Genomic DNA, 72089 nt, shown 5'->3' with positions numbered 1-72089 from the left:
GCATGATAGCTCGGCACCCCAACCTGAACCACTTCCCATCATCTAAACTGAATTGAGATTGAGCTGCTCCACACAGGAAGCATCAGGAGCCGATCCAAGACTTCAGGGACGCGTCCCCTCTCCCTAGTTGTGTAATTTTCAGACTTTTCCCAAGAGTCCATGACAACCCATTGGCCTTGACGTGAGGGAAGAACTCCCTTCTCACTGTCCAAGCAATTAGAGCTGCCCAAAAGGAAGCTGATAGACTCCCTCCTTGGAGGTCTTCAAGAAGGGACCAGATGACCAATTGTGATAGAATGTGGATTTGCTTGTGTATGGGTTGGATTAGAGACTTCTGAAGTCCCTTCCAACTCTTGAATTCTGGGATTTGCCCAATGAGTTTTATTTTCTTGGTCCTCAGACTCAGGGTGTCCTTCATCATGTCATACTTATGACCCTCGGCTCTGGGGAAAAATACGCCAGCAGATCAGAATATGAGTAATTTAGAGAAACATGATGAGTTCCATGTGATCTGATGGTTGTGAGTCAGAACAGCAGAGTCAGAAGGTCTACACACAGATGACAAAGATGTGAATAAAGCCAACCTGGGAACAGCTAAAAAGTCAGTTATGTCCTTGAGCCCAGATAATGCTGCATCCCTATCTCCTCTCAGCAGAGAAGTGGGGGACTCCAGGAGCAGAATAGTGTATATATTGTCAGAAACAGTCATGAGGATTATGTTATTAATTTTATTTGTTAAAATATTAATCATAGATATATAATTAACAATAATAATAACCAGCACTTATATTGTGCTCTGAGGTTTGCAAGTCATTTAAATATAATATCTCATTTTATTTTCACAGCAGACAGACAAAAAAAAACTGAGTTTCAGGGACTTGCTCAGGGTCACACACCTCATCTAAAGCCAGATTTAAAGTCAGTTTTTTCCTCATTCCAGGTCCAGTATTCTATCCATGGTTCAACATTGATACATCAAATTTTTGCATAAAGGTTATTTGTTATTATTAAAAGGGAAAGTTCAATTTGGACTGGAATTGAGCATTTCCATAAATTCTGTGATGGAATCAGTAAAACACATTTAAGAAGAGAAAGGGAAGCAGGGAAGAGGGGTTGTCAGATGAATGGGAACAGGGAGATCCTAGAAGCAGAGAGACCATTGGAACTACAGGGCTGGGTGGAGATCTTTCCCATCGTTGCTCATTCATCACCTGTGGATTTCACCATTTGTGACCCATTTAAAGCCTAGGCTCCTCTCCTCAGCTGATTTTCTGCACTAAAACAAACAATTAGTTTTCTTTTAATGCCCAACAACTGACCCTTTCAAAGCCCACTCCTCGAACCAGGGGATATATAGGATGTGGCCAGGAGAGAGGGGAAATCTGTAGAGAGTAATTACTTTCAAATGACTCCTTCCACTCAGAGCTGACCACGTTCCAATGACCCGGCTGAAACAGTCTCATAATCTCACTCAACTCCTTTGGAAATGCTCATAATGTCATGTCTTTAGTAACAAAGGCAAGCCATTCTTCAAGACCCTCCCGCTTGAGGAATAAGCCAGATATGCCGCTATGTAAAGAACAGCATGCCCTTGTCCAAGTCCAAGATGGCGGCTGTGTAACTGAGGCTCTCCACTTATGGTTTTGTCCCCTCTGGATCTCACACAGTCTCATCCTCCAAGATGAGTCGTATGTGACCCCTTCCTTCAAGGTCAAAGTGAATTGCCTGAATAGATCATTTTCAGGTACATACAACCAAGGGCAGAACAGGAAAGGATGTGCATATGGCTCAGCACTGGAGGACGGAGTTCTCACAGGCCAGATTCAGAATTAGCAATGATATACATGGCTCAGCCCCACCCTGGCTAACATCAGATATTTGTCTTTTTTTTCCTCTAAAAGAATTGCTTTCCATGAACTTCTTCTCCAGAAAACAGAGGTTTCCCAGGCATTTAACAAAGAGTAGGCTTATTCAAACAGTAATGGAAAGAAGAGACAACAGAAATTCTCTCTCCTGGCAGTAAGTTGCCTTTTCTCCTAAAGTTAGGTGTCTGAAGAGCAACAAGTGTATTGCTTAGCCATCGTAGACTTGGGGGTCTCAGGGAAGTGGATCCACCACTTGATATTTACCTATTTGTTGTGGGGTGTCCATTTGGTTTGTTCCTGTCTGGGCTCTGAGGTGTTTGAGGCTTTAGTCAACTAAGGGGAGCCTCCATTCTCTTGAAAACACCATTGATCTCAGATTCCCCAAGAGAAGACTCTCCCTGATCTTTCTCATGTACAATGGACTCCCCATCGTCTACCTGTCCCCACCGACTCATTTTGAGGAAGGGGAAGGAGCTACTCAAGTGAGCCCACCACACATCAGTGAAGATTAAAATCAGAGGAGGGGAAGAACCTAAGTAGTCTTGGGTAAAAAGAAAACCCTAATATTTCCATTTAATTCAATGGCATAAAAATGGTTTGCAAGCCTATGTCCTATAGGAAATATGGCAACAAAACAAATATCTACAATACAAACAATACACACTCGGTAGCATTGAGGTGTGTTGTGAGGTGGCCTTCTAAGCTGCCATTTCTTGATCCTGCCCCTTCTCTCTGTTAATTATCTCCCACCATCCCACATATGTCAGCTTTGTGTGACTGTTTTGAGCGCCCTCTCCTCCCATTATACCATGAGCTTCTTTAGAGCAGGGGCACCTTCCTGGCTCATAGTATATTGTCTTTTTTCTGGACAAGTGATCTATATTATGCACTGACATATTCTGTGTTCCAATCCTCTCCCCCTTTTTGAGTCCTTCTATTTCCTTAGGGTAGGGAGGGGGCCAATTCCCAAAGCTGCTCGGTGGCTTGAATCATGAGACACAAATAAATCATCAGAATAAAAATTATAAATGACACAAAGGCTAAACAAGGCAGAAATAATTGCACCACATGGGATGTGTCGTCCAAGATGGTTTGTGTGAGAGAAAATGGAAAGGAAAAAAAGTAACAATGAGCAACAGATGGACAATGAGAGATGTATCAGTTTCCCACTCTGGCCCAAGATCCTTCACCTCTGAGGGATGCAAGGGAAGTCCCTTCCCCTTTCTGAGTCTGTTCCCTATTCTGAAAAATGAGGGGATTGCACTAGAAGTTCTCCTAGGGTCCTTCCAGGTCTATGCCGATGGACTTCCAATGTTTTTTTTGTTTTTTTTTTTTTGGGGGGGGGGGCGGTTATGGGAAAACATGGTCCAAAGAAAAGATCTCTAGGGATTCTGGTTTGCAAATGGTGGAGAATATAGAAGTCTCTGAGAAGACCCTGCAAATTATTCCAAAATCACTCATTAGGTAGTTCAGAATCTTCACATGGGGCCATTTGCAGGAAATACCTTAGTAGTCACTGGGTCCCACACGCTTGGGGGTGAGTGTATACACACACTCTCACACACACACACACACACACACTCACACACACATTCACATACACACTCTCTCACACACACACATGCACAAAAACACTCACACACTCACAAACACTCACTCACTTTCATATTTCACACATTTGGGAGGTTCAAGCAGGATACCAGAATACAGTATTTTGCCCAAATCACAATAATAGCAAGGAATAGAGGCCTGAAACTTGAGTCTCTGAATTCTAAATTTGATTTTTTCCACAGTTTCTAACAACATGGCATCATTTCAGATGCCTCTGGCCTAAGACCAGGAGGTAAACTCAACTGGGAAGAACGTCCCTACCTAATATCGAGACCCCTTTACTGTGGGGCGTGGAGCTCCCTGAAACGCCTCCATTGCCCGTTTCTTTACATTTCCATTATCCGTTCTTCAGACAAAGTGTGTGAAGGCTGGAATTTCCCTGGCCCCTTATTTAGGGATCCGGCCTCAGTCTATAATTGGTTTCACAAAAGTCCCTGTGCTCTTAAGCCTTTGGGGAAGTGGAGTGTGTCTTCCAGAAGGGGAGGCTGATTTGTAGCTCCCTGTTATCCTAATCCCGGTTTTGGGCTGGCACTGGCGTGTGGGGGAGAGAGTGTCTGGTGCTTTCCTTTTGAGCTTAAAGGATGGAAAGAAATAGACAGGCTGAGCTCTTAAGGGTCCCTAAATTGTCGCCCGCGTGCACATACACACACAGAGTTCTTGGCTCAGGGAACGGGGGATATTAAATCTTTATTTTTATGATTCATTTTAATTATGGCTAAGAAACAACCAGAAGGGGGTCTTCCTTTACATTGTCGATTCAGGCTTGCGGGAGAAGGTCTAGTCACAACCAGCGGCCTTTTTTGCCCTTTCCCCTCCCTCGTTCTTAACAGGAAAACCAGAGAAGGTTTTGCTGGAGGTGGAAGCGGCCCTCTCCACTCATCCCTTTTTCTTCTAACACGCTCTAGTACATCACTCATCTCACTTGTATATGGGCAGGAGAGGGGAAGGAGTTAGAGGGAAAATGCCAGAGGAAGGAAACAGAAAAGGATTGGAGAGGAAATGAGAAGGGAAAAGCTGGCCAACAGAATGGCAGCGAGTGCCCTGAGGCTGCCCTTTGAAGCCCTCGGCTGGGATCTAGTCCAATATTAAGAATCACCATCAGCTGTGGATCCACTCTCCGCTCTCCACTAGAGTCCCTGCGCTCTGGACTCATGAATGTGGAGCAGAAGAGATTCAGTCCCGGGGGACCCTGACCTGCAACAGGAGGAGACTAGACTCCCTTTTCTCATGTTCTTTGGCTCATTAGACCCCCAGCCCAATGCTCCAGCTAAGACACTGTTCAAGATTAGGTGTTAGTTCTTGTCCAGGGTTCCCCAAAGAGAGAAAAGGGAGGGGAGAAGTGTAGAGTCCTCAGTGTATATAATATAAATATATATACATTATTTATACATACATACAATATGCATGTGTATACATATATATACATTGTGTGTATATATATATACAATGTATATATATGTATATAATATAATATGATATGATATGATACAATATATAATATGAATCAGACATGGGACTGATATGCTTAGAGGGTGATACTTTAAAGCATTTTGTAGGCCTGCTAATTTTGTATTTCACATTTTCTCTCAGCTCTGTGTTGTCTACCACAAAGTCCCGGATGGCCCAATGGATAGAGTTCTGGGGCCGTGGTCCTTCACACCAGAGTTAGGCGCCAACACTGTCACTGAGAACAGGTCTTGTGTCTGCATTGATTTGCTGGTCATCTCATTCATTAGGCTGTGAGCTCCTTGAGTGTGGCTGTGGTTTCTGGTTGTCTGTATACCCAGTGTTTAGGATGTACTTAAGGGATTGTTGATTGATTGACTGACTGATCACACAATCTGATCCCGATTCCCTCTTTGTTGTTGTTGGGTCTAATTCTTCCTGGAATCTTGGAATGATGATTTCCTTCTCCAAGTTTACTTTATAGATGAGGAAACTGAGGCAAACAGAGTGAACTTGGCCAGGGTCACACAGCTAGTAAGTGTCTGAGACTGAATTCAAACTCAGGTCTTCCTGACTCCAGGGCCAGCACTGTATACATTGCGCCCTCCTAGCTATCTACCTTCTGACTAGCTAATTCTCTGCATGGCCTTGGGAAATCTTTCATACTCTCTGGCCCTCCTGTTTTCTCATCTATAAATTGGTATTTTTTAAAATTTTCAATAGTATTTTATTTTTCCATTTACATGTACAGATTACTTCCAACATTCATTTTTGTAAGATTTTGAATTCCAAATCAAAAGACAGAAATATGGTTTTAGTACAAAAAAGGCAGGGACAGGAAGACAAAATAGGAAAAGCAACTTGTATTTATGTAGTGTCATTTTAATTGATTGCTTCACAATTTTTTGTTTAAAATTTGTGACTAAAATTCATGTAAAATAAATATGCATTTCTCTAATGTCAAAAAAAAAAAGATTTTGAGTTCCACATTTTTTCTCTTTCCTTCTCTTGCCTCCTCCCTCCCCAAAACAGCAAACAATCTGATATAGATTGGATCTGATTTAGATATAGCAATCTGCACATTATACATATATGGTCACTGCAAACATATTTCCATATTAGTCATGCTGTAAAAGAAAAATCAGAACAAAAGGGAAAACCACGAGAAAACAAAAGCAAACCAAAAAAAGTGAAAATAGTATACTTCGATTCACATTCTGTCTCCATAATTCTCTCTGTGTGTTCATTTGGCATTTTCTATCCCAAGCCTGTTGGAATTGTCTTGCTTCATCAAACTGCTGAAAAACACTAGGTCTGTCATGGTTGATCACCATAGAATGTTGCTGTTAACTATATACAATGTTGTCCTGTTTCTGCTTCCTTCACTCAGCATCCGTTCAGCTAAGTCTTTCCAGGTTTTTCTGAAACCACTCTGCTTATCACTTCCTACAGCACAGCAGTATTCCAATTCCTCAGTTTCCAATTTCTTGCCACCACAGAGAGAGCTGCTACAAGCAGTTTTGCACACACGGATCCTTTTCTCTTTTTTACGATCTCTTTGGGATTCAGATCCAGTAGGGACATTGTTGGAAGAATACCAAAAACAACTTTAAATATTCTAAAGATTTAAAATTAGAGAAAAGGCTGATTGACTCCTTTTCTAATTGTTTTAATATTTTAATTATATTTTGATACCCAGGCTCCCAATTAAGCCAGAATGAGGCATCAGAGGAGGGTCTGGGTCACTTTTTAGTGTAATTACATAGCTTTTTTTTTAAAGCACATTTCTTTAGATACTATGAAACAAGACCCCCAAAGTCTGAAGCCTATGAGCTTCAGAGGTCCTGAACCTGAACAAAATGAGAGAGTTTGGAGAGGTTACATAATCCAACTCTAGCCCATAGTGTGAGCCTTGCACACAAAATCCCCCAGAATAGAAATAAGAATTCAAGTTTCTTTTTATTAAAAAAAAAACTTACTCTTTTTCTTTAATTTTTAAGCATTTACCTCTATATTCCACTGCCCCATCTCATTGAACAATAGAAAATAAATAACATGATGAATAACCAAACTCCCTATCAAAACCAGTTCTTAACAATGACCATGTCAAAAAATGTGTGTCTCCTCTTGTATTTTAAGTGTACCCCCTGTCTGGTGGGCAGATGGTGGGGAATGTGTTTCCTCTTGGATCCTCTGCACTTATGCTCTCTTACTGCATTGGTCAGCCTTCTAAAGCCTTTCAAACTTCCTTGGGGTCCTCCCAGGTTCCTCTGAAATTAGTTCATCTAGTGTTTTGAGTTATCCAGCAGCTTCACTTCTTTTGTTAATTATTTTTCAAAAATTCCCTCCCAAAAAAGGCTCAATTTGGTAACAAAGCATCATTGTAGTTATTGACTCTAAATATTGTAGTGGATGTTTTTATCTCATCCATTTAAGAATTTTCAGTGGTTACTTCATGTGGCATCTAGCACATAATAAACATTGAATAAATATCTGTTGATTCTCCCCTGGTAGAGATGGCAACCCCTCCAAGCCTGCCCATCCTTTGAGGCCTTTATTAATATCTTCCCATAAGTGAGTCCCAAAAATCTACCCAAGGGATCGGGAGCTTTCCTCACCTTCTCCCAACATGGGGAAAGTGCCAGTGGAAGCCATGAAATATTCACCTGCCATCCTCTCTCTTCCTCTCCATAAGACCAGCCCATTTTCTCTTCCTTTCTTATTGTTTATGGAATATTTGTGATAAATTGGGCAAGAGGAAGGGGGAGAAGGGAGATAATAGAAAATGTATTTATTGTTCTATTTAACTCAACAAAATTAAATTCCCTTTCAGTCCGGGTTTCTGTTTCTATCTGTAACTGAAGAAAAAAGGAAAGGGGTTATTGGACAGGAGATGGGACCATCTTGAGTGAATGACTTGATGTCCTTGGACTCTAAGATCCCATAATTTGATCCTTCTAGCTCATCTAAAAGAAGATAAAAAAATGAACAAAGCATCTAAATTGAGCCCACATTTCCCAGCAGCCCCCTCCCCCTTCAGGACTGAGCTCAGAAAAATCTATGTCAAACAATTTTTATGACCATGGCTGGCCCTGACATAATGGATTTCCTTAGTTAGAAGACCTTTTTATCTGGGACATAAGGACCCCGTTGTCCAGATCCTGGTGACACTGCCATAATAAACCACAGAAACAGCGAGAATATTGTCTGGGCGCAGGGGGGGGATTCCCCAAATGGTCAGGGATGCCGCCCCATTTTCTGCTGCCTTTGTCCCCCCGAGGACACATCTGGCCATGGGAGAGCGTGTGAACGATCGTGACGTATAGGAGGCAAAGCAGACGGTCTTTCAGAGCTCCGTCTGGATGTGGATGTGTAATCTGTGTAATCTGGGGTCAGAAACCAACTCAGCTGGACCGGGAGTCCTGCGGGTCGGCCCTGCCCTGCCCTGGATCCAGACAGCTCCTCAGCCTGGCCCCTTGCATTCTCCTTCCCACTCTTCCCCGCGGCCAGAGAGCTCACTCCTTCCTCGCTCCTTCTGGACCCCTTTGTGTCGCGGACACTCCCTCCTCCTCCCCCCCAGCAGGCTGCTAAAGCCTGTGCACCCCCTTCAGAAGGATGGTTTGAATCACAAAATATAAAATCCAGAAATGACAAAGGAAACTAAGTCTATTGAAATATGGTCATCCAACTGTCAGAGGCACCAGTGTTCATGGACTTGGGGCATAGACCTCCTGGTTCAGGGGTCTGGTAGCTTGTAGCCCACTCCCCACATTATTTACTTGGTTCATCTTCTAGTGGATCTTGAGTTCTGGGAGGGCAGAAAGTGGCAAACATGTAAGGACCAAACGGGAAGCTTCCTCGCCCTGAGGGAGCTGGATCCCAGCTGGACACGAGCGAGGGTCCCTCGCTTTTCATCCTCTCAACTTATGTCCACAGCCAATGGGAGCCTGTGAATGGGCGATGCGGAGGCTGTGGCCTCCCAAGGAGGCTGTTTCAGTCAGGCAGGGGAGAGGGCACCCCAAGGATGCCATCCATGCCAGTGAGAAGCACTGACTAGTTTTCCCAGGAGGTCTCAGTGTGGGACTTGTGCTCCTGGATTTCAGCCCAGAGTGACTCCCCAACAGCTGCCTCCTTCCCGGCTGCCATGGAGGAGCCCTCAAAGGACAGGAGCCACTGGGTTCTGGCCTGGGGCCCTGACTTTCCCAGCTCCTCTCCCGGGCTCCCGCTTGGCTCTGCCTTCCTGCCCAAAGGGCAGCACCGACTCCTTACAAAATGGTGAGGGGCCTGCGATGCTGGCCCGCCTGTGAGAGGCGAGCCCTTCATCGGCCCAAGGTCTCCGTTTTCTCAATCAAAGTGGAGCCAGTCTCCCCCTCTCCCTTCCAGAGGTGCTGAGAGAGTGAATGGAGGCCAGTCTCTTTGGTCTCTGGCTTTCCTTTCCCTTCCTGATCTTGGCCCTCCTGGCTCTGGGTCCAGCTAATTTCTGACTCGGTCTCCCTTTCTCTCCTCCCCACTCTTTCCATGCAGCCTTCCCGCCTTACCTTGTGCCTATCCAAAGTCAGCCCCCCCAAGTCAGAAGGAGGGCATCCTCCCTCATCCAGCCCTTCCTGTGCACTGCTAATGACTTACAGCCTCTCTGGAGGACATTTACAGCAATTACGCCTCCTCCTGCTGCCGGATGTGGGGCCCTCCTTGGAGACCCCGAAGCCAATGCTTTTATTCCTGACAGGTCTGACCGGGGGTGACCCTCCAGCCCCAAGAGAAACGGCAATAAATAACAGCGAATAAATGAAGAATGATAAACTCTGGGAGAATCTCAGGTGTGGGGTCCTAGGGAGAGAGAATAATGAGAAAGATAACGGAAGAAATCATGGAGGGCCTTTTGCACATATTCTCCCCAGACACCCTGCTAGCATTCTGATTTTACCCCTGGGAAAACTGAGAGAGACTGGCTCAAGATCACACAGCTAGCAACTGTCTGAGGCTTATTTTCATCCTCCTCCTCCTCCTCCTCCTCTTAGTCCTCCTCCTCCTCCTTCTTTTCCTCCTCCTTTTCCTCCTCCTCCTCTTCCTCCTCCTCCTCCTCCTCCTCCTTCTTCTTCTCCTTCTTACATAGAAGGAAGTTAACAAAATTCCTTGGTTGCTCCTTGAGAAGGGATGTGGGGAGAAGTGCTGGCAGAGAAAGGAAGTGTGGTTCAGTGACAAGACTTCTTGCTTAGAGGTAAGAGGATTATGGCTTTGGATCCTATCTCTGATGCTCACTGCTTGGGTGTCCTCGGGCTCACTTATGTAAGCTCTCAGCCTCAGTTTCCTCATCTGTAAAATGAGAGGGTGGTACAAGCGGAGATCCTCACCAGCCCCCCATTGGTTGCCATTAGCCTGGGAAGGCTGAGCACTGGCTCCCTGCCCTCTCAGTCCCAGTGACCTCAGCGGAGGCTGACCTGACCCTTGGAGGACTTTCCACTAAAGTCTCAGCCAAATCTTTCATGATCCTCAATTCCACACTGGCATTCCTCTTTGCATAAAGAGCCAATGAAACTCAACTGTGACTTCCCCATTTCTGGGGGTTGGCGACCATGCATGAAGCTGGGGAATAAGGCAAGGAAGAGGACGGAGCTCAGAGAAAGGGCAGACTCACTTCCTGATTCCTTCCATGCATTTGGGAAGGTCCTTTCAATTCTGGGGCCATCAGCTGCCTCCCTTGGCAAAGTAGGAGGCTGGACTTGATGACCTCTGTGGTCCCTTTTAGGTCCAGAGCTGGGACATGACTGGGAGATCCTGGCTGTCTTCATGAGCAAAACTCCCTGAACTCAGCTCAGAAAATCTGTGAACCCTACAAGTCAGGGAGGTGAGGATGTGCTTAGGCTGTTGGCTCACATGAGATAATTCATGCACATGTAGCCCTTGCAAAAAAGCCCTTCATAAATGTTCCTCTTCTTCCTTCTCCTCCTTCCTCCTGCTATCATGCTGTAGCTTGAAAAATGAAACCTTAATGATCTCACACCATTAGCTAATGTTCTTTCAATGAGTTTTGTAAAAAAAGAAGAAGAAGAAGAAGAAGAAGAAGAAGAAGAAGAAGAAGAAGAAGAAGAAGAAGAAGAAGAAGAAGAAGAAGAAGAAGAAGAAGAAGAAGAAGAAGAAGAAGAAGAAGAAGAAGAAGAAGAAGAAGAAATAGAGTAAGTCTCCTTGGGGACGAGTGCATCCCAAGAGGGCTGAGCAGGTCACTGACTAAAAGTTTCAATGAGTAAATACAAAATGTTTAATTGGGGCATTGATTTTGAGTTGGTACCAAGATGGAGCCTCAATTCATTAGGTTATGATGGAATAGAAAAAAAGCTTCTTTCATCCAATTCACAAGGCTTTACTTTGTTTTTATTCTTTGTTTTTAGTGCTCCACTGGGCTCAAAGAAAGAGCAGAAAACCTGGTTACTGTCACTCTTTGAGGGAGCTTACAGTCTCGATTAAGGGTTCATACTCTGACTCCTCTTAATTTTAATGTCTTCCCTCTTTTAATTATTTCCAATTTATCCCAAGTTTAATTTGTTTGTACAAAATTATTTGAATGTTGTCTCCCCCAACATTAGACCCCCACATTAGACCATGAGGTCATTGAGAGCAGAAACTTCTACTTTTCTTTATATCAACACTTAAGTGTTTATTGATTGATATTTCCATCACGCTTTCAGAATCGCACATGACTTCTTCACAATAATCTTGCGTGTTAGGGAATTCAAATGGCATCATTCTAAGTTTACTGATGAGGAAGCCTGTCTGGAGTTACATGTGGAATAAACAAATAAAAAGAAGTCTTGGTTTGGATTTTGGGATGAGCTGAGGAAACCCTGGTTGAAAAGACTTTTAAGATAAGTGATAAGAAAAGAACTTTATGAGCTTTATAATATGTGGGTGGGAAATATGATAAACCTTGACAAAACAAGGTCAAATCTGTAAAATGAAAAGGACCGAGGTTATTCTGACATTCGTGGATAAGATAAAGTTAGGATCGGACATATCGCTGCGGGGCAAGAGAAAATGATGGGAAGAAATGAGGAGGAGGAAATAACAAAGCTCTGGTAAACATTTATTTCCCAAAGAAAAAAAGGATGTGCGTTGGGCAAAGTTGCACCAATTTACATGGGACTGATAAGGGGAGCCCCCCAGTGGGGGCTCATCCAGCTTGACATTCCAGCTGAGGAAAAAGTGGTGCTATTAAATGACTCCAGGTTTGGTCTCTGTATCTTCCATGAATTCCTGATGAGTATTAAAGATTGAGAGAGACCACATAAGTTTCAGTCCAATTCAGGTTTCCCAGTTCTGGGCAGCTCCCTCCAGAACTATAGAGAGGTTGTATTGTATTGCTGGGCTAGGAGGGGCCAGGAAGCTGGTCCTCACTAAGCAACTGCAAGCAGCCTTGGGTGCAGATGCTCCTAGCAAAGGGATACAGCCAGACTGAGCGGTGATGGCAGGAGAAACCTCAGAGAGGTGACTTCTAGCACCAACATGGCAATGTCACTCATGTGCTCTGCATCTCAATTGTATCAGTGGTAAGACTGAGGGGGCCAGCCTAACTCGGTTCAAATCCTGGGAATCTGTCAGTCCTGATCTCACCTGTTGTCTCAGAAACTGCAATTTTCACATTCATTTCAACTTTGTCATTTTTCTCATTTATCATTTTAGCCAGTCTGATAGATGTGAGCTGGTATCTAAGTTGTTTAAATTTTCATTTCTCTAATCAACAATGATTTAGAGAAATTTTATAGGACTATATATATATATAGCTTTAATTTCTTCTTCCAAAAAGTATCTATTCATTTCCTTTGATTTCCTGGTGATATGATAAAATTGACAAAGTTCTTTATATCTTTGAGATATGAGAATCTTTTCTAAGAAACTATCCACAAAATTCCCCCAAATTTCTGCTTTCCTTCTAATCTTCATTACATTGGCTTTACTTGGAGAAACCTTTTTAATTTAATATAATCAAAATTATCCATTTTTAAATCTCACAATGGTCTCTCTCTTGTTTCTCCTTCTATCTGTAAATATAATTGGTCACACATTCTATTTTTTCAAGTTGTGATATTTACCTTTTATATCTCAATCATATGTCCATTTTGACCTTATCTTAGTAAATGATATAAGATACTTTTCTGTTTTCCAACAATTTTTACCAAGTAGTGAATTCTTATATCAAAAGTTTAAATCTTTACATTTATCAAACACAAGGTTTCAGTCATCATCTACCACTGTATTGTATGTCTATTCTATTCTTCTGATCCACCATTCTATTTCCTAGTCAGTGCTAAGTATTTTTGATAATTGCCACTTTATGTTACAATTTAAGATCTGGTATTACTAGATCTCCTGTCTTTACTTTTTTTTTATTAATTCCTTTGAACTTTCTTTTGTTCTTCCAAAAGAAACTTGTTATTTTTTTCTTGCTCAAGATCATTTAATTAGGATGGCACCAAATAAAAGATTAGGATAAATAGAAGATTGGCTCAGCCCACCCATGAACAATTAATATTTCTTCAATTATTTAAATCTGATTTTATTTGTACAAGAGTGCTTTTATAAATAAGTTCATATAGTTCCTAGATTTGTCTTGGCAATTATACTTAGGTATTTCATGTTGCGTACAATGATTTTAATTAAAATATCTTTTACTATCTCTTCTTTTTTTGCTTGTATTTTTTAATTAAAGCTTTTTATTGACAAAACATATGCATGTGTAATTTTTCAACATTGACCCTTGGAAATCTTTTTTCCTCCTTCCCTCCATTCTTTCCTCTCGATGTCAGGTAGAACAATACAATAAATATGTTAAAATATATGCTAAACCCAATATATGTATACATATTTATACAGTTATCTTGCACAAGAAAAATCGGATCTAGGGAAAAAAAACTGAAAAGAAAAACCAAATGCAAGCAAACATCAACAGAAAGCATGAAAATGTTATGTTATGATCCACACTCAGTTCCCACAGTTCTCTCTCTGGGTGCAGATGGCTCTCTTCATCACTGAACAATTGGAACTGGTTTGAATCATCTCATAGTTAAAGAGAGCCATATCCATCACAATTGAGCATATAGTCTCGTTGTTGTCATGTATAATGATCTCCTGTTTCTGCTCATTTCACTCAGCATCAGTTCATGTAGGTCTCTCTAAGCTTCTCTGAAATCATCCTGTTGGTCATTTCTTATAGAACAGGAATATTCCATAACATTCATATCCTACAACTTATTCAGCCGTTCTCCAATTGAGGGGCATCCATTCAGTTTTCAGTTTCTTGCCATTACAAAAGGGCTGCCACAAACATTTTTGCACATGTGGGTCCCTTTCCCTCTTTACTATCTCTTCTTACAAGGCTTCATTGATGACATAAATATGCTAATGAATTATGTAGGTTTATTTTATATCCTGCTCCTTTATTAAAGTTGCATTATTTATTATCAAAGATTTATTAAAATCAAGTGAAATTTTAATTGAATTGCTATGATTTTCCAAGTATATCTTTATATCATCTGCAAAAAGAAATTGTTTTATTATTTTATTGTTCATATTCATTCCTTCAACTTTTTCTTCTCTTATTGCTATTACTATCATTTTTAGTACAACATTGGATAATAATGGTGATGATGGGCATTCTTGTTTCATTCCCGATCTTTTTGGTAAGGTTTCTAGTTTATCCCAATTACAGATAATGTTTGATGGTTATTTTAGGTAGGGATTTCTTATTATTTTAAAGAAAAATTCATGTATACCTATATTTTTCAAAAGAATATGGATCGTATTATCAAAAGCCTTTTCTGCATCTATTGATGTAATCATTTTGTTACTTTTGTACTTGTGCAATTATGTTAATAGTTTTCCTTGTATTGAATTCCTGGTATAAATTCCACTTGGTCACAATTTATAATCATTGTCATATATTGCTGCAGTCCCTATTCATTAGTGAAATTGGTCTATAATTTTCTTTCTCTGTTTTTGCTCTTCCTGGCTTAGGGATCAGCACCATATTTGTTTCATAAAAGGAGTTTGGAAAGACTCTTTCTTTGCCTATTATTTCAAAATAAATTATTTACCAGTGGGATCAGTTGATTTTTAAATGTTAGGTAGAATTCACTTGTACATCCAACTGGTGCTCATGTTATTTCTTAGGAAGCTTATTTATGGCTTGTTCAACTTCTTTTCTCAAAAGATATTTACTTTGATATTTTATTTCCTTTTCTGTTAATTTAGGCAGTTTATTTTTTTTGTAAGTATATTTCCATTTCCCTTAAATTGTTAAATTTGTCACGATTGGACAAAATGAACTCCGGCTTTAATTTCATTTTCATTAGTGATGTATTCATTCTTTTTGTTTTTGATATTAGTGCTTTAGTTTTCTTCTCTTTTTTAAAAAAAATCAGATTAACCAATAGTTTATCTATTTTATACGTTTTTTTAAAAAAGAAAATCAACTCCAAGTTTTATTAATTTAGTGTTTACTTCATTCAATTTTATTAATGTCATCTTTATTTTTTTAAAGTTCCAATTTACTATTTAATTGGGGAATCTAAATTTGAGCTTCCCTTTATTTTATTGACGTAAATATTTAAAGTCAGTTTTCTTCCAACTACTGCTTTTGCTGCATCCCATATATTTTGATGTGGTTTCATTATTATAATTTTCTTTAAGAAAATTATTTATTATTTTCTATGACTTATTTTTTTGATCTACCCATTCTTTAAGTTTAGGTTATTTAGACTCCAATTAATTTTGAATGTGTGTTCTATGGTTCTTTGTTAAGTGTAATTTTATTGCATTATCATCTGAAAAGGATATATTTAGTATTTCTAGTATTTCTGCTTTTAAGCATTTAGCTATAAAGTTTTTGTGGCCTAATATGGGATCAATTTTTGTAAAGGTGTCATGTAACACTAAGAAAAAAAAAATATATATATATACATCTTTCTGTCTTTCTATTCCTATTCTGTTCTTTCCAGGTGTCTATCATATCTAACTTATCTAAGATTCCAATAATCTTTTCTCTTCAAAATATTATATTCCACTTCATTAGTCTTTTAATGTAGAAGCTGCTAATTTATCCTAACTATAACTCCACAATATTTAAATTGTTTCTATTTCTTTCTAATATTTTCCCCTTGACTTGGGAGCTTTGAAACTTAACTATTGTGTTCCCGTGAGTTTTCAATTTGGGATTTCTTTCAGATGGTGATTGGTAGATTTTTCAATTTCTATTTTATCCTCTAATTCTAAAGCTTCAGGACAATTTAAAAAAATAATTTCTTGAAGTACAAGATTGAGGCTCTTTTTTTAAACGATAATCTTCAGTCAGTCCAACAATTCCTATGTAATTATTTTCTTGATCTCTTTTCTAGGTCAGTTATTTTCCTAATGAGATAGTTCATGTTCTCTTCTATTTTTTCATTTTTTGATTTTTGTTTTATAATTTCATTTTTCCCATTCGAATAGGTTGTTCACACCTACTCATGAAATGTTTACTCTTTCTATTTCTTCCTTCCTTCTGCACTCAATGTATTCCTCTTTTTTTCATCCCTTCCTTATTTCATGTCATTCTTTATGATTCATCTTATACCCATATTTTCTGTCTATGTATAATAGCACTATTAATGATATAATTTTTAAGAGTTACAAATATCATTTTCTCATGTAGGCATGTAAACAATTCACTTCCATTGAATCTTTTGTTTTCTTTTCCTTTTTTTCCCTTTTTAGGCTTCTTTTGAATACTCAGCTCAAGCAGCCCTAATTGTGTTCTATCCCTCAATTCCTACATTGAACCATTGCAGAGAACTAGCCATTCTTCTTGGTACTCATGTTTGTTTGCTTTTTCATTATCAAGCATTTATTATGTGCCTACCAAGTAATAAGCATTCTGTTGGGTGTTAAAGATAAAAAACACCTTTTACACACATCTCTTTCCTATTCTCAGTCCAGGTTCTCATCAACTCATACCTGGATTAATCCAATAGACAATGTATAGTTTTCCCCATTCAATCTGTATATATTAGCCAAATTAATTTTGTTTTAATTAAAACAAAATTTAAAAAAGGTTTAATGAAACACTTTTTCAAATATTTTTTAAAAAGATATCTTGTAGTTCACAAGACAGAATAGTCAACTATAGCAATCTAGTGTTTGACAAACCCAAAGCCCCTAACTTCTGGGAAAAGAATTCATTATTTGATAAAAACTGCTGGGATAATTGGAAACTAGTATGGCAGAAATTAGGCATGGACCCACACTTAACACCATATACCAAGATAAGATCAAAATGGGTCCATGACCTAGGCATAAAGAACGAGATTATAAATAAATTAGAGGAACATAGAATAGTTTATCTCTCAGACTTGTGGAGGAGAAAGAAATTTGTGACCAAAGATGAACTAGAGACCATTACTGATCACAAAATAGAAAATTTTGATTATATCAAATTAAAAAGCCTTTGTACAAACAAAACTAATGCAAACAAGATTAGAAGGGAAGCAACAAACTGGGAAAACATCTTCACAGTTAAAGGTTCTGATAAAGGCCTCATTTCCAAAATATAGAGAGAACTGACTCAAATTTATAAGAAATCAAGCCATTCTCCAATTGATAAATGGTCAAAGGATATGAACAGACAATTTTCAGAGGACGAAATTGAAACTATTACCACTCACATGAAAGAGTGTTCCAAATCACTATTGATCAAAGAAATGCAAATTAAGACAACTCTGAGATACCACTACACACCTGTCAGATTGGCTAAGATGACAGGAAAAAATAATGATGAATGTTGGAGGGGATGCGGGAAAACTGGGACACTGATGCATTGTTGGTGGAACTGTGAACAGATCCAGCCATTCTGGAGAGCAATCTGGAATTATGCCCCAAAAGTTATCAAATTGTGCATACCCTTTCATCCAGCAGTGTTTCTATTGGGCTTATATCCCAAAGAGATACTAAAGAAGGGAAAGGGACTTGTATGTGCCAAAATGTTTGTAGCAGCCCTGTTTGTAGTGGCTAGAAACTGGAAAATGAATGGATGCCCATCAATTGGAGAATGGCTGGGTAAATTGTGGTATATGAATGTTATGGAATATTATTGTTCTGTAAGAAATGATCAGCAGGATGAATACAGAGAGGACTGGCAAGATTTACATGAACTGATGCTAAGTGAAATGAGCAGAACCAGGAGATCATTATACACTTCGACAACGATATTGTATGAGGACATATTTTGATGGAAGTGGATTTCTTTGACAAAGAGACCTAACTGAGTTTCAATGGATAAATGACGGACAAAAGCAGCTACACCCAAAGAAAGAACACTGGGAAACGAATGTGAACTATCTGCATTTTTGTTTTTCTTCCTGGGTTATTTATACCTTCTGAATCCAATTCTCCCTGTGCAACAAGAGAACTGTTCGGTTCTGCAAACATATATTGTATCTAGGATATACTGCAACATATCCAACATATAAAGGACTGCTTGCCATCTAGGGGAGGGGGTGGAGGGAGGGAAGGGAAAAAATTGGAACAGAAACGAGTGCAAAGGATAATGTTGTAAAAAAAAATTACCCTGGCATGGATTCTGTCAATATAAAGTAATTATTAAATAAAAATTAAAAAAAAATAAAAGAAAAAAAGAAAAAAAAGATATCTTGTATATAGCAGGCACTCAAGGAATTATTTATTGCATAAAGAAATAATGAATCCTCTGATTCAAAACTACTTAAGGCTTCCACCAATGTTTGTCAAGTGAACAAACTCACTGGGACGCCCGTGGCACTGGCAGCTGTGCATTGGTGCCACGAGGCTTGGTTACAGGGAAATCAGTCCATCGAGGATCCAGAGCCCTGCGCATCAAAGCAGCTGAAGTTATTCTGGACTCACACGCAGCTAATGCCGACAAGCAGGGCTTTACTCCAAGCCTCCCGTGGATGGTGGCCACCAGGCCTCCCCTCAGGGCCTTCTCCTGGCTCATCTCTCCCTAGTGGCTCCAAGAAGCACAGCAAGCACTAAATCATCCGGGCAAAGGGCTGCACCCAGTTAGGGGTAACAAGGGGTTTCCAACCCACTGGTGAGTTGGGAGATGTCTCCCCCAATCATGCGAAGATTTCTCCGGGAAGGATGGGCAGACCAGAACAATCTGTACCAATGGCCATGGAGGTGGCCAAAGCAGGCGCTGTGGAACCCTCAGAGCTTGATCAGACACGGCAGGTGCCGAGGTCATCCCCAGCATCCTGGGACGTTGCTAGTCAGCCTAACTTCTACCCCACTGCTAGGAGGAGAAACTTTGCTCCCCCTCCCTTAAATACAATTCATGCACAAGCCATCACCCACAACATCACTGGTCCTCTCCAAAAATGAAGGACGGACAGCACAGAACGTGATATGCCGTCCCCCGCTGTAGCCTTTGCAGGCTGGAATGCCCTCCCTCCTCCCTTGTGCTTCAGAGGAATCAGTCTAAGTCTCCTACAAAGAGCTTCCCTGGTCCACTCTGCCCATCCTCCCTCCCAGTTCCTCCAGTATTATCTTCCATCGTCCTGTATTTATTTTCTCCATATTCAAGCTACACGTGCTTTCTATGACTTGCTCTCCCTGCTTTGAGAGTGCAGGCATTTGGGCAGTAAAACAGAACTGGCACACGCACTGGGCTGACTCCCCTCCCGAGCTTCACCCTTCAGTCTACTTCCTGCTCTAATAGGGAGGCTCGAGCCCCCCCGGCTTGGCCCTGCTTCGGGGGATGCTCTGCACGGCTGCTTCCCAAAGGAAGGGACTCGGGAGGAGGGCAGAGCCCTGGCCACTTCTGGCCATTCCCTGGTCAGTGTGCCATAGTGGAAAGCTTTCTGGGCTTCAAGTCAGAGACACCAGAGCTGGGCTCTTTTTTTATACATAGCTGTAACTTTCCACTGATGGCCCCCTCTCTCCTCTAAAATGGAAAAAAGCCTCTCTTGTTACCCAGCATAGTTAAGAAAAACAAATGAACGAATTGCCCATGTCTATCTTCCATGAAAGACTCATTTTGTTCCCCATGATGACAAGGGAGAGGACTTCATAAGGCCATGACCCCAGAAGGGATTCAAGGCCATCTAACCCAATCCCCCCATTTGACAGATAAGAGAAGGAAATGATTTGCTCAAGATTCCACACATTTTTTTTTAATTTGAATTTGAATCCAGGGCCTCTGACTCTGGAGCCTAAGTTCCTTCCACTAAACCCTTCCTCAGACATTCACTTCGGGACTGCGGATGAATCATCAAACCTTTTTCATCTTCTTTTTCTTATTTGTAAATTGGAAATGCTGATACCGGCAGGACCTAGATCACTGGCTTATTGTGAGGGTCAAATGAGATGGTCTTTGTAAAATGAAGAGTGGAAGAGTAAAGTGAGAGCGTCAAATCCCTCTTCAAATATTTACCAGCTGTATCATCTTAAGCAAGTAATTTAACCTCTCTCGACCTCAGGCTCCCCATCTATAAAATGAGGTAATAAACCTCACAGTTTATTGTGAGAATCAAATGAGATATTCTATGTAAAGTCCTTGGTACCATGGAAATAAGAACTCATACATCCACATATATGAAACCATAATATAGGGTCAAAAAAAAATCAGCTTTTGTGATTCTTCCCAGATGGAACATCTCAATGTAATCCTGAAATCTGGGGTGTGTCTGAAATGAGCAGCCAGGCTCTTTACCCTTTGTGAAACACCATCAGATTGTCACAGGAAAAAGCTGGGGTTTGGACAATACCTCAGAGATCAGGAGAGAATGACTGAATCAGGGCACATCCATCGTTCAAACTAAAAATAACCAGGAACAGCACCCCAGCCTGCCCCCCCCAAAGAAAACAACAGTCTCTGGGTCTGCAGCCTGGAGCTGGGCAGAGAAGGGCAGGCCTGTAATTACCATCAGTGGCCATTCATTGCTCCAATTGCCTGGGATTCAGCAATTTCCTCCCCCTGGTGTGGGAGAAGGTCCCTCTGAATTGCCCTCCATCATCACCCAGAATCTGAGTTTGGAGAGAGCTCATTAGCCTAAAGGCATCTCCCTCCCCGATATCCCCCCCAACCCACTCCAGGGTGTCCAGAATTGGCTTTCACTCTTCCCTTCTCTCACACTCCTGAAAGTCTTCAATGTTCTACCCACCCCCCTCCTCTCCATGCAAATGGTCCCACTTCTAGGCTCCCTCCCATTACAACAGCTCCTCACAGCTGGGGAGACAGCTCCTTGGGGGAGATCCAGCTCCCTGACTCACATTTCCTGTTTTAAAATCTCGATCTAAGAAATTTCTATTTGATGACATTTTTTTTGAAAAAAAATTAAAAACAGAATTTAGGGGGGAAAAAGCTCTTAAATCATGTGTTTTTATTGGAGGAAGTGACATGAAATTCAACACTTTTCTGAGATGACTATTCTGCCCTAATGGGCCAATGTTTCCAGGCTAAGAAAAAAAGCCTCTCCTGGGCCATCCGTGAACAGTAGGGAATCATATGATCTGATTTCTAGAGCTGGGACAGACCAAAGAGGTCACGTAGTCCAGTGTCCTCATTTTGTAATGCAGGATGGGAAAACCGTGGCTTCTGAACATTCTAGATTTCCACAGGATCAGAGATTTAGAACTGAAATGATCTTAAAGTTCAGAGTCTGACCACCTCCTTTTACCCCTGGGGACCCTGATTGTCAGAAAGGTTAAGATACTTGCCTAAGGTTATATAGCTACAAGGAGTCAGAGGGTAGATTTGAACTCATGTTCCCTAACTCCAAATTTAGTGCTCCTTCTGCTGCATTTGGGAACTGGGATTGGGAAGTCATGGGGAGAAGGTTGCTTACACCAGCGTTCTCAGCATATCCTTTAACCTTGCTAAGTTATATTTCTTAGACTTCCTCCATCTATAAAATTAGGCATTGCTTAAAAACAAATAGAGAAGATATTTCCAGACAGTGCTTTGAGATCAGCAGATAAAAAGCATGGCAGGTCCCATCTGTAGGTTATCCCTCAATCTCATTAAAGGACCAGCCCAGCTTATTGTTCAGTCCTACTCGACCTAGTATGCACATCGTCTCTAATAATATGCTGCAGATGGCTCATATTCGACCTGAGTCTTTCCAGTGCCTCTAACCAAACATTGCCTTTCTATTCAACTCTGGATGCAGCTATTCATCCATTTGCAGTGGATGCAGATAGAAGGAGAAAGACGGTTCTAAAGCACGAACTGTGTATCCAGGCATTGTGCTAAGTATTTTCCAAATATAATCTCATTTGATGGATTGATCCAACAAGCTTCCCATCTAGTTAGATGTTACAATCTATTCTATTTTGTGGGAAGTGATATAATGGAGAGAGAATGCTAGGTTTAGAGTAAGAAGTCCTGTGTTCAAAATATTCTTCTGCCATTACTGATCACAAAATAGAAAATTTTGATTACACCAAATTAAAAAGCCTTTGTACAAATAAAACTAATGCAAACAAGATTAGAAGGGAAGCAACAAACTGGGAAAACATCTTCACAGTTAAAGGTTCTGATAAAGGCCTCATTTCCAAAATATAGAGAGAACTGACTCAAATTTATAAGAAATCAAGCCATTCTCCAATTGATAAATGGTCAAAGGATATGAACAGACAATTTTCAGAGGATGAAATTGAAACTATTACCACTCATATGAAAGAGTGTTCCAAATCATTATTGATCAGAGAAATGCAAATTAAGACAACTCTGAGATACCACTACACACCTGTCAGATTGACTAAGATGACAGGAAAAAATAATGATGAATGTTGGAGGGGATGCGGGAAAACTGGGACACTAATGCATTGTTGGTGGAGTTGTGAACGAACCCAACCATTCTGGAGAGCAATCTGGAATTATGCCCAAAAAGTTACCAAATTGTGCATACCCTTTGATCCAGCAGTGTTTCTATTGGGCTTATATCCCAAAGAAATACTAAAGAAGGGAAAGGGACCTGTATGTGCCAAAATGTTTGTAGCAGCCCTATTTGTAGTGGCTAGAAACTGGAAAATGAATGGATACCCATCAATTGGAGAATGGCTGGGTAAATTGTGGTATATGAATGTTATGGAATATTATTGTTCTGTAAGAAATGACCAGCAGGATGAATACAGAGAGGACTGGCGAGACTTACATGAACTGATGCTAAGTGAAATGAGCAGAACCAGGAGATCATTATACACTTCGACAACGATATTGTATGAGGACATATTTTGATGGAAGTGGATTTCTTTGACAAAGAGACCTGAGTTTCAATTGATAAATGACGGACAGAAGCAGCTACACCCAAAGAAAGAACACTGGGAAACAAATGTGAACTATCTGCATTTTTGTTTTTCTTCCCGGGTTATTTATACCTTCTGAATCCAATTCTCCCTGTGCAACAAGAGAACTGTTTGGTTCTGCAAACATATATTGTATCCAGGATATACTGCAACATATCCAACATATATAGGACTGCTTGCCATCTAGGGGAGGGGATGGAGGGAGGGAGGGGAAAAATCGGAACAGAAACGAGTGCAAGGGATAATGTTGTAAAAAAATTACCCTGGCATGGATTCTGTCAATATAAAGTAATTATTAAATAAAAATTTAAAAAATATATATTCTTCTGCTTCTTAACATCATCAGCAATTCATACAGATTTTCTCGACTTGGTTTCCTCATCTTTTAAATAGGAGAACTAGATTAAATGGTCTTGGAGATCCCTTTCATATCTAAAACCTATTATCATTCTGTATCCAGTTGTTGCTGTTGTTTTTAAGCAGCTAGCTGGTATAGGGGATAAGAGAGCTAGGCTGAATTCAAATCTGGCCCCAGATATTTACTAGCTGTGCTACCCTGGTCAAGTCATTTGAATCTGTTTGCCTCAGTTTCCTCAACTGTAAAATGAACCAGAGAAGGTTATGGCAACCATTCTAGTATCTTTGCTAAGAACATCCCAAATGGGGTCACAGACAGTTAAACTGAAATGGCTGAACCACATTCACTTAGATTGTCTGGATTGACTATGAGACTGATATTCTTTAAGTGACCATACACTTCCTTGAGGAGGCCTCGATCTGCCCAAGAATTATCTTAATCCTATCTAGCATCGTCCACAAACAGCAGCATCTAGAGACCTCCTTCAAGTTGGAGTTTGCCCAGTCCATCCTCCATAGCACTGACAGATGACACTGCCAAGTCTATGTCTGATGCAGACCAGTTAGATCAGGCTCTGGGAGAGGAGCGGGGATGCAAAGACAGGCAGGGACAGCCAGAGCTGCTCAATATCCATGAGAGCAATTCCTGCTGCAAAGAAGCAAGGATGCAAAGACAGGCAAGAACAGCCAGAGCTGGTGAATATCCATGAGAGCAATTCCTGCTGCAAAGGAGCAAGGATGCAAAGACGGGCAGGGACAGCCAGAGCTGCTCAATATCCATGAGAGCAATTCCTGCTGCAAAGGAGCAAGGATGCAAAGACAGGCAAGAACAGCCAGAGCTGGTGAATATCCATGAGAGCAATTCCTGCTGCAAAGGAGCAAGGATGCAAAGACAGGCAGGGACAGCCAGAGCTGGTCAATATCCATGAGAGCAATTCCTGCTGCAAAGGAGCGGGGATGCAAAGGCAGGCAGGGACAGCCAGAGCTGCTCAATATCCATGAGAGCAATTCCTGCTGCAAAGGAGCAAGGATGCAAAGACGGGCAGGGACAGCCAGAGCTGCTCAATATCCATGAGAGCAATTCCTGCTGCAAAGGAGCAAGGATGCAAAGACAGGCAGGGACAGCCAGAGCTGGTGAATATCTATGAGAGCAATTCCTGCTGCAAAGGAGCAAGGATGCAAAGACAGGCAGAGACAGCCAGAACTGCTCAATATCCATGAGAGCAATTCCTGCTGCAAAGGAGCAAGGATGCAAAGACGGGCAGGGACAGCCAGAGCTGCTCAATATCCATGAGAGCAATTCCTGCTGCAAAGGAGCAAGGATGCAAAGACGGGCAGGGACAGCCAGAGCTGCTCAATATCCATGAGAGCAATTCCTGCTGCAAAGGAGCAAGGATGCAAAGACGGGCAGGAACAGCCAGAGCTGCTCAATATCCATGAGAGCAATTCCTGCTGCAAAGGAGCAAGGATGCAAAGACGGGCAGGAACAGCCAGAGCTGCTCAATATCCATGAGAGCAATTCCTGCTGCAAAGGAGCAAGGATGCAAAGACGGGCAGGGACAGCCAGAGCTGCTCAATATCCATGAGAGCAATTCCTGCTGCAAAGGAGCAAGGATGCAAAGACAGGCAGGGACAGCCAGAGCTGGTCAGTATCCATACTGGCAGTATGAGCAGAGTCAATGGTTTGGAATTTATCTGAGCCTATGAGAATTCTAGTCCCCAAAGATGGGGAAAGGGGACACTCAGTACTGCAGCAGGGACAGAAGGTGACAGTGTCTTGTACCTTTCTTGTATGGGGTTAGCCATGAAGCTCATATATTATATCCCATCATCCTACAGTTCACTCTCCCTTTTCTACTTCCAATCCTAAACTTGACTTGCCATTGATAATTAAAGGATCAGTGAACTTCACATTCTTCTCCTCGAATCTATCATGGGATCTCATGTGGTATTGACATATATAGCATAGACCTTGTGGGATCAGGGTCTTTAAGCCCAATCCTTGCTCCCCTGAGTCATTTTTATTTTTGGTCTTTGTAATCCACAAACAAAAAATACAAGGGGATTTGTGTTCTCCCTACTTCCCAGTCAGGTGAGTGACCACAATAGTATGGTCTGCTGTAGATAATCTCTCCTAAAGTCTGCCCTTTTGCTGCAACACTGTCTGATAATCCTGCTCCTCTGGGAAGGACCTGAGCTTGAGGTAAACACTGAGAGAATCCTTAGACCTTCCAGAGCATTTCCACCTCTTCCACAAGATCTCCCTGTAGCCTGAACCACCCCTGAAGGTATATGAATTTGGGGGCTGTCAGTGCCATTCACTCCCCTTCCCATCAGAACTGCATCATTGAAGGAATTCAGTACAAGAGCAGGGGTAGCAAAGGTACAATCTCTTCCCACTCCCATGGGTACTAGGACTTCAAACTTCATGTATCCAATGGTTGCAGATGCAGAGGAATGTCTTCTCGCTTGCTCAGGAACTCCCCTCCCCTATAAGACCAGGTCTCTGAACGTTGTTACTTGGGATTAACTATAGGGAAACTCCCCAGTTTGGTACTCTCCAGGAAATCCCTTTTCTGACTCGGATTCTAGCTTCTTGGATCATGCTGTCTAGGGAACATGAGACACTGGAAGGATAATGATGCTTTCAAGGGAAATAGGGGTGGAGTTGTAAGAAAGGAAAGTTTTGGGGAAAAGATAATGAGTTCACTTTTAGACATGTTGGATTTAAAATGTCTCCAAATCATTTGGTTTGAAATATCCAGTAAGAAATTGGTGTTTTCTTCCATTCAAATTCAGAAACCTCCTAAAATTTATCATGGCTCACTTGGGAATATATTTGACTCAGTTGTTTCATCTGAAGAGATCGTGTTTCTTCAAAACAATAGAGCAATATTTTATTGACCAAGGTCCTGTAAGCCCCTTCCCCTTCACATGTCCGTATCCAATGAGTGGATGTCTGCTTGGGTAGACCTAAAGCTGTCATAGGTGCTTGATCTAGATAGCCCACGTTTCTCTTCGTAGACACCTGCTTGGAGCTCCCAGGACCCAGTAGAGAGAGTATCCTCTTCTTTCACTCTAATATAAGGTCAAAGCACTTAGGTTTGAAACTCCTTCTGAAAATGAGCCCTCTGTGACCTTGGGCAAAAGAATGGACCCTTCGGGTCCTTGGTTTCTTCCTGTGTAAGATGTGGCATCTAGTGGGGGCCTAATAAATGCCCATTGCCTCTGAAGTGCTTCTAGTGTTACATCCCAGAGCCAATGAAGCCTCATGGCTTTGAGAAGCCTCTAGCTCACTTTTCTGAAGTCTTCCCTCTGGTCTGATTGGTGTTGTCTTTGGATATATTTCTAACAATTCATTTTACTTTGGATGTATTTTTAACAATTCATTTTAAATGTGAATTGGACTGAGCTGTGGGTGGTAACTTCCCTGGTTCCTCACCAGATGGCATCCATTTCCCTCCCCATCCCCTTCTCATCTGTCCACGAACAACCCCTCAACAAGAAACCCTAATTTCCCTCCCACAAAAAACAAAACCTGAAACCTAGCTCCAAGAGACTATCCCCCAACTCTGACTCAGAGTCAGAGACCTGCGTTTGGATGCCAGCTCTTCGGCACTCATTTGGGACACTGTAGGTCACTTGTTCCCCGAGGCTACTTGGTCTCTGTTTTGCATTGAGTATGTTCTTTTTTCATAAAGGGTGGGTTCTAAAGTATCTTGTTTCTCATGGCAGGTCAGCCGTGGCTGCTGCCGTCCCCAGTCCTGGGATGTCTCCAAAGGTAGCATGGCCCCTGGAATAATTGGCCCAGGCTGCAAAAGTAGCTCTGGCTCCCTCCTGTAATGTGACTGCCAGCTTTGGTTTGTTCTGTAAATAGCTCAATTAGGTAACAGAGGAGAAAAGTGAAAATAAATCAATCCTTAGATGAATAATGGGTAAATAATCAAGCAAATCAAATTGTAAAAACTAAAGTAGGTAAGAAAAAGTAAAATACTGTAAGCATAGACTGGAGATAGAAAACCCCCAAAGCTTCTGCTGAGATGAGGGTGAGTATTGGGAGGAGGGAGGGAGATAGAAGAGCTTAGGAAGAAGATTATGGAGAAGATGAAATGTAATAGGGATAAATGCGGCAGCAGACACTGGAGCTCAAAAATGGACTTTACAGGATCAAGAAAAAGGGGTAGATGATTGGACAGTTTTCCAAAAGAAATTTGGGGGTGTTGAGTGGACTACCAGCTCAATAGGACTTAACAGTGAAGGCAATGAGGAAATAGAGTGTGATCTCGGCTGGCTCTGTCTGAGAAGAGCAGTTTCAAGGAGAGAAAAGCCGGGGTCCTGTCTGCCATTTTCTGCCACTGCTAGACTTTATACCGGGTCTTGTGGTCAGTTCTGGGCAACAACAGCTAGGGAAGATGGTGAGGCAGATTGGTTGGTACGGTGGGTGAGATTACCAGCCTTAGAGGCAGGTAGACTTCATTTCAAATCCTGCCTCAGAAACGCACTAGCTGTGGGATCGTGGGAGAGTACTTCATGGCTCTCAGACTCAGTTTCCTCATCTGTAAAATGACAATAGCCCATAGCTCCCAGAGTTGTGGCGAGGACAAAATGAGACATCGTGTGTAAACTGTTCTGCAGACTTTAAAGCGTCACAGCAGTGTGAGCTATTATTATAAAATGGCATCCAGGGGATGGCAAAAGGTCTCAAGTCTACACCTTAGGAGCCTCTTGGAATGAGCGAAGGAGGTATTTGTCTTGGAGAAGAGAAGCCTGGTTGGCGGGAAGCAGGAGGATGGAATAATCATTATGTTTGAACATTTCTTTTCAAGAGCCCTCACATGGAAGAAAGATCAGTTCTCTGTTTGTCCCCGGAGGGCAGAAGTAGGAGCAGAGGAGGATGGTTACAAGGAGACAACTTCAGTCGGATGCCAGGAAATGGGTCCTGATCATCCCTGCATCAGTCCTTCAGGAGCTCAAGCACTTGCGCTGAGTCTGGCTCCGGGCTCGGCAACAGGGTCTCGGAGACAAAAGTGACCGGCTCCCCTCCCGAAAGGAACTCGCACCCGTCTCTGTGGGGAAAAGAGCTCAAGAGGGATCTAGGCAAGGCGTGGGCAGCCATGGGCTGAGGAACTGGGGCCAGAGCGCGCAGAATGGGAGCAAGGGCTTCCGGCAAAATAAAGAGAAAGTCATTTTCCTACTGAGTGTTATCCAGAATCAGGAGGCGCTATCTCAGGAGACCGGGGAGTCCTCCTTATGGGAACTCCTCCAAAAATGGCTCCACCCCAGTCCAACCACTGTCTTCTTTGATATTAATCAATGGGTTAGATAGATGAATGATAGATAGATGCTGGATAGAAAGAGAGAGAGAGATAGATGAATGGATAGATAGACAGATAGATGGATAGATAGTTGGATAGGGATAGATCATTGGATGGATGGAAAGAGACAGACAGACAGATAAACAGACAGATATATGGTTGGATGGATGGATAGATAGAAAGATACATAGATATCAATCATTGGATGAATAGAAAAAGACAGACATAGACAGACAGGTAGATATAGAGATAGTAAGCCCTTATTAAACTTATTAAACATAAACTTATTATTAACACTATGTGTTAGGCATTGTGCCAAGAACTGGAAATGCAAAGAAAGGTAAACGATAATACCTGATCTTAAGGCTCCCAGTCTAATGAGGGCGGTTAAAATGCACACAGTTCTATCCAAACAAGTTATAGGCAGGAGGCCCTGGAAGTGGTCTCGGGAGGAAGTCTCCGAGAATAGGAGAAGTGGGAAAGGCTTCCGACAGAAGGCAGGACTTTAGCTGGGACTTGAAGGCTGCCAGAGAGGCCTCCGTCAGATGAGCAAAGGAGGGAGAGCATTCCAGACCGGGGAGGCAGCTGGTGAAGATGCAGAGTCAGAAGGTAGTGTCACAAGCAAGGACTGCAAGGAGGCAAGGATCACTGGGCCGGGGAGTGTGTGGGAGGGAGCAAGGAAGGCCTGGGAAGACTAGAAAGTAGGAGGGGCAGATTATGAAAAGCTTTAAAAGCCAAACACTGGATTATAAATTTGATCTAAAAAGATAAAAGAGGTATCCACTGGATACTAGAGAGAAGGCTGATGTGGTCGGAGCTTCGCTTTAGGATGATCATTTTGGCAGCTGAATGAGGGATGGATAAAATGGAGGGTGACTCATGGAAGAGATTCCCACCAGCAGCTGCTGCAAGGGTCCGGGGGTGGGGAGGGGGAGATAATGGTCCTCCCCAGAGTGGTGATGGTGGCAGAGGTAAGAAGGGGACATGTTGGAGAGGTGGAGAACGCAAAACTGATACAACTTGCCAAGATCGTAGCTCAGAGAAGTGGGACAACTCGAGCAGGATCCCACAGCTCCTGGGGGCAAAGGCAGAATTCTACCTCGCTTCTTCTGAGGTTAAGTCTAAGGACCTTTCCTACATGAACCTCCGTGAGGTGACTGAAAGACCATAATTACAGATAAACATCACACAATTGCTCATAAGCACAAACCCTAAGTGTTCAACGGTAGCCATCTGTCTATTTCCACAGACATGCAGCAATCCTTGAGCTGGGGGTCCCCCAGCAGTTATCTTGGGACAAGGAGTGAACTACATGCTATAGGACAACTTTGGCCTGTCATGAAATGAACACGGGATCTTTTGCTTCTAATATTAAATATTAAAATATTTTTAAATTAAATTTAATATTTTAATATTAAAAACTCTTTTCTACAGATTCCATCTGAAAGACTCCAAGAGCGGACCAGGACTGGACCCAATTTCTCTGCTCCAGGAGGAAGGAGGGTCTCGTAGATTATGCAGGCCTGCAAACCCTTGGCTCCCAGAGTTGTCAGACATGTAAAGGAGAGCTTTTATGTGATGGAGAGGCTTGTAGCTTCACATTTGTTATTCCTCACAATTTTGTGTCTCTTTTACAATTACTATTTACTATTCCTATCTCCTGGTCAATCTGTATTCAGAGAGATGGAAACTGAAGCCGCTTTTTAATAATGGCCCCAAAATGAATGAAGCACTGTGCTTACAGGGTCTTAAAGGAGCGTTGAGCTTCCTCCATGTTGAGGTGGGGAACTATGGGCACAGAACTCTGCCTATACTGTCAAGCTCAGTTGATATTTTGGTTGCAAACCCCCTTTTTTTCTTCTTTCCTGATTATACTTTTGTCACAAGTGATGGTTCTCTAGAGATACAAGAAGAGGAATACATGGAAAGGAAGGTGATAGAGAAGATAATAATTATAATTATATTTCAAAAGAGAAACAATGAATGAAAGGGAATATGGTTTTGAGTCATGAAAATCTGCTCTCAAGCCTTGGATTTGCAACCAGGTAGCTGGGAGAGCTTCAGCAAGCCCCTTCCCCTCACTGGGCTCAGTTTCCCACTTTGTCAAACAGGAGCATTGGCCCGGATCAGTCTCTTCCAGCTGCAACATTCTAGGACTCACTGGCGCAAAGAAAGAAGAAAGGAGAATTCGCCACTCGGGTATGGAGAGTTCCCCAAATTCCAGGCCCTTTGCTTGTTTTGAATTCCGAGGCTCGATTCTCCATCTTGGGCCCTCTGCTCTCTTACCTGAGACCTTTGCCACCTACCTACGCCTAAGGAACTGTCCCACTTCTCCCCATTGTCCCTTAATAAGAATGGTCCTCAGGCCCCTTCCCCTGACCAGAAGGCAGCCTGGGGAGACCCAGCATCCGTTGTGCTCGCTGGCCATTCTCTCGGGTCAGCCGTTGACCACTAATGAGATGCAGGTCCCCAGCCTCGGCCCAGCGAAGGGCAGTCGGTTTCCATCAGAAGGAAGCCCCTCTCGGGGCCGTGAGGAGCCTCCCGTCGCCGAGGAGCTGTGAGCAGCAGATTTATCTGCACTTGGGACCTGAGGAATTTGACCCTTGTACAACACGTCATTAAGTAAAAAATGTGCTTGGAGCCGGGCTGAGCGGAAGCAGGAATACAGGTGGCCGGGGAGCCTTTGGGATGCTGCCCCGCCTGACCTTAGCTCTGCCTCCACAAAGACTTTCTTCCTTTGAAAACAAAACCTTGGGACGCTGGCTTCCTTTGTGGAGGAGGGATTCATGGTTTCCTGGGCTGGGAGCTCTTTTCTCCCCGACACCGAGCCTCCTGCTTCAGCAAGTTTGGGGATAGGGCGTTTGGCTAGTGCCGGGCGGAGGGAGATGGGAGAGCCGAAATGTGCTTTTCTCCTTCTTCTCCAGCGTGGAATAACACGCTAATGAGGGCTCCCAAAGGCAGTGTGGGTAGCACAAAAATGTCTTGAGGGCAGTCCAGGAAGTAGGATGTGATTCAGAAAGCAGGATGTGTCCCCCAGGGAGCCAGAGCCCTTGGAATCATTGTCCCCAGGAGACACTTTTATTTTTCTGTTTAGAAAAGTTTCCTGAATAAATCTAAGGAGCTGACTGACAATGGGCACCAGAACTCACACCCATCAGCTCATCCCGCTTTGAAGCAGCATTCAGAAGACAAAAAGAGTTTCCTCTTCCAGTGTGGGCTGGCCCGGCCGCTCCAGCTCATCCCAAGTGGGGTCATCTTTCAGTTCCCTTAGAGAATTGAAAATAGCAAGAGAACCCCAGAATCTCAGGCTAGAAGGGACATCAGAGGCCATCTGCCCAAGAATCTTTGTTAATGCTTCCCCCACACTACGATCCATCATCTTGAAGGAGATTTTCTCCTTTAAGGATTTTCAGAGTTTGGGGGTCCCCTCTTCAATCCGATCTTTGCTCAGAGAACCCCCAAAATGGGAACCTCACCAGCTTGTACAATAGAAAGACTTCTGGATGGGAAAGCAAGGCAATACAATTATATTTAACAAGCAGCTTCTAAGCATCTACTATGGGCAGATCCTTCAAAGACCTGATTTCCAGTTCCACTGCTTACTACTTCTGTGTCTTTGAAAAAGTGGTTAAGTTCTTAAGACCTCGAGCATGTATTAAGCTCCTCTGCTGTACCTATTATATATTATAATTATATCCATATACATATTAAGCACCTACTGTGTGACTCAGTTTTCTCATCTCTAAAACAAGGAGTTTGGATTGAAGCTGACTTCTAAAATCTCCCCAGTTCTCCATCTAAAGTCTGTGGCTTCCTGAGGAGAATCACTCCCCTTTGGGAAAATTGTAATTGTTAAGGTGGGGTTTTTCTTACGGCATAAATTTTCCTCTTTGCAACTTCCAGCCGTTGCTATTAGTGCCGACCTTTGAGGCTAAGTAAAAGCACCCCATCGCTCTTGCACATGGCAGACATTTAACCATTTAAAGACAACTTTCACGTCCCGCGCAAGCTAAAAGCCGGCCACTCACCCCTGTTCCTGGAGCCCGAGACCCCCTTAGCTTTTTCCACTGACGTCACCGTGGATGTGTTGCTAAATGTTTAATAAACAAAACAACAAAAAAGTGTGGCCGCTGTCCCATTTGCAAGCTTAGCACATGATTAGCAGTTTTTTCCATCACTTTCTTAAGTCCAGACAAGTTAAAAAAAAAAAAAATCAAGGGAAAATCAAGCCCTGATTTATGGTGCCTGTGGATTTCCAAGGCTCCCATGAGCGGGTGTGAGCTCGCTCTAGCACATCCTGTTTGTCCCCTTGTGAAGTCTTACTAAGAGCACAATCACTTTAGAGCCCTAAGTATGTGTCAACTGAACTTTCTAGCTGCTTCCTGGATCTCAGCAGAACTTCTCTGGTCAATATTGATTAACACAAGTGTAAAGGAGGTAAGTGGGGAGTCTCCGATCCAATTCAATTCTCCTAAACAGCCTGAAAACATTGTAAGGCAATAAAAACTTGATGGCAATAGCACACTGACCTTGTTATTATTAGTTTGTTAGAGCCGGACACCCTGGAGCTCATTGGCCATCGGATTAAGGAATTCTAAAACGTGAAGAGTTCTTCACATCCCTTGGGCCTATGAAAAGCAAATGGAGGGGCTGAATGAGAGCACCAGTCAAGGACCTGAGTTCAAATCGGACTCAGACACTTAACACTTACTACTAGGATTGCTTCCTGAGCAGTCACAGGCCTGTGTAAAGTTTGAGTTGGTCTCAGACACTTAACACTTCCTAGCTGTGTGACCCTGGGCAAGTCACTTAACCCCAATTGCCTGGGGGGGAAAAAAAAAGGAAACGGACTGGCTGTGAGCACTCGTCTCCAGCAGATGTTCTCTGCTAGCTCTGCTCAGGAGGACTCGGCCTTCCCCCTTTCCCTCGTAGCAATGGTGACTTTCCAGAAGCGCGGCCACGGGAGGCTCGTGCTGCTGATTATTCCATAATATTGCTTCCTGAGACTCAGTCCTGTGTGAAGGAGGGGGAATTACAGATTTCCAGACAATATGATTCAGAAGCTTTTGAGAAAAGGAAGCCGAGTCCTGGGCAGCCCTGACTATAACAAGTCCACACTGAAGAACTCGTGCTTTCCACTTTCAGGTGCTGCATTTCCCATGGCCTCCGACCTCAGGCATCCCACAGGATGCTCTCCCACCGTTGCTCTTCTCTCTCCACCTCGGCTCCGTGGGATTTAATTAACGTCTGTCTCTGGGCCCCAGGACTCTGGGATCTGCCCTTCCTGCCCGGAGCCCTCTGCTGACCTCCAATCTTCTATCTCCAATTGCTTTTCAATGTCTGCGGCTGGATATCCAGAGACATCTCCAACTCAGCATGTCCGAAACCGAACTCGCTCTCTTCCCCCCTAACTCTCCGCCCTCTCCCCTTCCCTTCCCTCCCAGTCCCCCGGGGAACATCCTGCCCGGTTCATTCTCTCTCGCCCTCCTAGCCAAGCTGCTGCCAGGGTCAACATCTGTGTCCCTTTCTCTCCACTCTCACTGCCCACTCTGGCCAAGCCGCCATCACCTCAGCCCAGACTGTCAGAATAACAGCTGGGGCACAAGCCGGGGCCTGCCCCCAGGCTCCCCCCATTCCAATCCATCCTTCCCAGTATTAAAGGGATTTTCCTAAAGTTCGATCATGTGGTGCTGGAGAAGACTCCCGAGAGTCCTTTGGACAGCAAGGAGGTCAGATCATTCACTACTCAAAGCAATTCATTCAGGTTATTTACTGGAAGGTCAAATACTGAAGTTAAAGGTTAAATACTCTGGACACATCGTGAGAATATGGCGCTCATTGGAAAAGATGCTGACATTGGGAAAGATCGAAGGGGGAGGCAGAGGATACGATGGAGAGAGAGAGTCCCGGAGGCAGAGGACGCGATGGAGAGAGAGTTCCGGAGGCAGAGGATGCGATGGAGAGAGCATCCCGGAGGCAGAGGATGTGATGGAGAGAGAGTCCTGGAGGCAGAAGATGTGATGGAGAGAGAGTCCTGGAGGCAGAGGATGCGATGGAGAGAGAGTCCTGGAGGCAGAGGATGTGAGCTTGGACAGGCTTGGGGAGACAGTGGAGGGGGAAGGCCTGAAGAGCCAGAGCCCAGAGCATCACGCAGAGTCAGACACAAGTGGACAAGGTCCAGCCCTTCAAGCAAACTCAGGGAGGCTGTGAGCTGCTTCCTGGACCTCATCAGAACTGCCCTGGTCAGAGCTGATTGGCCCAAATGTAAAACTTTACAAGTGTAAAGGAGCTAAGTGGGGAAGTCCCTGATCCAACTGAATTTTCCTAAATACCCAATAACCCCTAAGGGTGTCTTTAAAAACCTGATGGCAACAGAGCAGGGAACGTTGTTTGTCATTAAGCTGAAGAGCCAGACAAGCTGGTGGTCCTCGGCCGTTGGATTAAGGAAACTGGACACAAAGAAGTAAATGCAAAATGCTCAGCTTGGCCTTCAAAGCCCTTCCTAACCAGCCTTCTCTTCCTTTCCAGGCCTCTTCCACCTTCTTCCCCCCAAAGGCATCGACCTCCCGGCCTTTCCGCCTCTCAGCTCCAGGCACTTTCTCCCGCTCTCCCTGCTCCACAACTAAGCTCTGACCACTGGCCTCCCCGCCTTCTCTTAAGGGCCCCTAAAACCCTCATCTTTTAAGCCCAGCTCTCTCCATTACAAGGCCTTGCCTCCTGTTTGTCCGTTTCCTGTGCACAGACGCCCAGTTCCTCCATCATCTTGCTCTCCAGCTTGTCATTGGAGGGCTCTGGAGGGGAAAGCGAGGCTGGCGACTTTGCACAGTCCCCTCCCTTACATCCAATTCACTTGCAGGTCGTGGCTTCAGCTCCGAAGGCTCCATCCTCTTCAGCGACGAAGGGCCAACATCCGCCTCTCATTTTACATCGTTGTTTGCTTGTTGCCTCCTTCGTCATTCTGTGAGCTCCTTGAGCGAGGGACCGTCTTTTGGTCTCCTGAGCAAAGCACAGTACCTGGTATATAGCAGGTGCTTAATTAATGCTCACTGGCTGCCTGGCCTAGTGTCTCCTACAGAAAAAGGCAGGAGGAAGAGTAAATTCTTTCTGTCAAGTTAAGAGAGAAAGGCTTCGAAAGGCTGTATCTGCATTTCAGTAGGTCAAGGATGCACCAAGGACATTCTCCTAAATAGATGCTCGGGAGGCTTCTGTGGCTCTCTCTGAAGGACCAAGGTAGCGCCCCAGTTACGGATTCTAGCAGCAGTGGAACCAACCAGGGGTTACACGGGGTTTGCATGAAGACCTCCAGCCCTTGTTCCATGACCCTGAGTGAATCAGTGAACTTCTCTCTGGCTTAGTTTGTTCCACTGAGAATTATAAGAGCACCCACCTCACAGGGCTGTGGTCAGACAACGGACACCGGGAGCAGGTGCTCAACAAATGCTTATTTCCTTCTTAAGTCTGTAGCCCAGTAGCTTCCAGCTGCAGCAGCACAGTCTGGCAGGGCCCATCAGGGCAGAAGCCATCCCTGGCCAGGCGGGCGGAGTCCAGTGAGGACTCGGGGGAGTGGGAGCCACACAGAAATAGCAGTCAGCCTGGTCCGGGAGGGAGGGAGGAGCTGGCTCTCATTGCTGACCCTTAGCCACTCCTTAGCAGCAGCAGGCGCTCCTTGCTTTTCATGTGTCTCATCATCTCTCCACGATGTCTCCATTTGTCCATTCTCCCTGATGACCCCTGGTGTATTTGCAAGAGAGCGAGCCCCCAGCTTTGGGGAGGACATCTTCTGAGGCCGATTTTCTCATGATTATTCCTTTTAGGGAGGCCTTTGCTTTGAGCTCATTTGTCCACTGGCTGACCGTTAAAAAGCCAACACCGGTGGGGGCTCGTCGGACGTCATTTTGAGGGATTGTGCCCCCACAGAGGATCTTGTACGTGTGTGTGAATAGATAATTTATATCCATATTATCAGCTGTGACTGGAGCTATTGATACAAATATAAACATATGGTTAGAAGAGTATATAAATGTATATATATATGATGAAAGTAAATGTGCAGTGTATGGAGTTGTGTGTGTTGTGGGAGTGATTATATGCATGTTCTAGATCCAGTTCTGTGACCTCATCAAAATAGGGAAGTCCCAGGGTGGAAAATCCCTTCACAAATGCTGATTGGCCACTTCTCTTTGGCTTAGAGACTTAGCAAAGGCCTGAGGGCATCAAGAGCTTGAAGCTCTTGAACAGGGTCACGGGTGATCTGCACTAAGGTAGGATTGGAAGTTCTTCAAGAAATCAAAGTTATTTTAATGACTCCAAGCTTTTCTTGCTGCGGAGGCCCATCAGAAAGGCACCCAGAGAAATAGAGGCAAAGATAGAGAGATAGAGAGGGAGACAGATAAAGGGAGAGAGAGAAGGGAGCGAGACAGAGACAGAGACAGAGAGGGGAGAGAGACAGAGACACAGAGAGAGAGGGGAGAGAGACAGAGACACAGAGAGAGAATGGCAGAAAGAGAGAGAGCAGAATGAGAAAGAGAGAGATAGAGAGAGAGAGAGAGAGCCAAAACAGACTGAGAGAGATAGAGAGACAGATACAGGGAGAGAGAGGGGAGAGAGACAGAGCAGAATGAGAAAGAGAGAGATAGAGAGATAGATACAGGGAGAGAGAGAGGGGAGCGAGACAGAGACACAGAGAGAGAGGGGAGAGAGACAGAGACACAGAGAGAGAATGGCAGAAAGAGATAGAGCAGAATGAGAAAGAGAGAGATAGAGAGAGAGAGAGAGAGAAAGAGCCAAAACAGACTGAGAGAGATAGAGAGACAGATACAGGGAGAGAGAGGGGAGAGAGACAGAGCAGAATGAGAAAGAGAGAGATAGAGAGATAAATACAGGGAGAGAGAGAGGGGAGCGAGACAGAGACACAGAGAGAGAGGGGAGAGAGACAGAGACACAGAGAGAGAATGGCAGAAAGAGATAGAGCAGAATGAGAAAGAGAGAGAAAGAGAGAGAGAGAGAGAGAGAGAGAAAGCCAAAACAGACTGAAAGAGATAGAGAGACAGATAAAGAGAGAGAGAGGGAAGAGACACAGAGAGAGAGTGGCAGAAAGAGACAGAGCAGAATGAGAGAGAGACAGCAGAGAACAAGAGAGGGGGAAGGGAGAGACAGAGAGAGAAAAAAAGATAGAGAACAGAAACAGAAAGAGCAGAATGAGAAAGAGATATAAGGAGAGGGAGACGAGAGAGAGAGAATGAGAGAGAAAGACAGATGGAATCAGAGAAAAGGAACAGAATGAGAAAGAAATAGACAAATATGGGGAGACAGAGACAGAATGACAGAGACAGAAAAAGAGAGAGAGATAGAGGCAGAGAGACAGAGCAGAATGAAAAAAAGAGAGAGATACAGATAAGAGGAGAGAGATAAGAAAGACAGAGGGGGGAAAGAGAAATATAGAGAGACAGAGACAGACAGACACAGAGACTCAGAGATACAGAGACACAGAAAGAATTGATTAAGTGTTTCTTGTATGGCAGATGTTATGCTAAGAATTGGGGAGACAAAAAGAACCAAGAGTCAGAGCTGCCCTCCAGGAGCTCACAATCTAAAGGGAAGATAACGAACACCCAAATTCAAATAGGACAAATGGAAGTATGAAGAGAAAGAAGCCCTGGATGCAGGGGGCTGAGAAGGGATTGCTTCTTACGGAAGGGCAGACCTGTCTGGGACTTAAAGGAGGCCAGAAGGGGAGGGGGTTCGAGGAGGGCCGGGGGGCAGCGGGAGGAGATGTCTGGAGTCTGGCTAGGAAGGATCTTGTCCACAGAAGAGCCGGGAGGCTGCTCAGAGGCTGCCACGGGAATAGAGGAATACACGCGCTCACACCCCCGAGATATAAATATGATATATATGTATGTCTTAACAATGCCACTTGAATTTATCTGCACAAACTTCAGGAACGCCATTCCCAGAGATGAGCCGGATGGCTCCTCGGTAAATCTGATGGGCTGTTCGCGGGGAGCGCCGTGATTTATTCCCCGGCGAGCGGGCTGCCCGAGCCGGGCCTCTTGCCTGGGCCTATTATTCAGATGTATTCAGGAGCTCACCCTCTCTTGCCGGGGATGCTCAGTTTTCTCCGGGCTCCTGCACACACGGGCTGTTCCTTCCCTCCCCGGGAGAGATGTCCGAACCAGATTCTCCGCGTCCCCCCCAAGGTTAAAGCAAAGAACGAGATGTCCTTTGCATTTCTCCCACTCCTGACTCCTGGAAAATAATCCATCTGCCTCAGAAGGTGACAGCTCCTGGTACGTACAAAGGTGCCCCAGAAGAGCTGGCCAGCAGCCGGGGAGGAGCCGGTGATGATATCGGGACGGCGTCGCAGCTTCCTGGACCGGCAGGCTCTCGCGCTGCCCCCAAAGACAAACCCCCCCACGAAGGCCTGGGGAATATCTTCTGTCCTTCTCACAAATCTCTGTCTTACAGATGCTTAAATATCAGTTAGGAAAAGAGCCAGGCAGGGGGAGATCCCCAGCGCGGGGGGTTTGCCGGTGTCCACGTGAAGACCCTGGGATGGGCCTCCGAGTCCTGGGGTCATCCCGAGGGGGGGTCGGGACCCCAGAGCCCAGCAGAACGTAGTCATGGATGCAAAGGATGTCCGTCTGACACTCTCCGTTCACCAATGGGGGCAAGGATGCCGAGGGACTCTTCAGAGATGAGATGTGAAGGTGGGCTTTCAGACCCTTGGTCTTTCCCATTATCCATTCTGTAGAACCTGGCCAAGGTCACCTAGCGGGGAGATGGGAGTCCTGAGTCCCAGAGTGGGCTTGTTCCTCTGCCCTCCCCGCAGGGCAGCCTCCACCCTGCCCAAGATGGCGAGCGGCAAGAAGCTAGGCCAGGCTCAGCCCAGAGCCCAGGCCCACCCTCCCGGCATGTCCTGACATCGCTTATCTTAGGAGCTGACCGTCTTGGGTGGTTTTTTTCCATGATTCCTGATGGATTGTCCAGTGGGCCAAGGGCTTTCCTCTCAGTGGTCCCACAAGGAGGCAGCACCAAGAACAGGGCGTCATTTTTTCCCTCTTACTTTATTTTATTTAAAAAATAGCAGAATAAGGAAAAAAACAGAAAAGGAATACAAAACAAAATAAAACAAAACCCTCCACACCCTCCAACGCCTCCGTGTCTGTTCTTCCTCTGCAGCTCATTTGTACAACATAATCACTATTTTTACTTTAACTATGCTCCAATCTTTCTTTTGAGCTGCCCTACTGTTGATGTCGATCTTAAACCAATGATATTCATTTCCCATGTAAAAAAACCACACCATTTGTCCATATTGAGTTCCTTGAAGTTGAATTTTGATATTGACTCTAATGTGTTAAATTTTCTATTAAGTTTCAGTTTGGTTGAAAGTCCTGAAAATCTGCAAGTTTGTTGAATGTCCATTTTTTTCCTCATTCAATATTATAGATAATTTGCTAGATATGATATTTTTGGTCACAGGCCTAATTCTTTTGATTATTGGCAAATATGGTTCTAGGAGCTGCTGTCTTTTATTGTGGCTGCTGCTAAGTTCTGTACAATTTTGATTTTAGCTCCAACATATTTGAATTATTTTTCTCCTTGTTTCTTGAAAAATTTTCTCTTTCATTTGGGGGTTTTCAAAATTTGGCAATAATATTTCTGTGTGTATTCCACAAAGGATCTTGTGTAGGTGGTGATGGGTGGATTTTTTTCTATTTCTACTTTCCCTTCATGTTTTATCACTCCAGGACAATTTTCTTGGATTATTTCTTGCATTATTGTGTCAAGGTTCTTTTTTTTGGGGGGGAGGGGGACCATAACTTTCAGGTAGTTCAATTATTCTTATATTTTTTTCTTCTTGATTTGTTCTCCAAAACTTTTATTTTTATTATAAGATGTTTCCCATTTTGTTCTATTGCTTCAGTCTTCATAATCTGTTTTATTTCTTGTTATCTCAGAGCTTCATTGGCTTCCCCTTGGCCAATTTTAATTTTCAAAGAATGATTTTCATCTCTGAGACTCTGTACTCCTTTTTCTAGTTGGTTAACTTTTTTGCATAATCTTATTTTTCTTGGACAATTTTTTTTGTTTTTTCTCAATCTCTCTCATTTTATTTTTAATTTTTTTTGTTTGTTTTATAAATTTTCTCTGGGCAGGGAGCCATTTCATGTTACTCTTTGGAGAAGTTTTTTTTTTTTTGTTTGTTTGTTTGTTTGTTTTTGCTTTAGTGTCCTATGAAGATGAACCCCAGTCTTCTCTTCCCATAGTAAGTATATATGGTGAGGTTCTTTCTTCTTTGCCCATTCATTTTTTTTTTCTTTTAAAATAAGAGGTATTAATATAAGCACCTGTAATCAAGGGTGGGAGGAATGACCTCTGCCTTTACTTCAGCTCTCCCCTCTGACCTGGAACCCCAAACCACAGCTCCCGCCTCCTGTAAGTGCCCCCAGCCAGCAGCGTCCCTGCCCTCCTGCCCCGTACTCCCAGTGTGCTGGCTCCTTCTCCCCAGGCCCAGGCCCTGCAGCACAGCTGGGCCTGGTGTTCCTTGGTTCACTCCGTCTTCCCTGACTCCATAAATGCTCCAGGGGGTGAAAGTCTCTGTGGTTCAGGCTGAGGCCCCAGAATCCTCCCCCAACGGGTACCATTTTCAGGCAGAAACTGATTTTCAGAGAAGGGATGTGACCTGCCTGCAGTGATGGAGCCGTAACCCTAATGTGAAATCCATGGCTCACAAGACATAATGGGGTGGGGAAGCGGGAAGGGAGCAAGGCCTGGCCTTCAGCCTGTGACAGGAGTAAGAGTCCCGCCCATCGGCTCTGCTCGGTGCCCCCACAGCCTTTCCTTCCGACCGCGGCCGAGCCCTTCCTGGCCCTTGTCTCCCCATTGGTGGGCACCTCGTGGTCTGGGGCGCTGGCTAACTATGGGTATCTATAGAAACGTATGCTGACATAGCTGATGTGATATTTATCCTACAAACACAAGACTCACCCCTGGTTGAAGATTTTTGTCACCAGCCCCTCCAGTGACTCCAGGACGCCCTCTCTCTGCCTGGGCAGTTCCATGGCCTCAGCCAGAGCCTTGCCAGGGGGCCAGACCCTCCCCTCCCCCAACAAGGTTTAATCATGAAAGTCTTAGACCTAGAAGACGTGAAGGTGAAGGTTGATAACATAAAGTAGGAAAAGCAAGGGCGATTATTATCCCTTATGTAATGGTGGGAATGGCACTTAATAGTCGATTAAAAATGATCATTCACATTAAAAATGGACCAAGCCCAGAGGGCCTTTCAGATTTGTTCCATACTTTGCACATATTCTAGCATAGCCCCTCGTGTGCTAAATTATAAATTGGACAGGAATCAACTCTCTGCAACAGGTGCCAAGAGAGCTCTCTAAATAGGAAATCAGGGGCCGGGGCCAGCACCCCACACCAGCAACCCGGGGTTCAGAGAGGCTGGGGGAGGTTCTCACCACCCCAAAGCTGGTAAGTGTTAGGGTGAGGATTAGAACTCTGAGCACCTCCTGTTTCCAGGCTCAGTGAAGGAGCCCAAGGCCACGAGCGCCCACCCCCAGCCCATCCTACTCTCCTCTGGACCCCTCCTCCATGGCCCCTCCAGATCGCACCAGCCCTGGTCCTCCCACCTCACCTAGAGACCGCTCTGATGGGGGGTGGGGAAATCCTCCCTCCCTTCAGGATGTCCCAGCCCACACTTCTCCTCATACCCAGCCTGTGCCCACCGGGCACCTTCCTTTTGGAATATTGTCTCCCCATCAGACACTAAACTCAGGAAGGTTCGGGGTTATCTCGTTTCCACATGGGATTCCTAGCATTTGGCACGTTGCCTAGAGCACAGTAGGTGCTTAGTGTATAGCTGCCACCCCAAAGGTCTGCTCTTAATAAGCTGATCGACGAGCAATAATTAAGCACTGATTGTGTTCCTGACACTGGACTAGGCACTGAAAATACAAGGACAAAATGAAGTGGTCCCTGCCCTCCCGAAGCTCACACTCTCTCAGCCCTTCCCTTCAGCTACGAGGCTGGATCTTGGGCCTTTCTCTCCGCCTTGACCCCCTCCAGAGGACAGGCTTGGCCCGGCAGCTGCAGACCTGCTCTCCCCGGCCGCCCTCTCCTTCCCGCCCGGGTCTGGGGCCTGAGAGGAAAGTCTGACCCTCAAAGCCCGTCCTGTGACCCCGCTGGACTGGCCAGCAGCCCCTGCACCAGATGACCCCAAAGGCTGCTTTTTCTGCTTGGTGATGGGATGGGGGAGAAGGATTGTAGTGGTGAAAGAACAGGACATCCTCCCCCCACAGGGCTCCTAAGCTCAGCCTGAAAGTGTTCCCCGAAATTTCAGCCCCCACTGCCCTCCTAACCTTGTGGCTGGGCTGAGCCCCTTCAGCTGCAAACCTGGCGTGTTCTAGAAGCCACAGCACCCCAAAATGTGGAGGGCTGCCTCAGGTGGCAGTGAGCCCCCCCCAAAGGCAGCACTTCTTTATTGGCAGTGGGCTCTCCCACCAGTGTACACTAGTATTCCTTCCATATCTGACTAGACCACCTGGGTCCCTTCTGGAAGGTCTTCCATAACCCAGGAAATTCTCAACCAGAGACTCAGGGGGTCAGAGAGGCAATACTTGATGGGGACTTGAGGACAAAGATGAGGGCTGGGGCAGGGGAAGCCTTATTCATCTGCTTATTTTTAAGGGGAAAAATATAATGATTTCTCAGAGACCTAAATTCCCTGCCAACAACCACTTGGGGGGCTTTTCCCAAATGAAGCTGGGTCCGCCCTTTACCAATTCACAGATTTTGTGATTGAAGGGACCGCAAATCCCTTTCCAGTTCCAGCGCCCCAGATGAAGCTGACAGAACTCAGGCCCAAAGAAATTAAATAAACCAAGGTCACACAGGGAGCAAGTCAGAAGCTTGAATTTGGGTCCAGGTCCTCAGGGCCTTCAACTCCGAATGAAGCACATCACCTTTTATTCACTCCGAGCAGCCCCTGCAGACACGACTAGCTCCCAACAACCCATTCCTCGGAAGGAAGGAAGGAAGGAAGGAAGGAAGGAAGGAAGGAAGGAGGAAGGAAGGAAGGAAGGAAGGAAGGAAGGAAGGAAGGAAGGAAAGAAAGAAAGGGAAAGAAAGGGAAAGAAAGGGAAGAAAGAAAGAAGAAAGAAAAGAAGAAAGAAAGAAAGAAAGAAAGAAAGAAGAAAGAAAGAAAGAAAGAAAGAAAGAAAGAAAGAAAGAAAGAAAGAAAGAAAGAAAGGGAAAGAAAGGGAAAGAAAGAAAGAAAGAAAGAAAGGGAAAGAAAGAAAGAAAGGGAAAGAAAGAAAGAAAGAAAGGGAAAGAAAGAAAAGAAAGAAAGAAAGAAAGAAAGAAAGAAGAAAGAAAGAAAGAAAGAAAGAAAGAAAGAAGAAAGAAAGAAAGAAAGAAAGAAAAAGAAAGAAAGAAAGAAAGAAAGAAAGAAAAAAGAAAGAAAGAAAGAAAGAAAGAAAGAAAGAAAGAAAAAGGCCTTCATCCCCTATCACCCGTCAGCCTCTGAATGCCACCTGCTGAGCGGGCTCATTGTCTGCCCTGGGCCTGGCTCAGAACGTAGCCCCCTAGGTCTGCCCCCTCCCCAGACCCAGAGTGAGTAATTACCCCCCGGGCCCAGGACAGTAAATTTCCTGACAGGCCCGCAGGCTCTTTCCCTGCCAGCCACCTCGTCAACACCAGCCGTTAGAAATAGCTCAGCCCCGCGTGGAAAACATGACTCAAGCCCAGCACTTGTTCCTCCCTGAGCAGCGCCTTACCTGGCTCTCATCAAGGCGGCTCCAGCTGGGCCCTGGCTTTCATTAGGGTGCGGGCTGCAAACAGAGAAGCCCCTTGAGCCAGAAGCGCAGCAGCCCGTAATTCTAGAGGTTCACGAACCCGGGGATCACGTAGCATGAAAGGCCCAGGAATGGGGGATGCAGCGGGCTGCGGGCAGGGATGTGCCAGAATCTCCTGACAATGTGGGGGAGTTACAACCCATTTGTTATCTGCCTCCCATCGCGGCCCCTTCCCTTCTCAAATCTCCCTCTGGTCCGTAATCAGGGCCAGCCCTCAGACAGAGCAGGCAAAGGTTTTCTCAGGGTTCTGCTGCCTCCTGGGGTGTCCTCCCCTCCCTCGTGGGTGCCCTCCCCTCCCTTGTGGGTGCCCCCCTTCCCAGGGCATCAGTGGAAAGAACCGAGCCCCAGAGTCAGGGAGCCTGTGCTCAAATGCTTTATTATATCTTTGATCTTGAACAAGATACCGAAACTCCCCGTGACTCAGTTTCCTCATTTGCAAGATACGGCATTGAATGGGAAGGCCCCGTCCAGCTTCAGATCTGTGAACTACATATTCAGTGTCCTTATCCAGGACTCCATCCACCCAAAGTCCCTCTCTCTAGGGCGAGAATTCTTGATTTGGGGTCAAGGTAAGTTTCAGAAGATCTATAAACTGTATGTGGAGAAAATTAGACCCTCACTGAAATGGCAAATCACTCAGTTTTAGCACTTCTTCCACTACAAGTGTAGACAGCGTTAATAAGTATTTATTTAATCCAATTATAGAGATATGAGTTTAAAACTTAACTTATTTTTAGGCTAACAGAATCAAAATTTGCTTTGGGGAAGATGACACCATGAGCGATGAGCCAGCAGACTGCCAGGCCCCCTCCCCGGTGAAAGAGCACAAGTGCCCCCAGTCACAGGGGGTGCCCCCATGCGGAGGGTGCTGCCGGCCTGGGCCCAGAGCTCCCCCAGAGTCCTGAATCTTTGACTGTGGACAGGAGTCGACCACCTGCACACGGCCCGGGCTCCTGCACTCGCTGGCCTGGGCAGGGGCAAACGTTCGCCAAACTCCCACGGCCTTTTCCCCAGAACTCCTTAATTTGGAGAAATCTCATCTGAGAACTGCTGGGGAGAGGGCGTATCTGGGAGAGAGCGTAGGGGAGAGGCCGGGCTCGCCGTTTTAACATTCACCATTTTAACATTCACCGTTTGCACGCTTTATTGAATTTATGTTGATGATAAATTCCATATGCAAACACTGTGCTCATAGTGGACCCCGTTATGCCGAGGTCTTTGGAAAGGACAAAGAGAGAAGAGAAGGGGGTTGCCAGAGATGGGGCATCCAGGGCTCCTTCTGTAGGGGGAAATGCCCAGTAATTGGCCCAATCCCCCCCCGACATCTAGGAGACAGGGTTGTCCCAAGAGAGACGCTCCCCGAGAACCACAGGTGGCCCACGACCCGCACCCCCCGCGGAGAAGGCACCGATGGCGAGAAGCGATGGAAATGTGCTCAGAGGTCTAGAGTGGATGGAGCTGGGGAGACCAGGCTGTCAAAGGCAACACAGAGTCGGAGAAGGGATCCGTCCCTGCTTTCTGGCTGGTGAGTGTGGGGACGGCCTCCAGAACAATTCTCTCCATGTGGCAGACACTGCACTGACCCCAAGGCCAGACAAAAGGCAGCCCTGCCCTCGAGGAGTCCTCAGTCTAACGGGCTGGGGTGGGAGACAAGAAGCACAGAACTACTGAACAAGAGAAAACGAGTTCGCATCAAGGAAAGGTTTCTTATAGAAGCTAGAATTTTAACTGAGAATTGAACCTGAAGGAAACCAGGAGACAGATCTCTCTCTCTCTGTCTCTCTCTTTCTGTCTTTCTCTGTGTGTGTGTGTCTCTCTGTCTCTCTTTCTCTCTCTGTCTCTCTCTGTCTCTCTCTGTCTCTCTCTTTCTGTCTTTCTCTCTCTGTGTGTGTCTCTCTCTCTGTCTCTCTGTCACTCTCTCTCTGTCTCTCTCTTTCTGTCTTTCTCTCTCTGTGTGTGTGTCTCTCTCTGTCTCTCTGTCTCTCTCTTTCTGTCTTTCTCTCTCTCTGTCTCTGTCTGTCTTTGTCTCTCTCTGTCTCTCTCTCTGTCTCTCTCTCTGTGTCTTTTTCACTTTCTCTGTTTCTCTTTCTCCATTCCTTTCTCACTTTCTTACATTCTGTTTTTATTCTCCCCAGCATTTACCATATTATCTAGTAGGCACCTCATAAAAGCAAATTGATTCATTTACTATCAAATGACAAAATATTTTCTTTTTCTCATAATGGGCAACGAGAACTGGCTCCTAATTTGCTTTAGATGGGGATAATGTTTAACAAATTAATGTTTGGGGAATACATGGGGAAATAAGATCCCACCAAAAGTTCTTATTGAGAACTTAAAAACTGGAGCTCTTAAAAAGATGACCTCAGTTCCACCTGTTGTGGACATGATCCATAATGACCACTTGGAAAAAAGCTGAGCAACAGGAAAGTAGTAACGATGATGACTAGGGAGCAAGACAGATATTGTTGTTCAGCCTATCAAAAGATAGGGGTAGCCATTATATGTAACCCTAATATAGCAAAGCCCTAAATAACTCTGTGAATACAACTTTTAATCTGCTGAATATGACCCTATCAACATTATAACCTGGTTTGTTTTGTTTTGTTTTTTGCCTGGTCAGTGTTCGCCAAATGCTTTGCACATGTGATCTCATGTAAACTTGACAAAAAACCTAAAAAGATGATGCAAGGTTTTTTTTGGGGGGGGAGGGTATGGGGGGGCAAGAACCAAGGAATTTGTTTTCATCAGTGCTGAAATTCCCTCAAAAAGTGGGACTCAGTAACTCATTTGTTATCTGCCATATTAACAATTTGCCTGAAGCACTTTGCTATTGAGTGATAATACGGGAGTCAGAGACAAAATTTGAAATCGGGAGAGAGAGAGAGAGAGAGAGAGAGAGAGAGAGAGAGAGAGAGGAGAGAGAGAGAGAGAGAGAGAGAGAGAGAGAGAAGGAGAGAGAGAGAGAGAGACAGACAGAGAGAGAGAGAGAGAAACAGAGACAGAGAGAGACAGAGAGAGAGAGAGAGAGAGAAACAGAGACAGAGAGAGAGACAGAGAGAGAGAGAGAGAGAAGAGAGAGAGAGAGGAGAGAGAGAGAGAGAGAGAGAGAGAGAAGGAGACAGAGACAGAGACAGAGAGAGAAGGAGACAGAAGGAAACAGAGAGAGAAAGAGAGAGAGAGAAACAGAGAGAGACAGAGAGAGAGACAGAGAGAGAAGGAGGCAGAGACAGAGAGAGAAGGAGAGAGAGAGAGAGAGAGAGAGAGAGAGAGAGAGAGAGAGAGAGAGAGAGAGAGAGAGAGAAGGAGAAAAGGGAGAGAAGGAGAAAGTCTTTTGTTTCTGCTTCTTATGTCAGTAAATGTGGAGAACTCTCCCTCTCTCCAACTTGCTGGACACTCTCCTGGATCCTTTCACAATCACTAAATAATCATTAAGCATCTTCTCTGTGCTGAGCCCGAATAAACACTGGAGAAGGCCAAAGTTAGAGGAAGCTCTTGTCCTGCCTTCATGAAGCAGTGAATGCAACTGGGAGGTGTGGAGGGAGGGGAGACATTTCCTGAGAGCCGGCATTGTCTCGGGGCGGCTCACTGAAAATCCCAGTTGTCACCTAGTAGAGAAGAGGTAAAAACCAGTCTCAGAACCTGCTCTACAGCAGCCGGAGCTTCCTGCCAGCTACAGAAATGTGAAATGTGCCAATAAACAGAACCAAATGGAAATTTTAAACAATCCCATTTCAGAAAAGAAAATTTAACTGGCTTTTTAGGAACGGGGATGGAGTGCAGTTAAGTAGAAGGAATGATGCAAATGGATTCTAACCTTTAAAAAAAATTACTATTTATACTTCATAAGTTATTTTCAACTAGAAAAAAACACTCTTCTAAAATCCTCTTATGAGATAAATGTAGAATTATTACCTAAACTAGGGAAGGATAAATCCGAGAAAGAGAATTATGGACTGAAGATCAAAAATTGAATCTCTGCTTGATGTTCTGTCAATCTGAAGTCTGCATTTTTAAAATAATCTTCACTTTAATCTTTAAATACTCTTCACTTGTACAAGAGTTGGGTGGTTCTCCTAGGGAGGGGTGGAACTTAGCAACCTTAAACAATACCGGTAAATATAAACTGTTATGGACTGGGGACGAAGAGGGTTAAAATTTCTGCAGAAAGAGAAAAGGAAAAAGAAATCCAAGAAATGGCCGAGAATAGACAGCAGGGTAATGTAGAAAAAAAAAAAAAAAGATTGCTGTCCTTAGCTGGGGCTGCCCTGACTCTCCCCGTTGGCTGTGCATTCTTAGCCAGTTCTCCCAGCTTCTCTAAGCCTCAGCTTTCTTGTCTGTAGAATGGGGATACTAATAATACCTGTGCTGCAGACTTCACTGGAGGTTACTAAATTCTTGTCTTGTTTTCATCATTATCGATTCCATTAAAGTCAACGAGTATTTATCAAGTTACTTTGTGCCAAGTTTTGGGTTATTATTCATAATTAATGATAATAGACTGTCCGATGCATAATATAGCATTCTCTGTACCATTGATGGTCGGCATTGTTAATGGAGAATAAGTCCCACTTGAGATGAGCAGAGTCCCCTGGGGTGTGAAGAGCCCTTTAAAGCTGTGGAAGCACTTTGTGAAAGTGTTAACTCCAGTGAGGATTAAGGTTCTCTCAATTTGTGATAAGCAGAATAAACAACACCCAAAGATCCTTGGAAGCTCCCACAGGCTCCCTGAAAAGCAGGAAAAGGCAGCAGGGCTGCTTCTCCCTGGGACTGAGTTTTGTGTGTGCGGCAATCAGCTCATGGGCTAGAAGGGCCTAAGGAGTCCTCCTTGTGCAACAGGATGAATCTGCATGGGAACCGATGGGCAAAAACCTGCAAAATGGGTCCGCTACACCAAGGTCCTCTTATCATCCGACTGACAATCGGAAGGTCTGCTGGGCTTTCCGGCAGAGAGGTCTGAGGATCCCTTTGTGTGGCCCCCTGAGGTGACCCCCTAGAACATAAACTGAAAATCTAAGGACCGGTTAAGAGCTCCCACTCCACTCCAACCACCTCGTTTTGAAAATGAGGCCATTGAGAGCCAGAGGGATTGAGGGCTTTGCCCAAGATGGCACAGCAAGTTAATGAGAGCCCCAGGACTAAATAAGCCAGCTCTTTTTGTTCTCTCTCATTTATCATTTATTCCCAATCTACATCTTGTGGGATTTCAATCTTCTCCCAATGGGAAGGGAATCTCAGTGGGATCTAGTCCAACAGAAAGAGCATCCACCTGCGTGCTAAAAAGTGGTCTTCCCACCTCCAATCCAGGGCATGGGCCGCGGCCCCTCCTGCCTCTCCTCCCTTTGGGATGGCTCTGTCACAAGGACTGGTCTCCATCCCGAGTTGCTGCTCATGTTCACGGCGACTTTCAGTGTGGAGAATTCTCCGCTGGTCCCTGCGCGGGCCCTTCCCCGGGGGCTGGAGGACCACTAGGGTCCCGCAGAACAGCTGCACAGTTAAGCCCCGAGCAGGGAACACTGGGGCATTTGTGCTGGTGTTGGACTTGGCTTGAGCCCTGGGCAGATTTTCATCCGCAAAGCCGGGCTTTCAGCCTGCCCCGTCCTAATCCATATAAGAGTAAAAGTCAGGCAGAATGAGAAAATTGGCCAGCTGCCACATAGCTCTGCAAATACAGGTCGGATATGAAATAATTCAAAACACAGTAAAATGCAATAATTTAGCACATGTGTTGCCAGCGCGCACGGCCCCTGCCAAGAGGCTGGGCACAGATGGAAAATCCATCCCCGTTCCACACGTCCGTTGGTGAAAGCCGGGGGGCCGGCGGGGGGCGGAGGGCTGGGGGGGGGCGGCCCCTGGGCTTTCTTCACTGGGGGAAGCAGAGTCTGATTTTCAGCTCGAGCCGCAATGAGGTTGGTGGGAAAGCCCGCGGCGCGGAGCCTCCGGCCTGATCTCTCTGCTGCCCAAACCCCTATCAGAGATCAGTGATGGGGCAGGAAGGGATAAAGCAGTGAAATATGGAGCTGCCAAGAGATTACAGAAATTAGGAAATTCTTCTGGAAGGAGAGAAGGGTGATCTATGGGTGTTCCTACCTGCCGTTGGCTAGATGTTCCCGGGGAGTTATACATCTCGGCTGTCGGCAGGCAGCCATGCAGAGGGAGATAAGGGGGAGATCCCACCCCCCCCTTCGGGATGCTGTGAATCACTTCCATGTGGAAAAGTCTGTATGAGCGTCAGGAGCCCAGACAGGGAGAAAGGCAGGGCTGTCAGAGCCGGAAGGCTCCTCAGAGGTCGCACACCCCCAGGGCACGGCCAGAGAAACTGAGGTAGAGAGAAGGACCGGCCCGAGATCGCCCAATCCGCTTCTCCTCAAGTTCGTCCCGCCACCTCCATCCCAGGATCCCCGGGCGGAGTCATGGCAAATCCATCCCTTTCGGGATTAATCTGGGTGGGCTAGAAATCAGGAGAAAACACGAGACTTATCATCCACTTACCTTGAAGCTTTAGAAGGCACCGAGTCTAGTCCTGACCTGAAGCCCTCCATGCCAGACAGTCCCCCAGCTGCCGCTTGAATGCTTCTAGTCATGAGGATCTCCTCTCCCTGCGAGGCCTCCTTCTGACTCTCCTTCTGCCATGGAAAGGAGACTGGTTGGGAAATCTTTCCATATTTTGGTCTGGGAGTCAATCGCTTGTAGCTTTTACTCGGATCCTAATCCTGACTTTGGGAGCAAAGTCTTGCCCTTTAGAGCCAAGTATTCCAGGACTAAGAGTGCTCCCTGGCTGCTGCCATTCTCCCATCCCTTATTTCCAGATGTTCCAGGCCATCTAGAACCAAGGGAACTCAGGGGAGTGTCGGAAGCTTTGCTCCCCAAGCTCTCTCACCCTCTCGGACCTATATATGGCACCATTGTTACAGGGCTCAGTGTGAAACAAGAATGTAAAAGAGAACAGACCCGTAGGAAAGGAAGGCGGTTGCGCTGGAGCAAAAAAAGAGTAAGACATTTTTCTCAGTTATAGAAAAAACCATCCCATGAGCTCATTGCTTGGGAAGCATAGGCTGCTTTCCCCTTTGGAAAGTCATGCTATGAAACTTGAGGACAGGGAATATAGAATTTAGCACAGTGGAATACAGTTGGTGCTTAATAAATGCTGATGGCTGGGTGGATGATTATCTTTATCCTACCTGGGTCAGGACACTGAAAGTCAGATCAAGAGAGTAGTACTGGGGAGAAAACCCTTGACAGTATTGGAAGGGATTGAAAGTCACTGATGATACAAGAGTAAGGAGCCCAGGGGGAAGCCGCTGATGCCCCGGAGTCTCCAGGCCAGTCTTTGTCCCCCGACGTAAGCGGAGAATTCCAAGAAATGCTTTGCTGAATCATGGAGGGAACTGGGGCCAAAGGATCCGGGAACTGGCAACGGCCACGGATTAGAGGAAAGGTACTGAGTTATACCTCCGCTCTGTGGCTTAATTTAACTCTAAATATAGAGTGGTTTGAAGCCGTTGTTTTCTGGACTGGATTTACAATTCCATTTGGGGAGAGAGATCCTAGCATGGAAATTCCTATTACCCAAAGCACATCCTCAACTCCTCTCCAGCCGCTTATCTCAGGAGCTGCTTGGGCACCTTCCCCACCTGCTTTGCAGAGACGGGATTCTGGGCCCGAAATACGCTGCCAGTTTTTCCAAAGCCTCTTTTTATTTGTTATTATGAGAAATGGTTCCCTGGAAGAGAGAGGGAAGGAGTCACTGGAAAATGGCTGTGATATATATAAAAAGATAGCCACAAGGTTCTATTTTAAATAAGGGCTGCCCAGGAAAACTGAGCTATGATATGTTAGAGGTGGGACATGAGTTCACATCCTCCCGGCCCCGGCCACTGGCCTCCATCGGCCTTCATCACGCAGAATGTTTCTAGTTGCACTAGCACCCCATGTCCCATCGACGGGAATGAGCAGCATCGCGGGCTCCTCCATCCTCTGTACAAATGCTGCTTGCTCAGTCTCTGCCATTCCCTAATCCTGCCGTCCTGGGCCAATGGCAGCCCCAGGAAACTACCCCCCTAGTTCTTGTTTCTTCCCCTCTTTGGTGTCTCTCCTTCCCAACCTGCTCCTTCGGAGGCTCGCAGACACGGGTGACCTCCTTCCCTCTCCCTTTCGCCATGTCCACTTTAGACAATCTGTGACCACACACACACACACACACACACACACCCCTTCTCTCCCCTTCCTCGCTGCCCTCAATCTCCTAACCTTGCCCAGTTACTTCAGCAAAACCGTGTCCTCTGCTTTTTGAATCTCGTTGGCAGTTCCAAAACATCTTCTTAATCACAGCTGAGAAGCAGAGCAGTGATTCTGGTAAGACCCTGATCTCAAGGAAAGGAAATCCTCGGGGTTTGGAGAGAAATTAGACTAAAGAAAGAACCCCTCCCAATGCCCAGAAACGCTCCTCAAAATCTCCCAAAAAACAAAACCCTCTTTTCTCCGTCCCCTTCAATTAAATCTGCTTTCCCCAAAAGCCCCAGAGGACACAATAAACACCTGTCCCTCACTTAATTGGCCCTCGTTGTTTGGTTTGGTTACCAGCCTTGCAATGGAATTTGTCTCTGATTTTTTCGTTGCGAATGTGCCCCGTTATGGATGAAATGGGCTTTCGCGGGGCAGCCTGGGAGGCCGACCCCCATTTAACACACTCGTGTGGAGGGGTAAGTGTGCCCTGAATCCCCAAGAATCAGCAAATTACCTTTTGGAACCCGCCCGATTAGTGAGTTAGACACTTCCTGTAGTGATTAATGTTGATTCTGAGCTGCTTTAATAAAAAAGTTATTGTTATTTTTTTTTAAAGGAATCATTGAGTGGAAATTCCAGAGGATGGAAAAACCTGCTCATTTCTTTTGCTGAGCTCAATGCTCAGGCCTTGGGGCCAGGATCAAGGAACCCCCACTAGCCCAGAGGAGCGGAAGGTGAGGGGATAGTGGGAGGGGGACGGGCGACTACAGGAAGGAAAGGGACAAGTAGAGTCTTCTCTGAGGTGGGGAGGACTCGGTACCGATGGTCCTCAGGCAGGACCTGCAGTTGTCTCCCCAGGATGCTCTTCCTCCAACTCAGAATCCCTGGTTTCTTTCAAAGCTCAGCGGAAGGACCATTTCATCCCAGAATCCTTTTGTGGTTTCCCATGGGCGCGGGCACCTCCAAATTTTAAAAACTATGGCGTCATTGAGTCCTGATAGAGTCAGAAGTCGGGGAGAAGGGAGTGGGGCTGTCCCAGGTACTTGCTCACAGCGGAGCTTCTGAGCGGGATCTCACCGAGGGGAGGAGAAGGGGAGCGGGGCCAGAGGCATTTCCGGGTGAAGAGGTCTTCGGGGTCCAGAGACTCGGGAGGGGGCAGGGGAAAGAAGCGTTTGATGGAACTAGTTTCGACTCCGATTCTGAGTTTCTGTGACCTGAACTGAATTTTTTCTGTAGTGACATGGAGGCCGGGGCAAGAGAATGCGGCAAACAAAGATTAAGGGCAGGGCCGAGGATGCTGAACGCAGGCCCCGAGATGCTCTTGCTGCCCAGGGAGCCTGAGCAGATGCTCATTAACATGGACACAATGGCCTGACCGGGTCTGGACCCCTCCTGGACTCCAGATTCCCAGAATCAGCAGGACAGGGGCCCTCCCCCCTTGGACCACAAGGGCACTGACTCCCTGACCAGCTGGGTAATGGGTAGTGCCTGCCCACAGGGCGCACTATAGAGATCATGCGTCTGGGAAGACAATTGGCCCAGATCTCCACTGGGTGCGTTGGCACATTGGCCAAGACCCCAGATGGCATCAGGGGGGGCACTGTCCCCCACGGCTAGAAGATCATCAGAGCTCCTGGGCCCAAGGCAAATTGTTTCTGGACATGCTCTGGCCATTTCCAAACCTCCCACCTCCCCTCCCTCAATCTTCCTCAACCCCCTCCCCCAGGCAGTCTTCTGACCTTAGAAAGTCACTGTGCTCAGGGACCCCTTCCCTTTGGTGGTCGGTTCCTTCAAGAACCCAGCCACAGTCACCCTTGCTTCCTTTCTGGCATCCGTTTGCTGACTCCCTTCTGCTCCGCCCCCTTTCCAACTTTCTTTCCCACTAGAATACAAGCTCCTCGAGGGTCTTTTTGCATTTCCAGGATAGAGCCTAATGCCAGGCACACAGCAAGTGCTCAATAAATGCTTGTTAACTAGAACTCTGTTCCTGGGCCCTGGGCTTCTAGAGGTGGGGGCCAGCTGACCACTTCTCAGCAAATTGTAGAAATACGAGAGTGCAAACCTCTGCTCCTAGTACCTTTTATGTGCCCCTTCTGTGCTCCCTTCCCCATGAGAATACGGGCTTCTGGAGAGCAGCCGTGTGGCTGCATCCCTGGCCCTGAGCCCAGGCCCGCTCACAGTAAGTGCCTAATGAATGCTCATCTAGGCCCTCATTCGTCCTGGCTGTGCTTTCCAGGGTCAGACACGAGACACAGAAGTCCTCCCCAAACACCTGACAGCCCCCATGGTCCCGGGAGCACATCCTCTAACAGATACTCCCTTGGCTGGGCCACGGGGCTCTCCTCTCCTTGACCGTGGGGTACAATGGAGAGCTGCAGAAAGCCTGAACAGAGAGTCGGGGGGAAAGGAAGGGAGGTCCCCATCGGGGGGCCCAATGTATAGTGTCCAAGGAATGCACTTGCCTTTGCTTGGTCTGATTCACCCCCAAACCTGTGCAGTTTAGTGCATACACTTCCTAGGCTCAGAGGGACCATCCTGGAGCACTGCCGGACCTTCAGCCATTTAGAGGGAGCCAGAAGGCCCACTGGACAGAGCAATGCAGACAGAGGGAGCCCGAGTTCAAATCCTGCCCCGATGCTTCTCCGCGTGACATTGGTTCAGGAGCTTCTCTCCATAAGCTTCAGTTTCTTTATCTGTGGAATAAGGGGCTGGAGTAGCTTCTAGGGTCTTCCCATCACCTGTATTGGGTTAGAGGCTTCCGAAGTCTCTCCTAGCTCCGAAAGCTCGTTTCCCAGGAGCCTTCCAAGCAGACAAGCCCCTGGGGGGAGACCCGGCGCAGACCCCTGGCTCCCGGGGATGAACCTGCTGAGCCCCAGGAGGGGCAGAGGAGGAAGGTGAGCTGGGCTGGCAGACTGACCAAGTCACAGGTCTTCAACATCACGTCAGAAACAAGCAGCCGGACGCCCTCGCGGCAGCCAAGGCTGGATGACCTGGATGGTCGCCTCCTGGGGCCGGGGACCCTTTGGCCACACGGGCATCGGACTCGCTGGACTCGGGAGCCCCTTCCCAGTCTGAGCCTCCGAGTTCCACAACCACAAACCGGCTGTCATTTTGCTCCTGCCTCTGTGGGCCCTGGTGCAGGAGCATTCTGGGAAAGTTTGTTCTACCCAATTAAACTGCAAATGCCTCCAAGGAACCATTAAGTTGCTAGTGGGCTTAACCAAGGGGAAAAAAGCCTGGCACCCAGCCACAGCTTTGGATCTGTCAGCCCACAATTGGTGGTGACTCGTTCTGGCCCCCAGAAAATGGCTGAAATAGGTGGAGGCTTCAGGACGCCCCCAGGTCCCACTGCTGGGATCCCGCTGGCTCCCTGTGTCCCTGAAAGAATGCTGGTGTAAACTGGTCCGTGTCCTAAAAACTCGCCAGATCTCCCTTCTCGGGAGGAGTATGGAAAAAGTCCCCGGGAGGGATCATAATAATAGAGTGTGTGTGTGTGTGTGTGTATGTGTGTACATACGTGTGTGTATACATATGTGTGTACGTGTGTGTACATATGTGTGTGTACATGTGTGTATGTACATATGTGTGTGTACATGTGTGTGTGTGTGACAGTGCATAAAGACAACAAAGAATTGTACATTCATTAGCTCATCTTCATAACAACTCTGAAGGAAGATGCTATTGTGATCCCCATTTTACAGGTGAAATTACTAAGGCTGGCAGAGGTTGACTTGTCCAGGATCACCCATCTAAGTGTCTGAGAGGGTCAAACTTAGCTTTTCCTAACTCTAAATCCAGTGTTCTGCCCACTATGGAGCTCCCTAAGGAGGCGGGGAAATGGTCCTCTGAGCAGGAGGTGCTGGGGGAGCAGGAAGTTTTCAGCGGGACCCCAACTCAGCTGCACAGCCCTGTGGGACCGCTGACTACGGAGCGGGAGCTGCCATTTTCTATTCTCGGGTGTTTTGCTCAGTAATCATTCGGTGCCCACGGCGGCTTCCAGGCCTCGGCCTCTGCCCAGCTCGCCAGGGGCTCTTTCTGGTAATGTTTCAGGAGCCCCCAACCAGCCTGTGCCTTAGACAAAGCAAACTGTCGGGGGGGGGGGGTTCCCAGCTGTCCAGCGGGAGTGGTCCTCCGAGTGAGGAGTGTGGAGGGATCCACCTGGGCCAGGAAGACTAATTTCAGCCTTCCGGGGGGCCTTGGCCCGTCCATCACACCCAGGGCGACTGGGGGTGCGCCTGCTTCCCGTCCCCTCCCAGCACATCTAAAACTGGGGCCGAATCCCTAAGGCTTCCCCGGCCTGTAACCGAGCCAGAAAGTGATACTGCTGAAAGAAGTGGGAAGTGTGGTTAGGGATGCTGAGTGCGTGTGCTTGTGTTTGCTATATGGAAGCAGAGATGGAGAGACAGAGAGAGACAGAGACAGAGACAGAGAAACAGAGACAGAGAGACAGAAAGAGAGAGAGAGACAGAGACAGAGACAGAGAGACAGAAAGAGAGAGAGAGAGAGAGACAGAGACAGAGACAGAGACATACATAGAGACACAGAGAGAGACAGGATAGTTCTCAGAGCACTTTCTGCACTTTCAGAGATTCTTAACAAAGGCTTGTTGGGTGATTTAATTGGAACCTTGCGATAAGTCTGGAAGAGAGAAAAAGGAGTGTTCTCAGCCCAATTTCTACAATGGAAGAAACTGAATTTGAGGCCGCAAGTGATCTGTCCTTGGTCATAGAGACAGTGTCAACTGTCTGTTGTTTCCCAACTTTACCTCCCAATTGTGCCATACTCGGCGTAACAGATCACTTTAATTGGACAAGCACTTATAAAGCACCTACTATGTCAGGCACTGGGGATATAAAGTAAAAAAAAAAACTGCACTCCCCGACTTCCAGAAGATAATATTTTGTCCTGGGATCAATGTATGCATTGAAAGGGAAATAAGTATAAATAAATGAGACAATTTAAGGGAAGTATGGGTGGATGCCACTAATAAGAAGATAATTAAGAAAAGTCTCTTCTAAGCCCCAACATTTGATTCGAGCCTTAAACAAACCTAGGAGTTCCAAGAGATAAACAGAGGCATGGGGATAGCCTGTGCAAAGAGGCAAAGATGAGAGAAGAGACTCAAATAGATTACCTTGATTTGGATTGTCTCCCTCCCTCAAAAAAAAATTTGCATTTATCTTGCATATATTTTGTATAAATGCATGTGCATAAATGTAGCTTCCCCCAGGAGAATGCAAGTTTCTAGAGGGCGGGGGCTCTTTCTCTTTTATCTCTGTACTAACACCTAGGGTACCAAGGCACTTTGTGAATTGATTGATGAATTGGTCTCTGAAAAATGGAGATTGAGTTTCCCTTGATTGGGTTGCCCTGCCCATGCTATGGGAGCTTCCATATGGGTAATGAAGAAGGATCACATCATAAAGCTGGAAGAAACCTTCGAGATCACGAGATCCAGATCCTCCTTTTAGAGCCGAGACCCGAAGAGATCTGACACCTGGCCCAATGTGGTAGAGATGTTCTGACGGGTCACGGGACTCCCAGACCCCTGAGCGGCAAGGTCCCACAGCCACAGCCAGGGCTTGTGCGTCTCTTTGCATGTCACTTCTGAAATGGGGAGCTGGGCATTCTCAGCCAAGGATGCTTTCCCCAACTACCATCAAATCTCTACATCCTATCAGTCATGAGCAGACAGCCAGCTCACCCTGACTTCCAATCTCCTGATGAATCTGGAGATTCTTGGGCGCGCTGAATTTTTTTTTGCTTCTGATTTTAATCACTTTCGAGTTGGTTTGGGCTTTTGCTAAGCTTGCAATGTGCTTTTATCTTCCCTTGGCAGAAGGATATTTGAAGGACATGAGCTGATCCTGCTCTGCTCATGGCTCACCTGCTAGGGAGCCAAAACATGAGTCACCCAGCTCTTCTCCTGCAGCTGCTGAGTGGTAACAGAAGCGGGCCTCTGGGCGCCAAGATGGCAGCTGACCAGACCCCTGGCCAAAGGAGCGCTCGGAGCCAGCTCCTTCTTGTAGGGAGAACTCACGGGCCAAGGTTTTCGGTAGCAGGAGTCCGTTTTATCGGCCTCGATTTCATGGCAATTGATTCCAAAGGTAATGATCTCGTCGTGATATGTTCCTCCTCTGTGTGTATGTGTCAAGACTCCAACTGGTCATTCCCGCCGGACCGCCACAAGATTGGTTCGTCTCCTTGGGCCGAGGTCTCCGAGCCGAGCCGAGCTTAGCCAAGAGATGCCGCCTGGCTGCGGGAGCCTGGGCTCGTGCTCTGGAGGCTGAGCTTGGAAAGGCCAGGGCCACCTTCCCATCAAATAAAGCACCGGAGGCCCTGGAGCATTCTGGATCTTGGCTGTAACCCATGTTAGCTCAAATAGAAGGGACCCTCACTCTCTCTAGAGACTTCTTTTGCCATTTGAGCTCTGGGACCAGAGTATTGTGTCTAGAATCTATTCTGAGATCAGAGGATGCTGCCTGAATCCCATCTTTCCCATTTGAAACCTGTGGGACCTTAGGAAACAATACTTTTACTGGACCTTAATCTCTCTGTCTTTAAAGAAAGGGGGTCGGAAGAGCTCAAGAGTTCTTAACTTGGGCTCCAAGGACAGCCTGTTGGATAGATTTTATGAGATCTCTGAACTCAGTTATTTTCATTAACCTCTAACTGAAAGTTAGTGTTTTCTTCCATTAAGAACGCAACGTTTTTCTGAGAAAGAATCTATAGGATTCCCCAGACTGCTGTCAGAGAGCATCAGGACATAAAAAATGGTTAAAAATAAGCTCTCAATTAAAAACAGACCGGCTTCCCTTCCAACTCGAAGGCCATGATCCCAGGATACAATGAACATCCCCCATGGCAGATATGTCAAAGCTGCAGTTCACACTCCCCATCCAAACTAGATTAAAATGTCAACTGGAAATATTTAGCAACACAAAAAAAATAACAAAAAACAAATATCGACTTTGACCCCACTGTCCGTGGCAATAACCAGCACCGTTGGCAAGCGCACACCTGTGTTTCTCCTTCCCCTGAGAGGGATGAGCTGATGATGATTACCAACATCATCCCTGTTATCTTGCTCATCAGGAACAGTGTAGGAATCTGCTTACCATACATGCAGGTGACGCTTTGTTGAAAATGAGCCGATAAACTGACATTTTACCTCAGCACGTCAATGTTTATTAATAAATAATAAAACATAAGTTCAGATGTGGGATTCTTTGCATCCTTCAAAATTACACCTCTTTGAAGATGGGATCTTTTGCTAAATAGCCATGGAAAAGACCAATCCTTTTCCAATATTTTGTCATTTTAGGGGAGACCAGATCTCAAATTTTATCTGTATAAGTTAATGAATCCTCCTCTACCATTGTAGATCAGCTGCAAGTTTTAGAAAGAAATCTGTGTCACTGAGAGATTACTTGACCTTCCCAAAGAGACATGAGCACAAAAGGGTATCCCCAAAAATCAGTGTCCAGCTTTAAGTTTTAAAGACTTAAAAATACATTATCACTTTTGTAGACACCCTGTATATAAGTTAACACTTAGAGTGATATAGTCAGTGTGTGTCAGGAGTAGCACTCAAATTCAGTTCTTCCTGACCACAAAATTCCTCCATCATTCACTGAATCATATATTTAGTTTTGTCATTTTTGTCTTTCAATTTGTCAATTAATCTAGTCCTTCATTTGTGTGAACAGATCTTTCCCATGAACGTTTTCTAGATACGAGAAAGTAAGCATGGAGGGATGTGCTCCTAGATCATTTTTAAAGACTTGGAGCAGGAGACCTCAGAGATGAACTGGTCTGGCCAACTCATTTTGTCAATGAGACAACCAAAGTCTAGAGAGAGGTGGGACTTTCTCATGGTCAGAGATATCCCTTAGGAACAAGACTGAGTCTAGTACTCACAGTCTCTGATTCCAAGAGCACCAAGATTTCTGCAATACCATGCCATTACCTATTTCAGCTCACTCTTTCTTTCTTTCCTTCCCTCCCTCCCTTCTTCCTTCCTTCCTTCCTTCCATTCTTTCCTCACTCCTTCCTTCCTTCCCTTCTTCCTTCTTTCCTTCTCTCCCTTCTTTTCTTCCTTGCTTCCTTCATTTCCTCCTTCTTTTCTTATTTCTCTCCTCTTCTTCTTTCCTTCCTTCCTTATTCTCATTCTCCTTTCCTTCCTTTATTTATTCTTTCTTTCTTTCCTTCGACCCTCCCTTTCTCTTTTGCTCTCTCCTCATTCTCCTCCTTCTTCTTGGAGGCAATCACAGTCATTTGGACACTAGGGTCATACAATTAGGAGGTATCTAGAAGTCCAGGTCCTTTTGATTTCCAAGACTTGTTGCTCTAACCCACTATACCACTTAGCAACCCCCAAACATATTTTTTTCATTGTTCAGCATGTCCTTTTTCAGATAACCAAAGAATCGATCATTTCATCCCCAAATGATTTTGCTTTCAGCATTTTTATGTATGTATAAGTACAGATACATATATGTTCGCATACATGTATGTGTACATACTTGAACTGCTCTAGCTGTTTGCCCAGTTTGGGTCTTTTTCAGAGCTGTTAGTAGCTATTCCTTTCGAGTTGAGGGTACTAGCAGAGGCTAGCTATGAGAGTTGATTTTACTATCACTAATTTTTTTTAAAAGCTTTGTTTCAGAAAATGCTGCCAGACGTGTTTCATCTACTTGTGATCCTATTTTCTACTTAAGATCCAGAAGTGATATTCCCTGTACATTTTTCCCTTTAGTAATTATATCCCTTGATATTCTCAACCTTTTATCATCCAAATGAATTCTTTTTTTTTTCATTGTCTGCCTCTGTAATTATCCAAATGGTGGTTTGATTGATATAGCATTACATATGTAAATTAACTTTGGTAGTCTTGTCATTTTTATTATATTAGCATGGCCCAGTCATGAACACTAACTATCCCTCTAGCTATTTAAGCTGTTGTTATCGTTGCTTTAATTTTATTTCTTAAAAAAATTAAAAATTAAAAATTTTAAAATTTTAAAAAATTATTTCTTTTGATTTGGTACCTGAATTCATACAAGTATCTCCTTAAATCTCCTAACTACCTTGTCTGGCTTTAATCCTATCCATGACCATCCATCAGCCCAGCTAACCAGCTTTGGTTAAACTGGCTTCCATATCTCAGATGCATTTTACCATTTTCCCTTGCTTAGGATATTATTCTATAGACTGCTGTCCCCAGAGTAGCTATGGCTGCTGGCAGCATCTACTTTGGAAGCCAACTAAAAACTAGACAAACTAAGGAAAGGCAGCGCAGGATTCTGCAAAGGCTCTCATCCTCAGAGCTTAATTAGAATTCCACAAAGGGAGGTAAAGACTTCCAGTAACCAGATTTACCCTTTGAATATATGTGTTCTCTCCACCCTCCCCCAGGTACCTTGTGGTGCAGGTGGAGAGGATGCTCCTAGTTTGAGGATGATTGCTTTATAATCACTGTTCTTGCTATTCCTTCTCAGTAAATATCTCTTTTATAAAAGTCAGCCAGCTGGTTGAAAGATTGAGGAGCACACAGAATGGGGGCTCATGAGCAATAGTGCTGAATGCACTAACCCTCTGAAACACCCTTGGGACTCTCAGGGGAAAAGTCCTTGATTTCCTAGCGACCCAACCCACCAGAGCCAGTGATAGCTGGAAAAGTAGGTGTGTGGAGGGAGGGGGTAGAGAAGTTTTATGTTAGCATGTGCATTGCACTATTCTTGGGTTAATAGAAAGAGAAATATGATATATGGCCCAAGTGGTAGAGTGAGCCTCTGGGACTTTAAGGATGATGCTTTGCTTTTTGAGCTTTGCTGAGGGGAAGTTTTGAGACCACCACGCTCTGAGATAACTTTTCCACTTTCCCAATGACGTTCACTCTTTGGGAAAAGATAGAAAGAAAAGAGATGATAAGGACTTTCTCCTAGCGACAAAGAGGCAGTCGGATGGTGAAATGGCCTGCCCAATATCGCACTGTAAGCATCAGATCCAAAAATAGAAATCCAATCCTCAGTTTGATCTTTTTGAATCTCTTAACCACCTTGTCAGGCTGTTCCCAGCTCTAATCCTATGTGTGTCCATCCATCAGCCCAGTCAGCCAGCACAAGGAAAAGATTCAGCTGATGAAATCTCAGTCACTAAAGCCAGAGCTCACTATCTAACTTCATCCCTCCCTTATTAAGAGTAAGCTACCCCCGGTGCCCTTTTTCCACTGGATTTGGCAATGCTGCTTCCTGAAGTCATTATGAAGATCTAGCTGGAAGGATAATACTCTTGGAAGGGCACCGAACCCCTCAAGACCTCCCTCCCACTCACTCATGTCATTCAAGAAAAATTCATGACTTTCTTTCTCTAGCCCCTTCAGCTCTTCCTGGCTGTGCCAATCAATCAAAAAGCATTTCTTAATTATTTTTTATGTGCCAGTCACTTGTGAGGCAAAGGGTTTCACAACTGATTCACTCAAATTTTTTTTATCTTTTGAGCCCCTGCTATGTAAAAGGTATTTACTGTTCTAGGAAGGGAGAAAAAAAGCAAAACTGTATAAGACAGAATTCTTTCTTCAAAGAACTTAGATGAGTCACAAGCCCCTTTGAGCATGGATGAAATAAGAGACAACTGGGTCAGGGGGGAAAAGACTAGATTTGGAGGGAGATTATCTGATTTCAAATCTGGGTGGCCTTAAGAGTATCACTTGATACCTGAGGACCTCGATTTTCTGTCCAAGAGGAGGGAGAGCTATAAAAGATGAAGCACATAGCATCTTACACATTCCCAGCAGATTCCAGCATGCATTCCTGGGAGATTCTTAGCGGAGATTGCCGAGATCCTGGAATGAAATGCATCCTCTCATTAAAGTGTTCTTCCTCTGCTCCAGTACCTTTTTTTTTCCTAACAGAAATACTAGAGCAGAAAAAGATCAAGGATTGTCCTTCCATCCAACCATTCAGTTCAATTCCACAAACTCAGATTAAGCCTCTGCTCTGTGTAAGTGATCGATAGCATGTTCCCACTGGGTTGAGATCAGAACCAGGATTGTTCTTGCCCTCAAGTATCTCCTACCTCACTGGGAAATAGGGATGGCACAGGACACAGCACGGAGGTAACAAGATCTTTGAGGATGGGCAGAGCCAAGACAAAGTTGGCACAATGAGCTCCTCCAAAAAACCTTCTCCAAACAGATCTAAAAAAAATGCACCAGACTAAATCTCAATGGGGAAATACAAGATAAAGTCATTTTTTTCCCAAGCCAGGTCAGTATAAGGAAGCCAAGAGGTCTATGGATACTTGTGACAGTACCTAGATAGGAGCATTTTGTAGGGAGCATTTTAGCACAAGAAGAAGTTGTTTTCCTGAACAAGGAGAGGTCCAGATCTTTGCCAAAACATGCTTCGACCTAGACTGGGGTGTCTCAGTGGGGACAGGTGCACCTTGCAACTTTGAACGCTTTGGTCACAGAACCAGGGGAATGATGAGAGGATGGGGACCTGGGTGGTACACCAAGAAAGAACAGGTCTTGAAGCAATCAGCAGCAATGTGTCTCTGAAACCTACAAAGGAATAACCAAGACAAGGATTCCAGACCAGAGCCTGAAGTTCTATTACTTTGAGCCAACAGAGCTTTCCAGATGGCTGATAACAGCCAAGTACAGCAGCAGGCTAACGTTGCTCAAACCTAAAACCAAGCCAGGAATTTACAAAGCTCTAATCAGGGAGTGGGGGTAGCAATGAGACTTTGCCCTGGATCAGACCACTGAAAGCTTGCAGGTCCCCAGCCTGGGCTGTCCTGGAACAATGCTACGCTCAGTACTCCAAGAAGGCAGCATCAAGCGCAGCTAGACCTTCCCTTCAGAAATGGACAGAATCTGGTTCTAGCATGGAATCTGAAGTGGGAAACTGGGCTGGAAGAAGGAGAAAATCACAACAATAAGGAATACCACCCTAAAAGCTATTGTGGTGACGCAGTGCTTGAGGCACAAACCCAAAAAGAAGGGGAGTCTCAAAGGAAAATGGAACAAATTCAACTACAGTTCCTAAAAGAGACAGATAAAATAGCCAATAGTCATATGGAGCTTGCTATGTGCCTGACACTGTGCTAAGTGCTTTATAATTCAGTTTAATATAATATAATATATGTATATATACATATATATTACAGTTAAATAACATTATTTCATTCTCAAAGCAACCCTGCTAAGGAGGTTCTATTATTGTCCTCATTTTGCATAAAAGGAAACTGAGGTAAATAGAAGTCAAGAAATTTGCTCAGTGTTTCCCAGGGACTTAACAGAGTTTCTGACAAATAGATAAGTGATCAATAAATAGTTTTTCATTCATTAATTCACACATTTATACATTAACACTGTTTTAAGCACAATAACAGTGCCAGAAAATGGTCTCCTTATTTGATCTTATACCAAATTTCTAAGCAATGACAGACATTATCTCCTATTCATATGTTAAAATTGTGTGACACTGCACAATAGATACAGTTACAAAGATAAATTTGTTCAACAACCCACTGATTATTTACATCAATGAAAAGGTAAAACAGATATATATTCACCTAAAATGCTCACCTGTGAAGGTGGCAAAGTATAGCCAGGAAGCTGCACGAGCTTTCCCAGTTTCCCTTGAAAAACTCCATGAAACCAAGCCTCTGAACTTAGTCTGATGGAACAAAATCACTCCTCATCTCAAAATAGATGGAAGGACATCCAGAAAGATCAGTCTCACTGGAGTGAAAGGGATGCTCAGCCCAGCCCAGACAGTGTCCGGGAAAGCTAGTGAGAAGGTCTTAATCATAGCAGATCAACTAATGAGATTCTCAGTCCTCAATCAGTAGCAGAGCAGACCAGAGAGACAGCCTCCAGTCCCAGCTCAGAAGGCAAACTGCCAAGTAGGGAAACCAGGATGTTTCCTGGAAAGAGCAGGAAAAGCCAACCCTTTCAGTGAGCAAAACACCAAATAAAGGGGTCCCTGTGCTCAAAACCAAAATTCACAGCTGGATGGGAGGTTTGGGACAATGCCTTCTCTAGCCCCTGGAGCAAAGCTCAGCCATAAAAGGCACAAAAGAGGACTTAAAAAGGGGAGAAGGAAAGAAAATGATCAGGAATAGAAAAGAATCTTGACCTAAGAAAGCTACGATGGTACTATTAGAAAAACAATCAATCTGAAAAATAGATCCAGGAGAGACAATTTTAAAATTATCAGTCTACCTGAAGGTGATGACCAAAAAAGAAAAAGAGCCTGGATAGCATTTTTCAAGAGATCATCAAAGAAAACTGTCCTGAATATACTAGAACCAGAGAGGGATGTAATCACTGAAAAAAAAATCCATCAATCACCTCCACAAAGAGATCTTAAAAGGAAAACTCCAAGGAACATTGTTGCAAAACTCCAGAACTATTATCTCAAATTAAAAATACTGCAAACTGCCAGAGAGAAAACAATTCCAATATGTGTAATGTTCTCTGTTTCTGTTTCCTGGAGGTCTCTGAGAGGAGCCTTCACTTCAGTTCAGTAATCACCGTGAGTGCAACCAGGGGTTAAAGTCCAAATCCTTTCTTGTCTCCTTCAACGTCCTATCTCTTTCACTTGGGGCTGGGCTCATTTTTTGAAGGCCTGTCTCTCTCCTTGGTTCTGAGAGCTTGAGCTCCTGCCTCCTTCTCTGGCTTCTGAATCTCCCCAAATCCAAAGGTTTATGCTTCAGCCTCCAGCCACCACAAAGGTGGATGATGGAATGAATCTGTCTCAGCCTCCGAGAGCTTCTAGTGCACTTGTCCTTTCTGGCCCTGAGAGCTTCTTCCAGTGTTCCACACTGAGTAAAAACCAGTCATTATATCACTAGGAAACCATTATTTGTTGTAAGATTAAGTCTACCATATTGAACCATGCTAAACATTGTCTCCTCGATTCCACTGATTTAGCTCCTTGTTTCAAGTTCAGAGTTCTGACCCATAACAAATATGGAGAAAACACAGTCAGGAATACCCAGGATCTGGTAAAGGATTGGAGGGCCTGGAGTATCATATTCTGGAAAGCAAAGGAGCTAGGGTTACAACCAAGAATTAACTATCCAGTAAGACTGAGAATCATCTTTCAGGGGACAAGATGGGTCTTTAGTGAGGTAAACTAAACTAAACAGAAAATTTGATCTCCAAACACAGGACTCAAGAGAAGCATAGAAACAGGAAAAAAATATGTATTATTTAAAAATTAAACTGTTTGCAACCCTAGATGGGAAAATGAAATCTGTAACTATTGAAAACTGTAAGTGTTATTGGAGCGGTTACAGGGGGGCATACATGGATGGAGGATGTGGATATGAATGGACTCTGATGTGATGATATCAAAGAAAAAAGACATTAAGAGGTGGGAAAAGGATTGTACTGGAAGAAGATCTATAATGGGACAAATTAGGTCACATGAAGAGGTACAAAAGACCTATTACAATAAAGGGAAAGAAGGGAGGGGGATGATCATTGTCTGAAGCTTAATCTCATCAGTTTTGGCTCAAAGAGGGAATAATATAATCATTCAGTTGAGTATAAAAATTTGTCTTACCCTACAAGGAAGTAGGAGGAGAGAGGGGAAAGAAAAAGGAAGGAATGAATAGAAGGGAGGGTGAAAACACTAGGGTAGGGGTAGAGAAGGGAGAAAAGGTGAAAGAAGGAAGATCAGGTAGAGAACAGGATGGATTAGAAACAAAACACTTCAGGGAGGAAAGAGAGAACAAAAGCCTCTACAGTGGAGAAAATAGGATGGAGGAAAATATAAAGCTGGTGATCATAACTGTGATCTTCCATAAAACAGAAGCAAATAGCAGAGTGGATTAAAAAACAGAATGCTATAATATATTATTTACAAGAAACACATTTGAAACAAAGACATACAGAATAAGGATAAAAGTCTGGAGCAGAATTTGTTATGCTTCAGTTGAAGCAAAAAAGGCAGGGGTGGTGATCCTGAGCTCAGATAAATCAAAAATAAAAATAGATCTAATTAAAAGAGAAAAGGAAGGAAACTACATCTTGTCAAAGGGTACCATAGACAATGTATGATTGATACAATAGTATCAATGCTAAATGTATATGCACCAAGTGGTAGGCCATCCAAATTTTTAGAGAAATTAAGCCATTTACAGGAAGAAATAGAAAACTATATTAGTGAGATATCAAACTTCTTCTCTCAGAATTAGATAAATCTAACCATAAAATAAACAAGAAAGAAACTGTGGGAAGTTAATAGAATCCTAGAAAATTTAGATATGATAGACTGGAGAAAATTGAATACGGACAGAAAGAAATACACCTTTTTCTCATCAATACATAGCACTTGTGCAAAAATTGACCATGTATTAGGACATAAGAACCTCACAATTAGATGCAGAAAGGCAGAGATGCAAATTCTCACAATACAATAAAGACTAAAAACTAGTTGGACGTTAAATATTCTGATTCTAAAGAATGAGTGAGTTAAACAACAAACCATAGAAACAATCAGTGATTTTGTCCAAGAGAATGACAATAATGACACAATATACCCAAACCTATGAGATGCATCCAAAGCAGTTCTTACGAGAAATTTCATATCTCTAAATAATTATATGAATAAAATAGAGAAAGAGGAGATCAATGAATTGGGCATGCAAAGCTAGAAAAAGTACAAATTAAAGACCCTCCCAATTAAATACCAAATCAGAAATTCTAAACTCAAAGGAGAGATTTAATAAAATTAAGCCAAAGAAAATTATTGACCTAGCTAATAAAACTAAGAGTTGATTTCATGGGGGGAAAAACAAATAGACAAACCTTTGGTTGATTTGATTAGAAAAAGGAAAGAAAAAATAAATTATCAGCATCAAAAATAAAAAGGATGAACTTACCACAAATGAAAAAGATATTAAAGCAATAATAAGGAGCTTTTTTGCCCAACTGTATACCAGCAAATCTGACAATCTAATTGAAAAAGATTAATATTTACAAAAATATAAATTGCCCAGATTAACAGAAGAGGAAATAAATTACTTAAATAGTTTCAGTTTAGAAAAAGAAATTGACCAAGCCATCAATGAACTCCCCAAGAGAAAAATCTCCATGGCCAGATGAATTTACAAGTGAATTCTATCAAACATTTAAAGAACAATTAATGCCAATACTATGTAAATTACTTAGAAAATAGGTAAAGAAGGAGTCCTGCCAAATTCCTTCTATGACACAAATATAATATTGATACCTAAACCAGGAAGAGAAAGAAAATTACAGACCAATTTCTTTAATGAATCCTGATGCAAAAATGTTAAATAAAATACTAGCGAAGAGATTACAACAATTTATCAACAAGATAATATACTATGACCAAGTAGGATTTATATTATGAATGCAGGGCTGATTCAATTTTAGGAAAATTATTGTCATAATTGAGAATATCAATTTAAAAAACCAACAGAAATCATGTGATAATCTCAATAGATGAAGAAAAGGCTTTTGACAAAATACAGCACACCACTCCTATTAAAAACACTAGAGAACATAAAAATAAAGGGCATTTTCCTTAAAATGATAAACAGCATCAGATCTAAAACTGTCAGCAAGCATTATTTGTAATAAAATTGGGGTAAAACAAGGATGCCCATTATCACCATTATCATTTAGTATTGGCTAGAAATGTTGGCTTTAGCAACAAGAAAAGAAAAAGAAATTAAAGAAATTAGAATAGGTGATGAGGAGATAAAACTATCACTCTTTGCAGATGATATGATGATATACTTAGAGAATCCGAGAAAATCATCCAAAACCTACTTGAAGCAATTAAACAGCTTTAGCAAAGTTGCAGGATATAAAATAAACCCTCACAAATCATCAGTATTTCTATATATTATTAACAAAGCCCAGCAGCAAGAGATAGAAAGAGAAATCCCCATTTAAAATAAGTGTAGACAAAATAAAATAATTGGGTTATCTATCTACCAAGACAAACCCAGGGACTGTGTGAATACAATTATAAAACACTTCTCACACAAATAAAGTCAGGCCTAAACAATTGGAATAGTATCAGTTGCTCATGGGTAGGCCAAGTTAGTGTAATAGAATTCTACTTAAGTGTCTACTTGTTCAGTATCATACCAATAAAACTGCAAAAAATTTATTTTATAGAGTTAGAAGATATAATAACAAAATAAATCTGGAAGAAAAAGGGCAAGAATATCAAGGGAATTAATGGAGAAAAAATATAAAGGACAGTGGCCTAGTAATACCAACCCTAAAACTATAGTATAAAGCAGCAGCCATCAAAACCATTTGGTACTAAGAAATAGAATAGTGGATCAATGGACTAGGTGAGAGACAATGCTGAGCAAAAATGTAGAACCAGAAATACAGTGTACACAGCAGCATCAAGTTTGTGCAGTGATCAACTATTAATGACTCAGATCTTCTCAGAGGTTCAATGATCCAAGGTAATTGTGATAAATTTTGGATAGAAATCACCATCTGCCTCTAGAGAGAGAACTCTGGTGACTGGATATAAATCAATATATTCTATGTTCACTTTTTTCTCTTTTTCTTCTGTTTTTTTTTCTCTCATGATTTTTCCCTTTTGTCCTGATTTTTCTCTCCCAACATGATTCATATAGAAATGTGTATTAAAAATTAATGTACATGTATAACCAGAAAAAATATATCTAAAAAAAGAAAAAAAGTTCACCTGTGTCTTGGAGGACATTCTGTACATGGTATAAAGAACTGAGGATTCCCAATCAATTCTAATCATGACCAGGCTTTCCAAATGTTTCCACTCACAAAGAATATTATACAAATAACTATAAGACGTGGAGTACTCTGCACCCCACTCAGCAAACTCCTCAGTGATGTGAAAGATCAGTTTAACTATGCACATTAGAAAAATTAAGTAAAATTCAGAGAAATCATTTCACGAAGCTAGATAGATAATCACAATATACATACACACTGAAAAATTCTGGACAACTACATGGCAAATAGAGATCTGTGCAGTGAAGGAAAGCTACTAAACAATCTATCAGATGTAATTTGTAACCTATATAGTCTTTACACTCTGGAATCCTATTAATTACAGAGTTCAGTGTAAAGGTAATAAATACATGGTTTGGGGTTTTTTGTTATTCAGTCATATCTGAGTTTTCATGAGCCTGTATGGGGTTTTCTCGGCAAAGATTCTGGAGGAATTTGTCATTAAAACAGGGATTAAGTGACCTTTCCAACGGCTTGGAACTTGGGGAACCCTCCACCCAATGAGCCACCTTGCTGCACCACTAATATAAACACTGATAATTCCAGGTGTTCAACATCCATAGGCTCACAGGGAGGCTAAAATGTGGTGATTTCTGGAGAGTGTCCCCCCAGATTTAGAATGTCTCAGAAAAGTCTCAGAAAAGTTAGCTTCGATTATTCTTTCTTCTGTCAGCATGACTCTCTCTCAGAGCCTCATGGGTCTGCCCCGAAACTGGTTGGGGTGGGCCTGAGTTAGTGGACAGCTTTTTGAAAGCACAATTATACGACACGTGAGTTATTCTGACCTCCTCTTGGCTAGCAGAGCAAGGTTCCTTGGGGTTGAATATTAAGCCAACAATGAGGGGAAGCTGTCACCACCACAAGCTAGAACAAAGCCAAGATTCTTCTCATCTCTGTCACTGTCACTTCTTCAGGAGACAATCTGTCTGCAACAACCATTGTACGGGATCCCGAGCTCTCATGGGAGCTTGCTTTGGTCTGGGGACCAGGGAGTCCAGGCCAGTTAGTTACCCACGAATGGATTCTCTGCTTTGTGCATCCTCTGGATCACTTTTTAAAAGTCTCCCGGTCTGGGGGGAGGCCAGACACCAGATCACCTTAACTTCTCTGGTGGCTCCTTCTTTTCTCTGGAGGACAACCTGTGGCCTAGCTGGAACTAGAAAGGACTGTGAATAATTCCTTCTCTTTCTCTCATTCTTCTTCTCCTCATAGCCTGGCATCCTGCTCTGTATGGGTTGTTTTAAATATCCTTTATGTTTACTTAACTGTTTTATATTTATGTTTGCTTGCCTGGATTCATATTGTAGTC

The sequence above is a fragment of the Antechinus flavipes genome, chromosome 1, assembly GCF_016432865.1.
Source record: "Antechinus flavipes isolate AdamAnt ecotype Samford, QLD, Australia chromosome 1, AdamAnt_v2, whole genome shotgun sequence".
In the NCBI taxonomy this organism is placed as follows: Eukaryota; Metazoa; Chordata; class Mammalia; order Dasyuromorphia; family Dasyuridae; genus Antechinus; species Antechinus flavipes.
The sequence above is the reverse complement of the archived record's forward strand: the minus strand, read 5'-3'. Positions refer to the sequence as shown.